The sequence below is a fragment of the Phacochoerus africanus genome, chromosome 3 (assembly GCF_016906955.1).
Source record: "Phacochoerus africanus isolate WHEZ1 chromosome 3, ROS_Pafr_v1, whole genome shotgun sequence".
Taxonomy (NCBI): Eukaryota; Metazoa; Chordata; class Mammalia; order Artiodactyla; family Suidae; genus Phacochoerus; species Phacochoerus africanus.
In genome coordinates this window covers 21,000,219-21,072,307 of record NC_062546.1, presented here as the reverse complement: position 1 = coordinate 21,072,307, position 72,089 = coordinate 21,000,219, and positions in this window count along the sequence as shown.

Below are 72,089 nucleotides of genomic sequence, written 5' to 3'. Positions count from 1 at the left end.
TCTGCATGCTTTTGAGGGCTTTGCTGCTGCCTGCTCACACCTGTGACCTTTTCAGAAGATCACCTGAGGTGCAGAGGCCCATGGGGTGAGGGTGGGGTCCTGTCCCACAGCTAGAGGTGCCTGGGGGTGTATGTCCCCTGCCCCTCACTGTGGCCCATAGCCAGTGACTGAATGGTGTGTGAATACGAAAGCCCAGCTCCTGTTCTGGAGGCTGGATGTGATCTGAGGGGTAACCTGTGCCCCAGCGGTCCCTGCGCTCTCAGGCTGAGGCTGAGCCTTCACCAGAAATTGTGCTTTTGTTCTTTCCTCTTCTATCCTGCTCACCCTATGCGCTTACCGGTTTTTCTCAGATCACCTTTTATTTATCATTTATTAAATTTTTTTTGATGTGGTTTATAGTATGAAGGCTTTTTCTGGGCATTTTTCATACATTTATTTATGTTTTGAAATAGCGAGGGATGGAGTTCCCGTCATGGTTCAGCAGAAATGAATCGGACTGGTAACCATGAGGACGCAGGTTCGATCCCTGGCCTCACTCAGTGGGTTAAAGATCCGGCATTGCCGTGAGCTGTGGGGTAGGTCACGGATGCAGCTTGGATCCTGTGTTGCTGTGGCTGTGGTGTAGGCCGGCAGCTACAGCTCCAATTGGCCCCCTGACCTGGGAACTTCCATATGCCACAGGTGCAGCCCAAGAAATGGCAAAAAGACCAAAAAAAAAAAAAAAAAAAGAAAGAAGAAAAAAAACAAGGGAGAGTAATTATATATACAATGAATATTTTTCCACCTTAGGCTGTTACTGAAAATTTCAAAGGTTTTCTGTGACATAAGAGAGTTGGGACTAAAGCCATGGTTTATTATTATTATAAACCAGTATATTGTGACAAGATAACATATTTCAATCACACATAAAAATGATCTGTACCTCAATATGGATACCTAGTAATTGAAAACATTAAGTAAACATTAATATAAATGTCCAAAAGAAATCGTTTAAAAACAGAAAGCTAGTACCATAGATATCTGATACATAAACGTCATCATTTAGGAGTTCCCATTGTGGTTCAGTGGAAACAAATCTGAGTAGTATCCATGAGGCCACAGGTTTGATCCCTGGCCTCGCTCAGTGGGTTAAGGATCCGGCGTTGCCGTGAGCTGTGGTGTAGGTTGTAGACACTGCTCGATCCCACGTTGCTGTGGCTGTGGTGTAGGCCGGCAGCTATAACTTTGATACCACCCTAGCCTGGGAACCTCCATATGCCAAGGGTGTGGCCCTAACAGACAAAAAAAAAAAAGCTGTCATTTAAAAAATTATATTAGTTTCAGGTGTACAGCATTATAGTTCAACAGATGTATACACGGCAGAGTGACCTAGTCTAAACCACAAGTCTAATTAGCCTCTATCACCATACAGTTGACCTCCAACCTCCTTCCCCTCAGCTAACCCCTAAAAGCTTCACCTGCAGCTGTGAGTTTACTTTTGTGTTATTTCATTTGCTCACTGTTATTTTTTGCTTTTTTTTTCAGTTTCTACGTATGAAAAAAAATCACGTGGTGTTTGTCTTTGTCTGACCTATTTCACTTAACATAATGCCCTCAAGGTCCATCCAAGTTGTTGCCAACAGCAGGGTTTCATTCTTTTTTGTGGCTGACAAAAAAGACACACACACAGCCCACGTCTTTTTTATCCATCCATCTATTGATGGGTTCTTATGCTGTTTCCATATCTTGGCTATTGTAAATAACGTTGCGGTGGACATAGGGGTGCATATATCTTTTTGAATGAATGCTTTTGTTTTCTTTGGATAAATATCCAGTAGTAGAATAGCTGGATCATGCGGTTGTTCTATTCTTAATTTTTTGAGGAATCTCCGTACTATGATCCAAAGTGGCTGCACCATTTTACAGTCCTACCAGCCGTGTACCAGGGTCCCCTTTCCCTACATCCTCTCCAACATTTGTGACCCCTTTCCTTTTTTTTTTTTTTTTTTTTGTCTTTTTAGGGCCACATCCATGGCATATGGAAGTTCCCAGGCTAGGAGTTGAATCAGAGCTACAGTGGCCGGCCTACACCACAGCCACAGCAACACCAGATATGAGCCACATCTGCAACCTATACCACAGCTCATGGCTATGCTGGATCCTTAACACACTAGTGAGGCCAGAGATTGAACCCAAGTCCTCATGGATACTAGTTGAGTTCATTACCTCTGAGCCACAGTGGGAACTCCTACCCCTTGTCTTTTTGATAATAACCATCCTAACAGGTATGGTGATATCTCATTGTGGTTTTAATTTGTATTTCTCTGGCAATTAGTGATGCTGAATATCTTTTCATGTGCCTGTTGGCCATTTGTATGTCTTTGGTAAAATGTCTGTTTAGATCCTCTGCCCAATTTTCAATCAGGTTGTTTACTTTTTGTTGTCGTTGAGCTGTATGAGTCACCCCTTACCAAATACTTGATTTGCAAATATCTTCTCCCATTCAGTAAGTTAGGTTTTTTTCATTTTGATGATGATTTCTTTTGCTGTGCAGAAGCTTTTTGGTTTAATGCAGCGCCATTTGTTTATTTTTGCTTTAGTTTCTCTTGCTCTTGGAGTCAGATCCACAAAAAACATCATTAAGGTGGATGTCTCTGAAGCTACCACCTGTTTCCTTCTAGGAAAATTATGGTTTCAGATTATACACACAAGTCTTTAATCCATTTTATGTATGATCTAAGAGAGTGGTCTGGTTTGAGCCTTTTTTTGCATGTGGCCAACCAGTGTTCCCATTACCACTTATTGAAAAGCTTGTCCTGTCTCCATTGTATGTCCTCTGATCCTTCGTCATAAATTAATTGTCCATCTATGTCTGGGTTTATTTCTGGGCTCTCATTTCTGTTGCATTGATTGATGTGTCTATTTTTGTGCCAGTACCACACCGTTTTGATTACTGTAGGTTCATAGTATAGTATGAAATCAGGGCATGTGATACCTCCAGTTTTGTTCTCCTCTCTCAAGGTTCTTTTGGTTACTTGGGCTCTTCTGTGGTTCCATACAAATTTTAGAATTATCTGTTCTAGTTCTATGAAATACGCTATTGCCATTTTGATAGGGGTTGCTTTGAATACATAGATTGCTTTGGTCAGAGAACCCTTTAAACTCCTTACATTCAAATCCTTAGCTCCGGCTCTGCTTTCAGAAGAAACCAACCTAAAAAGCTCAGTTTCCCGTCCGTGCCTTGGAACAGATCATTGTTTTTCACACTTTGCTTTGACCACAGATCCCTTTCTATGCATGAAGGTCTATGAAAGACCGGGGGTTTGGGATTGGCATACACACCCTGAGGCATATGGAATGATTGGCCAACAGGGACCTGCTGAATGGCATAGAGACCTCTACCCAATATTCTGTGACCATCTATGTGGGAGAAGAGTCTGAAGGAGAATGGATGTGTGTACATGTGTAACTGAATCACTTTGTTATACAGCAGAAGTTATCACAACATTGCCAATCAACTAGACTTCAATAAAAATTAAAAAAATAGGAGTTCCCATCGTGGTGCAGTGGTTAACGAATCCGACTAGGAACCATGAGGTTGCGGGTTTGGTCCCTGCCCTTGCTCAGTGGGTTGACGATCCGGCGTTGCCGTGAGCTGTGGTGTAGGTTGCAGACGCGGCTCGGATCCCGCGTTGCTGTGGCTCTGGTGTAGGCTAGTGGCTACAGCTCCGATTAGACCCCTAGCCTGGGAACCTCCATAGGCCGCAGGAGCGGTCCAAGCAATAGCAAAAAGACCAAAAAAAAAAAAAAAAGAATCCAGAAGGAAAAAAAAAAAAAAAAGGAATCCAGAAGGCCTAACAGACAGCAGAGGAGCTGCTGAAGTCAGAGCTGAGTAGAGGCTCTGTGGCCCCTCCCACTGCTCCCACCTACCTTCTCATCTTTGGGAGCAGCCCTTTGGATGCTCTACCCCTTTCCCATCCCCTTGGGTTTCCATGGATGCAGGATGAGAGCTCTGGCCTAGACAACAGTGCTAGCTCTGGTTCCACTTTCTCCTTGGCATCAGCGCTGCTATTCGTTATCACAGTTTTGGGCTGGGAGTGGCCCAGGGTGCTTCTGATGATGTTTCTGGTGTCCTCTTGGGGACTTTATCCCACTGGCAGCATCGTCCTGGAAAGCAACACTTCTGGCCCATCCTAAGAAACCACACTCTTCTCTGAGACCCCGAGTTTGCAAGGTTTCCACAAACTGGGGCTTATGCAGCTGCTGATTATAGTTTTGAATTTGTGTCCATGCATTTAACTCTTGGTAATCCAAAGAGTGGATTTCCCAAGCGGCACTTCAGGATCTGGCTCCCCAGATGTGGCTCAGTCCAGGTAGCTCAAGGAGGCTTATGAGGGGGTTTATTCAGCCGGGCCTAGTGAGCACATGCCTTGCTCAGTCAAGACACTGGTGGTGTCAGAAAAGGAAGGCAAGGGGCAGAGGCTGAGTTGGTTTGGCATTAAGATGATCCACATCGTTCTCCTGCTGATGATAAGACAATCTTTTTCTTTTTCTTTTTTAATATTTTTATCTTTTTTTTTTTTTTTTTTTTTTTTTAAGGCTGCACTCACAGTATATAGAGATTTTCAGGCTTGGGGTTGAATCGGAGCTGAAGTCGTCGGCCCATGCCACAGCCTTCGCAAGGCCAGATCCCAGCCGTACCTGCAGCTTACACCACAGCTCATGGCAATGCCGGATCCTTAACCCACTGATCGAGGCCAGGGATCAAACCTGAGTGCTCCTGGATACTAGTCAGATTCGTTTCCACTGAGCCACAATGCAAACTCCAATAATGACAATATTATCCGTTGAGGCCTTATTATGAGCCAGGCATTGTGCTAAAAGCATCTAATCTTCATGTCAGCCAGGTGAAGTAGGTTCTATTCGCATTCCCATTTTACAGATGAAGAAACGGAGGCTTAACAGTCTGTGCAAGATCCCACAGCTAGGCAATGAAAACCCAGGTGGTTTGACTGCAGACCATCCCCTCCTCCAGGAACCAGGCTCTGGTGTCTCTGCAGACACACTCAGGAGAGGGCCCGCGTGCACGTATGTGGACAGATGTGCGCATGCGTGCGTGCACACGTGGGTGGGGGATGGGGATGCAATGGGGTTGGAGCCCAAGCAGGAGAGAGGAAATAGGCTCTGTTTGCTGTGTGTGGGTCCAGTGACCGCAGTCAGGCAAAGCGCTGGCCTGCTCTAGCTCACTTTTATGTTTTTATTTAGAAACTTCAATACCAGAGCTGATGGCAGAAAATGTGCAGTAAAACGCAGGGAGGCCGCTGGGTAATGGCCCCTGTAAAGTGTTAATTGCCTATTGAGACTGCAGACTTTGTCGATGCGTGGGGATCTGAGCTATCGACAGACTCTTATTTATTTCAGGCCCCCAAAGCGGGGCTCCTCCTCCAAACAGGCTTCCAATCAGTCACGCTTCCCTGGGCCCCGCAAGGAAGTGCTGGTCGATAAGCCTGCCTGCCTGCTGCTTTAACCCTTTGAAGCTGGCCGTGGGATCTGCCGGGCTGGCTTAACCAAATGCCTCCTCCCAGGGGAGCCTCCACCCACCGTGGTCATGAAGGAAAGTCCCCAGGGATCCGGGCTGGCTTCACGCAGGGCAGGGAGCTCTGGGCTTTCCATGCGTTTCCTCTGATGCTTGCCTCTTGGAGAGGCGGATATTGTCCATCTGTGTGGAAGGGGCAGCCCAGGCTCAGAGAAACTGAGTGAACGACTTGTTATCACCATTAACACATTGCAACTGCTATGGGCTGAATTGTGTCCCCAACCCCCCAACCCTGCCACCCCTAATTCATACATTGAAGTCCTGCCTCTGATATCTTAGAACTTGACCTTATTTGGAGAAAGAGTCTTTGAAGAAGTGATTAAGGTGAAATGAGGTCATTGGGGGAGGTCCTGACCCAATATGACAGTGTCCTAAGAGGAGGAGCTTAGGACACAGATACACCCAGAGGGAAGACACAGGGAGGAGGAGATGGCCACCAAGGAGAGGTCACAGAAGAAATCAGCTCTGCCAATACCTTGACCTCAGACTCCCGGCCTCCAGAACTGTGAGAACATTTATAGCTACCCAACGTGTGGTACCTGATGGCAGCCTGGGCAAACAAATGTGAATTCCAGCCCACTGGCGAAGTGTGCGCATTGAGGATATGGCAGACGAAGGGCTCTGAATGGGACAAAGCCTGGCCCCAAAGGAAGTAGTTGGAGGAGGCGTCCATGTGTGACTCCTCTGACACCATCAGATTTGCCTTTTGGGAAAGATGTATTACCCTCTTCTTTTCGCATCTAGATTCTTGTTCTAGTTATAGGTTGCCATGTATATTATTTTACAAGGAAATGACCATACCAAATGTTGTCCTTCTTATATCAATTAAAATAAACAAATTCATCTGAAAGAGAAAAAAAAAGATTTGCCTTTTGAAGGGAAAGACCCCTCGGGTGACTATGCACAGAGAATGGAAGGTAGGATATGGGAGCCGAGCAAGGAGACAGTGGGGCCCCTGTGCCCCAGGCAAGATGGTGGCCTGACCAAGAGTGGTGGCAACAGAGGATGAAGGGTGAGGACCAATTTGAAGTAGATTTTGAGGATGGAATTGGCAGAGTTTGGTGATGGATTGGGAATGGAGGTAAGAGGGAAGGCACAGACAAAGATGGTGCTCTGGTTTCTGGCTTGAGCAACCTGGTCTTGGCAGGAGCTGTTTACAAGAGAGAAGGCAAGAAGGGAAATCAACTGGGTGGCAGAGAGTCACTTGCTTTGTGCAGGTGTCCTCTGGAGAGGGTAATTTTTTTTTTCTTTTTATGTTACATGGAAGTTCCTGGTCCAGGGGTTGATTTGGAGCTCAGAACCAGATCGGAGCCACATCTAAGACCTACACTGCTGCTTGTGGCAATGCTGGATCCTTAACCCACTGAGAGAGGCCAGGGATCAAACCTGTGTCCTCACTGAGGTGATGCCGGGTCCTTAACCTGCTGAGCCATAACGGGAACTCCTGGAGAAGGTAAATCAATTGAAGGAAGTTTGTAGGGATCTATTCAGTCCTTTCCCCATACTTCTTGCCTGCAGATGATTTTATATGAACCAGAAATTATGTGGTTGCTTTTTCTACATCGGAATGAGACTGTAGTTTGTCGAGGTCTTCTTCAAAGCCCTTTCACTGGTTTTAACACCTCCTCTATGTATGCTTTTTGAAATAAATATTTGGTCCTATAACTTCTGTTCAAGGCATATTTTTTTTCTTGTATAGCATAAAATGTATCATTTAAACCCCTTTAGGAGTTCCCGTCGTGGCGCAGTGGTTAACGAATCCGACTAGGAACCATGAGGTTGCGGGTTCAGTCCCTGCCCTTGCTCAGTGGGTTAACGATCCGGCGTTGCCGTGAGCTGTGGTGTAGGTTGCAGATGCGGCTCGGATCTCGCGTTGCTGTGGCTCTGGTGTAGGCCGGTGGCTACAGCTCCGATTGGACCCCTAGCCTGGGAATCTCCATGTGCCGCGGGAGGGACCCAAGAAATAGGAAAAAGACAAAAAAAAAAAGTAAAAAAAAAAGTTAAACCCCTTTAAAGTGTATCACGCAGTGGCTTAAGTACATTCATAATGTTGCATGATTGTCAGCATCTGGTTCCAGAACTTTTGATCAATCCCCAAGGGAAACCTGTACCCTTTATGCAGTCACTTTCCATTTCCCCTCACATCGTGTCCCCTGGCAACCACGAATCTGCTTTCTGTCTCTACAGATTTACCTCTTCTGGACATTTCACAGACATAGAATCGTATATTCTGTAGTCTTGTGTGTCTGGCTTTTTCACTGACATTAATGTTTGCAAGGCTCCTCAGTATGTACACATCCACTGGTGCTCCATGCTGTGGATATATCGATGCTTCTTCCTTTTTTATGGCTGAATAATAGTCTACTGCTTATAGATACCACATGTTGTCTGTCCCTTCATATGTGTTGGAAACTTGGGATTGTTTTTCTGGACATTTGTGTCCAAATTTTGCTTTGGATCACCTGTCTTCAGTTCTTTGGGGGAATATAACCTAAAGTTACGACATGCTGGGTCGTGTGATAATTCTATGTTTAACTTAGTGCAGAATCTGTACAAGCCGTATTGAACTGTTGACTCGCATTTTAGAGAAGAGGAAATGGAGGTCCAGAAAGACCTCGGCTCTTATCTGCATCCTGTCAACTCTCGATGCTTTCACTCCCGCTCACATATCCTCCGTGATCCTTACACTCAAACATTTGCTGCCTGGTGGACGTTTCTAGCCAGCTCTCACAGCACTCAAGCACAGTGTGTCTGCAACTGAACACACCACCTCCTTCCCTTCATCCCCATAAAAGCTCCATTTCCTATCTCACATCTCAGCGAGTGACGCCACCCTCCCGTTGGCCATCTCTCGGCCATCACTTTTGGCCTCTCAAGGGAGGGGGGGCGCCATTCTTAACTGTGTGATTGTGGACAAGTATCCATCTCTCTCTGCCTGCTTTCCCTGTCCTAGAAAGTGGGATGTAGTCTCACCGGGCTGTGTAAGGATCAAGTACGATCTTTCTCTCTTAGCAAAGGGTCCAGCACACACTGAGCGCAACACGTGTTCTTATCACTTTGAATATTTTGGGGGTGAGATGTGTGAGCCTTTCATGGAGCAAGTGTCTCTGTGAATGCAGTTGATGGAAATGGTGAACTTTAGCCATGCAGCATCAGCAATACCTCAGTTCTAGGGAATCAGAATACAGAGGAGTGAAACCCAGGAATTGCGTCATTAACAAAATGCCCCAGGTGATGTCGATGCTTGGTCAAGTTTGGAAACCTACTGCATTCCGCTAATTATATTCTATTGGTCGTCAATGCCTTAAAATGGATTAATTTCAATCAAACATAAATTTCATTGTTTCCCTCCCTGAATCGAATAAGAGCACCAATCCATGAACCTTCCAACGGGTCTCAATTTCTTCTCACTACTTCGGTTGAGTTCGGGCAGCTTTCCCTAGCTGGTCTCCACTACGGTTTTCTCTGATCAAGTTGTGTCTTTGCTGTCAGGACTGAAAGTATCTGGACTTTCGATGAACAATGACTTATTCTCTTTGATATGTCATTGGCTATAATGCCGAGCACTTTGTGACTCACTTCATGCTGTTCTTTGGAAACACATCTTGGTTTCATTGTGCACCGCCTCGATTCAGAAAACATTAGTGACAGAGGGAGATATTAACCAGGGTTCAAGGGGAAAAAGTTCCAACAAACAAGCTTGGAGAACACAGGATTAAACAGAGTGACTTAAGGTTCCTTTACTGCAGAACTTCTCAGAGCCTTGAATGTGGTCATGAGTGCCGAGTATCTTAATGTGCGAATGAGCTACAATTTCAAGTGACCCAGGCTGGTCAAGGAAAGAGGCCTTCCAAATGCAAGAGTGTTTAGTTTCTGCCGGCCTGATCTGTTTGATCAGGGACAGAAGCAAACCCTAGAAGGATTCCTGAGGTTCTGTGCTGAGGAAGGGGTCGACATGGGGAAGTGGTGGTGGTACTGGGGGGTATTGGACACTGAGCATAGAGATCTACCCATTCACCTGTTTGGATCAATATCCATCAGTATCCTTATGTCCCACCCATCTGGCTCACTCTCTGGCTCTAAAAAGAACTACTTTGGCTTCTGATGAAAGCCTGCCAGACCTTCTAATGCCCTGGGCACTGGGGCTGCCACCTTGCCACCCACCTCCAGTACCATCAGATGTCTCAGTCACTTCGTACGCTCAGGGCCCTTACACCTCTGAATTGGTTCAGAAGTTCTGGAAAGATGGAATAGGAGGGAGTCTTGGATCGTCTGGGGTAAGGGGAGACTCTGATGGAAAACGTTGCTCCACCGTGTTGGATTGTGTGTACATCATCATCCCCCACTAGGAGCCACTTGATGGCAGGTCCCGTGTCTTACTTTTTCTTCCAACCCCTCAGTTCCAGGCACGCAACTTGTATGGGTCATTGTTGGCTTGCCTGTGCCATTGTCCCACCGGGACACTCTGTTTTGTAGGAAGGGAAGAGAGAGGAAGCAGGTAAGGAAGGAAGAAAGCTTGAGAGGCAAGGCATCTGGTGAATTCTCAGGGGCTGTAGGGTCTTGGGAGAGGGCTGGAAGCCCCTGGGGCTGCACAGCCATTCCTTTCCAGATGGTCACCGCTAGAGAGCACAGCACACCTAGGAAGAGGGTTGGTGGAGCCCTGGCACTGGCCCAGCCCAGCTCCGCTCAGCCCCCACCTCCACTCTCCTGGCAACACCCCAGCGGGCAGTGGGGATTTGGATGAGGCTCAGCCCTGCCTCAGACACTTTGCAATCTTAGGCCTAATTAAAACACCACAGACGGTTTGAACCCCGCATTAAAATTTGATGAGGAATTGATCAGCCAAGCAAACAGGAAATTTAGCCGTGAGTGAAGGTAATGTTTGCTCAAATGTGTAATGAGGCCCAGGGGGAATATTGGCGGGGGCCTCATTCACGTCTGGAGCAGCTCCTGCTCTTCAATTTCATCTTCCCCTGTGCCTCTCCCCGCAAAACATAGCAGGATGCTTCTGGAGGGAACAGGGAGCCAGAAAAGTTTGGACGTAAAACATTTCCTCTGGGAACCCAGGAACATCGAGAATCTTCAGGGGCCTACCAGAAAGACAGCAGGGGAAGAGCAGACCTAGGTGGGAGTCCTGGTTTTGCCACTTAGCACACCAGCTAGAGTTTGTATTTTTCCATCACTCATTTAGTAGTTAGACATCAAGTACCTACTATGGGTCAGCTCTGTGCTAGACCCTGAAGATTGACTGGTATGCAAAACAGCCATGGTCCCGGCCTCCTTGGGGTATGTGGTTGAAGAAGAGAGGCTGTGAAGCCCAGTGGCCCCATCTGTAAAATGGGGATGGGGGTATCTTAGCATGCGGGGCTGTTGGATGAATTAAATGAGAAAATATACAGGGGGCAGGGCCTGCATCTATGAAGTATCAAATGAAGGTTCCTCTACAACCTTGCTGTCCGTAGCCTGCACGTGAGGTCTACCAAGGCTTTTCACCTTTATTCAGCCTCGTTACCTGACTTGTGATTCCCTTTTATGTTCGCTGTTGGGGGGTGTCCCTGAAGCCGAGGATAAAGCATGTCACAAGGCTGATCTTCTTACCAGAAGTGGAATTGGTTCAGAAGTTCTCCTGGAAACATCAAATAGGAGGAATCCTTTGGTCATCTGGGATAAAGGGGAGTCTCTGATGGAGAACGTTGCGCCCAAGTTTAGGCAGACATGCTGGAAGCTTAACATTTTCCTTGGACATGTTCAAGATCCCTTAACCAGGAGAAGAGAGGAGTCTGGAACGATTTTCCTTCTTTTCGGGTTTTCATGAGGACACTTGAGCTAAGAGAGGTGATGTGCTTTCAGCTTTCCCCTCTTCCTTTTTTTTTTTTTTTTTTTGGTAGCTGCACCCATGGCAAGTGGAAGTTCTCTGACCTGAGCTGCTGCAGTGACAGCACAGAATCCTTAACCCACTGTGCCGCAAGGGAACTCCTCCTTCTTTATCACACCCATCATCCAGACCTCATCTCTTTTCTACCCCAAAGCCCATCGTCATCTCTTCCCGTTCTGTCTCCATCTCTGCTCTTCACCATCCATTCCCTTCCCTGCCACCAACATTTTTAAGATTATCACCATTGTCTTTATCACAAAATAGCCCTATCATTGCTCTGGTAGCTGCATCCAGATTTGGTTGGTCTACCTATTATTCATGCACTTATAAATAAGTCGATTGTGTTCATGAAATTTCTAACACAATCCCTTTCGGCTTAGTTCTGAGATGTCTGCTCCACTACCTTATATGTTTTAATGTTTCTTAACATTTAAATTTATTCTTTATTTATTTGGGGGGCTGGCTGTGCTGCTGAAATAGAAAAGTTCCTGGACAAGGGATCAAACTTGAGCCACACCGGAGACCCGAGCCACAGCAGTGACATCTCTGGATCCTTAACTGCTAGGATGACCAGGGAACTCCTGTTTCTAAATTTAGAATGTGCCCCATTAAAAATATCAAAAGACAATTTCTCGCTACAGGTAGAAAAGCAAGTTGTGACAATGTTGTCATTATCTTAGCATTCTTTTAGAATAGGTCATTGGATTTTCAAAGACAGGAGAATCTGGAGTTCCTTATGGCACTGTAGGTAAAGGGTCTAGCATTGTCACTACAGCGGCTTGGGTGGCTGCTGTGGCGCAGGTTAGATGCCTGGCGCAGGACGTCCCACGTGCCGTGGGGTGCAGCCAGAAAAAAAAAAAAAGATAGGAGAGTCTGGGGCGACCATTTCCTTTGTCCTAGAAAACTATGACTCCAGATACGTGATGTTTAACTAGAGCAATGACTGATTTCCAAGTATAGCTGTAAAAGTTATGTTAATATGGAATCCCATTAAGGAAAAAGGAAAAGTTTGAGTTTAACCAGATGCGCTGGGAGTCTTCAGTACGCTTCAGACGATAGTGTCATTCCCAGAGTCCCGAAAACAGCCAGGATTGGGAACATTGCATTAGTGGAAGCAGCCTGTGACCCTGGTGTTCTGCATAACTGCTGGCGGCAGAAAGATCCACGCAGAGGACCCTCTGAGCACTGAAGATGCTGATTAATTATCTTGCTACTCTGGATATTTTTCACTTAATTTTTATAACGGTCTATAAGCTGATCTCTTGGAAAGTTCTGTATGTATATATTTACTGTATATCTTGTTATCTAGCTAATTTCTATTAGTTTTTCAAATTCTTCTATTCCTTATTTTATGTATTCTACATTTAAAATAACATTTGCAGATAATACCTGATTCCGGCTTGTCAATCATTAAACACTTATTTCTGTTTCCTAGCTTATTGCACTGGCGAGAAATTCCATCAGGAACAGTGTATTCATATTTTCTACTACTTATTGAAACAATTCTGGTCATTGTAGCATTGTAATTTTTCTAGAAATTTACCTACAGTGCTTCAAGACCACTGGTTATATAGCGGTGCAGCGTTTTGTCTACTTATTTAAAAATCTCCTTCATCTGCTCTCATATCCTCTTTTTCATTTTTTTTCTTCTTTTTTTCCTCTTTAGGGCTGTATCTGTGGCATATGGAAGTTCCCGGGCTAGGGGTCAAATGGGAGCTGCAGCTGCAGGTGCCACAGCCACAGCAACGCCAGATCTGAGCCGTCTCTGTGAACTACGCCACAGCCTGTGGCAACGCTGGATCCTTAACCCACTGAGAGAGGCCAGGGATCAAGCCTGCATCCTCGTGGATACTAGTTGGGTTCTTAACCTGCCGAACCACAATGGGAACTCCCTCTTTGTCATTCTTAAATTTGTATGACCCAAATTGTACAGTCTCATGAGTATCAGGTATCACTAAGAAAAATCTCTGCATTTTGAAGCCTCTGCATTTTGAAGACTCTGCATTGCCCTCTGACTGGGTCTATGTATCTATCCTCCTTATTTCCGGGTGCTAAGACCAAACCAGGGTGGAATCTGAAGTCCTGTGGATTTTCTGGTCCTATCTCCCAGGAGTAACCACAGGAAACATTTTGCAGTATGAAATCCCCGTCCATTTTCTATGCACACACAATATGCATAAATACTAATTTAATTTTTACCCAGTTGGGTTCGTATTACATGTTTTTTTGGTAACTTGTCTTTTTCAGTGTGTTCTTTAATGACTTCCTAATATGCTACAATACGGATGAACCATATGCTATTTACTTACTTCCCTGTCATTTTATAGTCAGGTTCTTCCATTTGTTTGCCACCAGAAGTCATTTTATGATGAACATTTTTGTAAATAAATATTTGTTTACACTTCCAATTATTTCCTTAGGATGAAATCCTTAAGTGGGAATGAATAATTTCAGTATCCTTGATACACGTTGCCAAATTGCCCTTTAGGAGTTTGAACTCTTTTATACTCCCACCTGCAGTCAGTGAGAGCCTGATGTGCTCGGCTGTCACCAGCAGAGTTTTCTTTAATCTTTGCAAATGTAGTAGCTTACAGACGAAATCACAGTGCTGACTTACTTTGCATTTCTTTGATGATGGGTAGGCTGAACCTTTTAAATCTTCTTTATTTGCCCCTTATAGTTCTTCTTGCGTGAGCTTTCTGTCTGTTCTTGGACCCTGTTTCTCCCGTCTCAGCATTTGTCTTATTGCTCTTAAGTTTGCTCCAACCCATAAGAAAACTAAAGGGCATTAACCGTTTGTCACTTGGGTTGGAAGCATTTTTCTCAACTTGCTTTCGATTTCATTTATTTATTTATTTGGGGGAACAATTTAAGCAGATTGGGCATACATACACTGGATTTTGCACTGCAGTATTTTAAAGTTTTTTTTTTTTTTTTTGGTCTTTTTATGGCCACACCCGAGGCATATGGAAGTTCCCAGGCTAGGGGTGGAATCTGAGTTGTCGTTGCTGGCTATACCACAGCCACAGCCACTTAGGATCCAAGCCACATCTGAAACTTATATACCACAGCTCACACCAATGCTGGATCCTTAACCCACTGAGCGAGTCCAGGGATCGAACCCACGTCCTCATGGATTCTAGTCAGCCTTGTTACCACTGAGCCACAGTGGGAACTCCTGAAGTTTTTTGTTTTTTTCCTGATGCAAGGCATAGGCTGAATCATGGAGTCTTGTGGTAGCCAGAACCTTCCCGCTACTGTTGATTTTTAAAATTTCTATAGTTAGGGAGTTCCCGCTATGGTGCAGCAGGTTAAGGATCTGGCATTGCCACAGCTGTGGCATAGATCATAGATGCTGCTCAGATTCCCTGACCTGGGAATGTACATATGCTGTGGGTGCAGCCCCCCCCCCCAATTTTTTTTTCCTATAGTTAGGTTTATCACTTTTAGAAATTTATTTCTTTGCATTTATTCCTAGTGAATTCTGTGATGAGATAAATATTGATTTCAGTCTTATCCTACAGACTGAATTTAAAGCTTTTTGGTGGGTTTGACACAGATTTTCCTTACATAACTTCAGTGAAAGAACAGCTTCCTTTATTGGGAGAGGGCATCTTTTTTAAAAAATTTTTTATTACTCAAAAGAATTTATCACATCTGTAGTTGTATAATGATCAGATGCCCTCTGTTATGATCATTATACAACGGAGGGCATCTACTTTAGATGAGACCCCAACTTAGCAAAGTAGGAAAATGGACAAGCCATAGAAGCTGGTTAATTGTCCAGCTCATTGAGTCATCTGGCTCAGTCCAGTGGTTTTGGGGTGGTGCGTGCTATACCCTGTCTTTCTGAACTTATAGTGAATTTAGATGTTCATAGCAGCACTATTTGCAGTAGTCAAAATGTGGAAGCAACTTGAATGTCCACAGACAGATGAATGGATAAAGAGGATGTGGTACATATGTATATTACTCAACCATAAAAAAGAATGAAATAATGCCATTTGCAGCAACGTGGATGGACCTGGGGTTGATCATATTGAGACAGAGAACAACAAATATCATGTGATGTCACCTGTATTTAGAATCTAAAACAATGATACAACTGACCTTATTTAAAAAACAGAAATAGGCTCACAGATGTACAAAACAAATTTATGGTTCCCACAGGGGAAATGGGGGGAGGGAGGCATAAATTAAGAGTTTGGAATTAGGAGTTCCCTTCAGGGCTCAGCGGTTAACAAACCCCACTAGGATCCATGAGGATGTGGGTTCCATCCCTGGCCTTGCTCAGTGGGTTAAGGATCTAGCATTGCCGGGAACTGTGGTGTAGGTTGCAGACACGGCTCAGATCCCTCGTTGCTGTGGCTGTGGTGTAGTCCGGCAGCTACAGTTCCGATTAGACCCCTAGCCTGAGAAATTCCCTATGCCTCAAGTGCAGCCTTAAAATAGCAAAAAAAAAAAAAAAGAGTTTGGAATTAACAAACATACCCTACTATATGTAAAATAGCTAGACAATAGGACCTGCTGTATAGCACAGGACACTGTATTCGATATCTTACAATAATCTATAATGGAGAAGAATCTGAAAAAGAACATATAGATACATAAGTATACATATATAAATGTATATATATTTGTATAACTGGATCAATTTGCTGTACACCTGAAATAATACAATATTGTAAATCTCCTATACTTTAATTAAGTGTAAGTCTTTAATCTATTTCAGAGTTAGTTAACGAGTTCCCATTACGGTTCAGCAGTAATGAACCCAACTAGTATCCATGAGGATGTGTGTTTGATCCCTGGCCTTGCTCAGTGGGTTAAGGATTCGGCGTGGCTATGGCTGTAGTGTAGGCCAATAGCTGCAGCTCCAATTCGACCCCTAGCCTGGGTTCTTTCATATCCTTGAGCCTCAAGGAGAGTTGAAGTCTTGGTTCTGATTTTATTGGAGAGTAGGGTTCTAGTTCACACCCTCCTGAGGCAAAGATGTGGATGTGAGCTCCTTTATTTATCTGGGTCATGATTCCAGAAAGCATAAACGAGGAAATAAGGAAAGCAGGACAGGGGAGGATGAAAAGCCAAATAAATGGCTAATGGATGTAAGCATATAGCTGTGGGCAACCGGGGCTCAATCCTGCTGGGCACCTGCTAATGCTGTGTGGCTGTACCTTAAAATCCCCCCACTGGATGGTGGGAGCCTGGAACATTTACCCACTGACTTCCATACCCCATTGGTTGGAGGCTGTCCCTGTGGCATTTGTGTTGGTAAGAGGTGAGCAGGTTCAAGGAGTGCTAGATAAAGTCCTCAGGCAGAGGAGAAAAGAGATGTAGGGACAGGCACTGCAGGTGGGGGGTGCTGCTGTCCTGGAAACATCTCCATCTGCCACTGCAGGTAGCCCAGGTGGGCTGAGGGGATATGGGGCAGAGCATCAGCAGCAGCTGCTAAATAGGAGGCTCTTTATCCACTATGCAAATTAGTGAATTCATCTCTGTGGGAAGCTGCCTAAACACTGTTACAGAAAATTAATGGAAGGCCCCTATATTTTACCAGCCTTTTAGTTCCAGCGGGCTCTGCTTACTTGTCCCTTTTTTATTACCTTGTGTCAAAATCACGGTCAGAAATGGGCAGCTTTAAAACTGTACACATATTCCTGGGAGTTTCTGTTGTGGCGCTGCGGAAGTGAGTCCAACTAGGAACCATGAGGTTGCGGGTTCAATCCCTGGCCTCGCTCAGTGGGTTAAGGGTCCAGCTTTGCTGTGAGCTGTGGTGTAGGTCACACACGTGGCTTGGATCCAGTGTTGCTGTGGCTGTGGCTAACAGCTGTAGCTCCAATTTGTCCCCTAGCCTGGGAACCTCCATGTGCCATAGGTGTAGCCCTAAAAAGACAAAAAACAAAAACAAAAAAATTAAAAAATAAAATAAAGTTTACACATATTCCTGGAGTCCCACATATTCCATTCATTTCTCTCTTTTTCTTTTCAGTATTATCAACTTGAGTTATTATGTTATGCATTAGATCCTTAGAGCTTAATGCATCTTTTAACTTTGTACCCTTTACCAAGCTCTCTCTATTTCCCTTATCCCCCAGCCCTGGCAACCATCATTCTACTCCCATTTCTGAGTTTGATTGCTTTTTTTTAATTTTTAGATTTTGCATGTAAGTGATACCATGCAGTATTTGTCATTCTTTGTCTGGCTAATTTCACTTAGCATAATGCTCCCCCCCCCCCCCGTTTCATCCATGTTGTCTCAAAAGGCAGGATTTCCTTCTTTTGGAGGCTGAATAATATTCCAATATAGATAAATTGAATATATATCAATATCTATATATCTGTCACATTTTCTTTCTCCATTCATCCATCCAGAGACACCGAAGTTGTTTCCATTTCTTGGCTACTGTCAACAATGCTGCAATAAACATAGGAATCAGATGTCTCTTTAAGATAATGATTTTGTTACCTTTGGATACATATCCTGAAGTGAGATTGCTGGATCATGTGATAATTGTGTTCTTAATTTTTTAGAAGCCTCTATACCTCTATGCCGGTTTCCACACTTGCTTAATTCTTGATTTTAATTTCAGCCAGATTAGTATATTGCTGTGAACGCAGCTTCCAAAAGCAATGACAATAACAATCTGCCAAATATAGTAGATAATGATATTGATGAAAAATCATTTTTAGCCATTTACCAATATAAGAATATTTATTGATTTCTGTCTATTGTTTCTATTATCTTTTCATATGTCTCTTACTGGCATTCAGGCTCTGGCTAATTGTCAGAATTAGTAGTTAGACATCTTTGGATAGGGACCTTGGTAGGGACTGCACTACATGTTTTTGTCAGTGAGGAATTGTTTGACTTGCACTGGTATTTTTATTTTTCTTTTATTTATTTTTCAGTGATTTTTATTTTTTCCATTATAGTTGGTTTACAGTATACTGTCAATTTTCTACAGTACAGCAAAGTGACCCAAGTCTCTCTCTCTCTCTCACACACACACACACACACAATCAGTATTTTTATTTATTTATTTTTATTTTTTTGTCTTTTGTATTTTTAGGCCCACATCTGCGGCATATGGAGGTTTCCAGGCTAAGGGATCTAATCGGAGTTACTGCTGCTGACCTATAGCAAGGAGGGATCTTAGCTGCATCTGTGACCTACGCCACAGCTCATGGCAATGCCGGATCCTTGACCCACTGAGTGAGGCCAGGGATCGAACCTGCAACCTCATGGTTACTAATCAGGTTCATTTCTTCTGAGCAATGGGAACTCCTATTCTTGGTATTTTTAGATGACTGTTTTCCCACAGTTGACATGCCTTTGCTTTTTTCTTTGCCAGCCTTTGCTGTTTAGCCTCATGCAACAAGAACCTCTTGCATCACTGGCATGCTCCAGCAGAAAGCATTCAACATTGTGGCTTGGCCAATTGGTTGAGCAATAGATGATTTTCCATCCAGAATCCCCACCATGGTTTTGCTCCCCTTTCAGTAAAGATTTAAGAGGTTAACGGGTTAGAGACTTCTCTAAGGAATTTACTTTGACAAGCTATACCAGGGTAATTGACTAGTTTGCACTTGGTATTATCATAAATAATTAAAACAAAGCTACGTTTATCAAAACAAATGCACCAAGCAGTGTAGTGTGCCTGTTGTGCTGAACCCCATGTTCAAAGGGATTAGAAAGATTTAGAAATTAACCAAATCTGTCTTTAGACACTGCCCCGAATGAGTGACTCAATATTGACCTATGTCCTGGAGGAAATGACATTGTAAACAGCCATGGTTTAATGAAACATGGTCGGGAACCGGGGCAACCAAACTGGCTTAGAATTCTAATCCTCCCTTTATAAATGTGCCTTCAAGTAAGCTTGTGCACTTGGGTTTTTTTGCATTGATGAGATGGAGTGATAAGACCCATCCTTCAGGAGAACTGTAAAGGTGAAATGAGATAATGTATGAGCAAACATTTTGCAAATTCAATAATGGTATGTAGATGTTACATGCTTTTGTTGTTAAATATGATATATAGCCTACCCCCCACCCCCCTGTTTCTCTCTAAGGCAGGATTTCTCAACCTCAGCACTATTGACATTTGGAGATGGATAACTCTTTGTGTAAAAGGTGTCTCGTGCATTATAGGATGTTCTGCAACACCCCTGCTCTCTAGCTCCTAGCATTTTCCCAGTCATGACAGCTAAAAATTTCTATAGACCTTGCCATATATCCTGGGGTGGGGGAGCTGGGGGGGGGTTGGCATTGGTTGAGGACCACTGCTGTCAGAGTAGAGGAATGGCTCAATAGTTTCTGGAAATTCTTCGGACCTTGCTTCTTTGCTAGTTGGTGGCCTCTCTATATGTTAAAAATGTCTGTAGCCATTCTTTGCAGTTCCCTTTTATTCTGTGCTGCTGGGTGGATGTATCAGTCGGTTCAGTCTAAGTTACACTGTGGTAACAAACGCTCCCCATGCTCTCAGTAGCTTAACACCGCAAATATTTCTTTTTACCCTGGATGTACATTTCATGTTAGATATGGTTTTTTTCTCATTGTCTACACTTTGAGTTCCAGAATGATGAAGAAGCCATCATGAGACATTGTGAATCTGTGCTAGAAAGGAAGGAGATGGTAAATCATGAATTGGCTCATACAGATTCTATTCAGAAGTGACACTGGTCACTCCTGCCCAAATTTCATTGGCCGAGGCAAGTCAAATGGCCACTCTTGATGTCACCAAGGTAGAGTTAAATAATCTCCTCTCAGGGAAGGGCAGCACAGGTTACACGGCCAAATCCAGTCACACTGGGAGGGGGGATATATAATTCTCCCCTTGGAATAGCAGTGAATATTTTGAAGAATAATACAATCTACCTCAGTTGATGTTGGGCACCTGTACGGCTGATAACTAAAGGTGACTTTGATTCTTCTTTGCTTTGGCTCACATTTATGGCTCCCATGGGAACGTCATTGAGGAAGCTGTCTAAGGTTTCAGGCCCAGAGGAGGCTAAAGCGATCTGAAATCTGTGCAGAGTGTCACAGCATGCCTGGTCGAAAAGTCAAGTAGCATGTTAGTCATTTCCTTAGTGTGTTACTATAATGACAGCCACCTGATTTTGGCTGATTTTGTTGCTTAACTGATGGAGACTGTCTGTTGCTTAACCATCCAGCATAACCTGCCTCCCCAGTGGTGCAGATGAAATGTGTCAGACATCTCATCACTCTTATAGTGGGACAACAGAAATGAACTTCACAGTGGGGTGGGCTGAGGCTCACACTTGCATGGCAACTGAGGGTTTCTAAACCTGGATGCATGAGCTAAATTGTCCTCTTTATGACATGGCATAGATTAAATATTGGGACAAACTGTACCATTTTATGATTTACAAAGCCACTTGGGTGTCTGGTGTCTACAGTCTTCCCTAGAAGTGCTTCCTCCCCTCTATCCACTTAGAGAACTCCTATTCATCCTTCAAGAATCCATTCTGGTGTGGCCCTGACTGCCCCTTCACAATGTAGATTTGGTTGCTCCATCTTCTGTGTTCTTCCAATAATACCATCTAATGGTCTGTGAATTCACAGGGCAAAAGGGGATTGCTTTGCTAGGCTTTGGATCCCAGGAATTCATCCTGTTTCCTGGCATTGGGCATGCTCATAGGAATGTTGCTAGTTCACTGGAAGCTTACTTTAATTCTTTTTTTTTTTCAAATAATATTTCCTCTTTTATTACGAACTCTTTTTTTAAAATTATTTATTATTATTTTTTTCCCACTGTACAGCAAGGGGGTCAGGTTATCCTTACATGTATACATTACAATTACATTTTTCCCCCAGCCTTTCTTCTGTTGCAACATGAGTCTCTAGACAAAGTTCTCAATGCTATTCAGCAGGATCTCCTTGTAAATCTATTCTAAGTTGTGTCTGATAAGCCCAAGCTCCCGATCCCTCCCACTCCCTCCCCCTCCCAGCAGGCAGCCACAAGTCTCTTCTCCAAGTCCATGATTTTCTTTTCTGAGGAGATGTTCATTTGTGCTGGACATTAGATTCCAGTTATAAGTGATATCATATGGTATTTGTCTTTGTCTTTCTGGCTCATTTCACTCAGTATGAGGTTCTCTAGCTCCATCCATGTTGCTTCAAATGGCATTATGTCATTCTTTTTTATGGCTGAGTAGTATTCCGTCGTGTATATATACCACATCTTTCGAATCCAATCATCTGTCGATGGACATTTGGGTTGTTTCCATGTCTTGGCTATTGTGAATAGTGCTGCAATGAACATGCGGGTGCACGTGTCTCTTTTAATACTTTAATTCTTATGACTGTATAAGCTATACAAGGAAATGAGGATTTAGAGAAATTTATCCACTTGCCTCAAGTCTCAAGCTGCAAAGGATGTTGAGGACACAATCTCAGTTCTCCCCACGACCACTTCTTTCCTCTGCATCAGTATCGGCGTGTCGGGTGGCTGGTGGATGTAGAGTCTCGGGTACTTGGTTTCCCTATTGCTTTTCTAGGTAAGCTTGAGTCATTTAGGGGCTAAATGTAGTCTTTTGCAGGATACAGTGGCTGTGTGTAGTTTTAGCTCTTGTAAAGTGCTGGGTAATATAACTTTGTGAGCCAGAGCTCAGTTTCTGGTGTCAGAAGGACCAAAGTTTGAATCCTAGCTCTTCTATTTATTAGCTGCATGGTTTTAGGTGAGTTAATTAACCCATTGGTCCCTCAGTTTCTTCATCTGTGAAATAGAAATCATAACAATACTTCTCTCATCAGGCAATTTTTAAGGATTACATGAAATACGTACCTAAAAGATTTTAGCACATTTCTAGGCATGTAGTACACACAAAATGACTGTGATTTCTACTCAAACATAGTATTTTTCATTTTCTTTTGATATGTCAGGTCCTTCCTTCATCCAACAAACTTTGTGGAGTATCTTCTGAACCATGTACTACTGTCAAAAAGAATCATTAAAATAACAGTAACGAGGAGTTCCCATTGTGGCTCAGTGGAACTGAATCTGACTACCATCCATGAGGATGCAGTTTCAACTCCTGGCCTTGCTCAGTGGGTTAAGGTTATCCGATGTTGCCATGAGCTGTGGTGTAGGTTGCAGACACAGCTCGGATCTCACGTTCCTGTGGCTGTGGTGTAGGCCGGCAGCTGCAGCTCTGATTCTATCCCTAGCCTGGGAACCTCCATATGCCTCGGGTGAGGCCCTAAAAATCAAAGAAGCAAATGAAAAACCAAAAACGACAGCATAATTAATATCACTTCCTTTTCATTTTTCTTTTTTTTTGGTTGCCCCATGGCTTATGGAGTTCCAGGGATCAAATCGGAGCCACAGTTGCCACCCACGCCACAACTGTGGCAATGCCGCATCCTTCAAACTCGCATTCCAGTACTCCAGAGACGCCACCAATCCCGCTGTGCCACAGTGGGAACTCCTAACATCACTGCTTGAGTGCCTGGTTCATTTAAGGCATCATCCACTGGCCAACATCAATAAAGCATCAAATAACAATCAATTACAGGTGTTATATCATTTAATCTTATTACAGCTGTATTAGGTGGACCTCTTTCTCCCCATTTCACAGAAGGAAAACTGAGACCCAGAGGGGATAATTAACTGAGGAGTATGGGGAAGCAGGGTGTGTTTTGACATCTGGGGTGGAAACAGAGAAACCCAGCAGCCTGCTCTGGCCATGTCATCTTAAGAAGAGGAAGGAGGAGGGCCACCCCAGTGGGTGCCAGGGGCTGGTGTTTTCTTTACGCTAGATTAGCTGTTTAAGAAAAGAACATGGCATGTTCCCAAGTGACCCTTTGGGGAAGCGGGGAGTTCCCGAGGGTCAATGGACCAAGGTCAAGAGGCTTCGGGAGCCTGTCTGCAGAATGTGACATGAGTCCCCTCTGGGAAGAGGGAGGGCAATTTTCAGGGACAAACAAGTTCAGAAACCACCAGAGGGAGCAGACTCTTCTGCCTCCTCAATCCAGCAGCAAACTGATCGGTAGTTAACAAAGCCCGGGGCCCGACTGACTCTTCGTGCTGCCGAAACGGGAGCAGAAAAATAAAAAATGCACTCACTTGTCCACGTGGGTTCCCCCAATGCAGAAATAAAGCAAAGACCTCTATTAAGTGTCCATTAGGTGCCTTGCATCTTCCTGACCCAATTTCCTGAATTTTCTCAATAACACAATAACCCTAGGAGCTAGGAATTATGGGGAACAAGGCAGCCGGGGCCTTGGGGCTCTGAGAGGTGAGGTCACTTGCTAAGATCACACAACTAAGTAAGTGGTGAAACTGGGCTATGCCCCTCCAAAGTCTGAGCTCTCACCCACCACACATCCGAGGGGCTCTAGCTGGGCTTCACTGCCTTTCTCCACTCCAGTTTCCACATGTGGACACCAGCAGAGTCTTGGAGGCTAAATGATAAGCCTGAGATGGCTGAGGGGGTTTGGGAAGGCTGATGACCTCAGTTCAGCTTTTCTGGTGCTGGTGGAGGTATTCCTGGCTCTTGGCTTTGTGACTGCCAAAAGATTCCTGAGCTTCCATCATTTCTACTTGCTTCGAGAGAGGTTACTGCACACCTTATTTTAAAATTGGAAGTTCCTGCTGTAGCACAGTGGGTTAAGGATCCAGTGTTGTGTCTATAGCAGCGTAGGTTGTAGCTGTAGCTTGGGTTCTGTCCCTGGCCCAGGGACTTCCATATGCCATGGGTGTGAAAAAAAAATTGCCTTCTGAATTTACGCCACTGTGAGTGAATGCTTAGCTGACAAACAACCCTCGTTCTGGAGGAAGCCAGACAGTCCCTGGGTTGCCAGTGCTGGCCATGGGCAGGATTACAAGCAGAAGCCCTTCATTACCAGGCGGAGCTGGTGCCTTAGACAGGCTTCTTTCTTTGGTCAGTCACTTACACTAGGCCTTTTCACACGTCAATGTGCAAAAATCACCAGGATCTTGTTACAATACAGATTCTGATTCTGTTGGCCTGACCTGGTAACAAGCTCTCTGGTGATACTGATGCTGGTTCCGTGTACCACACTTTGCCTAGCAAAGTTTAGGCCAGTATTTCTTTTTCTTTTTCTTATGGCAGCACCTGCGTCACATGGAAACTCCCAGCCCAGGGATTGAATCTGAGCTGCAGCTGTGAGCTCCTCAGCAGCTTCAGCAATGCCAGATCCTTTAAATCCCTGCCCCAGGCTGGGGATCGAACCCACACTTCAGCAGTGACCCAAGCCACTGCCCTTGGATTCTTAACCCGCTGCACCACAGCAGGAAGTCCTAGGCCAGCATTTCCTATACTAGGTTCCACTGAACTCTAGGGTTCAGCGAGATGTTATTGCATTAAACCAAATAAGTTTGGGAAATGCTGGGTGAAACACAGTCAAATGAGCTCTTGGGTGCAGGACTTTTCAGAACCTTGGTTATGTTAACGTGTGTGTGTGTGTCTCTGCAGGACTTGGATGTGCATCTACATTTTGCCAACCTTATTTTACCAGGAACCCTCATTTGCACCCATCCCGCCCTCCCAAGGGTACCTATTCATTAGTGTTCTTTATAGCACAGTTTAGACACCACAACTGCCAGCATCCTCATTCTGGAAGCTTTTTGCTCTCCATGCCAGTGTATTTTCTCCACACTTCCTCTTCCTCTAGCCTCTGCATACGTTTCCTTTCCTCGGCTGGAGATAATTCATTAAAGCAACTCTCTCACTCCCTGCCTCCCTCTTCTGATACACCTTTCCACCTCCTAACATCCTGACTAAAAAACACCATCAATATTTCATAAACTCACAGTGACAAATTTATTTTAATGTGGTCCACTGAGAGCCGGAGATTGATTGGTCCCTCAGAAGCGTGACACGTTTCAAAGCAGGATATTCATGGCGTGTTTTAGTGCCTACATTAGTCAGAGAGGAGCAGAGCCCGGATTTATCATCGTTATGACTTTCTCGGTATCTATTCTCTTCTAGCCACTGGCAGCATCCCTCTGAATGCTCCCTATTGATTGGCTTTGTGTCTTTAAAATGTGCTGGCCAGGGAGGTGGGAGGCTTGGGGTTCTATCAAATTTGAGCCTAGCTCTGCATATCAGTAACCTGTGTTTGGAAGAATGCAACTCCCATTCTTTGGGTTTGCATGCACGAGGGCATTAGAGGCAGAGAGCTGACGTCCTTGATTCTGGAAGGGTACTAGTGATTGGAAGATTGAGCAACAAGGCTTGGGGGCTATTCTGCTAGCTATCATTTTGCAGTCCTGCTCCCCTGGCTGGAGAGGTCATAATAGCACAGCCAGGGTAGAGACTGCCACATCTGGGTTCCTAATTCCTAAAGACTTCTTGATGCCTGAAAAATTTTTTCTGTGTTTTTGAAGACAGGCCCAGTGCAGAGCCAATATTATCTTCAAATTTAGGAAAGGCTCTGCTCCACAGATTAAATAATAATTTTTATAATGTCAGGAAACATTTATTGAGCACTAACCATGTGCCAGACATGGTGGGATATGCATTATAGATGTAGTCTTTTCTCACAACAACCCTGGGAAGAAGGTATTATTATTATTATTACGATTCCCATTTTACAGACAAGGAAACTGAGGAGGCTAAGAGAGTTTAGGCAGCTGGCTCGAGTCCATACCTCTGGTAAGCAGTGCAATAAAAGTAAAGCCCAGAACTGCCTGATGTCACGCCTTGCCTCTTGGCCACTAAGCTTGACCACCTTTCTAAGTGCAGCAACCCCATGGAACCTGCTGCCATTGAACTGATGTGCTCTATTTAGTATAGTCTTGCTTATTCATTAATGCAGAAGACAAGGACTCTCTTCAGCAATATTCTTGGGCTAATTTGATTTTCCACATGACTTTCAGAGTAAATAAGCTTTTTTTTTAAATGACCCCAATTTCTCATTAAGTCAATACCCTAAATTAATATGACTTAACAGGACCCTATCGTATCACCACGTCACAAAAATTGCATTAACTCATATTCAGCAAACTTGCCTTCCACCCACATTTCCTTAGTGCCTACCTGGACACAGGTCAGAGACAGGTGTATACACAGCTGGCCATGCCCAATGGCAGATGGCCCAATGGCAGATTGTGATGAGATGGAGGGAGAGCCTGTGATTGGAAAGCTGAGGACACAACAGTGAACTCACTGGGGACTTTTTCTGGGACCTTTCTCTGGTCAAGTATCAATTGTGCTGGAAAGATATCTGATTTCGAGGAGCAAAAACAGGTCTGAGAACCCTATTCAAGGGTGTTGCAAACAGAAACGGTGATATGGGGGTGGAGTGGAAACGTATTGCGTATGTCAGGGGTATGTAACTTGAATGATCGGAAAATTAGAGAAACTTTTTGAGTTTATCTTTCCTTCCTTGTATGAATAACTGATATAATGCAGTTTCTCCCCCCATGTGGAGAAGAATGCATTAAGCAAAATGACTGTGAAACAAGTGCCTAGTTCCACTTGGCTTCCATTAGAAAGTTGAAGATATATATATATCTGTGGGAGGGAGAAAAAAATCCTCCAGCAGATGATACGGACACATATTTATGAGGTAGGAGTTGAGGCAGCAAGCAGTTAATCCCAGTGATTGGAGACAGCAGCCGTCCCTGCTCAATGGGGTGGGTGGGTGCCTCAATGGTCACCATCCCATAGTATTATTTTATAGGGATTTTGCCAACTCTATAGAGTTTTTCCTGACACGAAGGCCACCACCCACTGCCCTGGACAAAGATTTATTGATATTCAGGAAAATTTTGACTTCACGTTTACAAGACCAAGAAATTAGCTTCTCTTTTTGCCAGATGACACTAGAAGCACATTGCTCTGAAAGCCAGCTCACACGGCTCTGAATTCCTGAGAATTTTTTCTTTTGTCTCTTGTTTTGGAGAAAGGAATGAAGGTCAGGAATACCAGCTTCTGTCCAGAATTTACTGGAAAAGCCAAAAAATCATGGCCATTTCTAAGGGAGGGTTTCTTATTGGATGGTCCACAGGTGACCTCATCATGATTAATTACATGGGGCAACTTGTGGAAATAGAGGCCTAGGCTCCACTAAGAACAATGGAATTCAAACCTCTGGGAATGAGGAAATCTGTTATCAAAAAATGACAACTACTCGGAAACTCTAAAGCACAAGGATGTCAGGCATGGTTGGGCAGGTTGGCCTTGTATAGCTAGCACAGGGGTGCCATCCATGTCAGAGTCATTGGGACAGGCAAGAAGCAGGGGCAGTGTGAGAGCTGACGCTTTCTCATCAAGTGCCTCTTTTTCATAAGGTCAGAGAAAGCTTTCCCTAGCAGAGTCCCTTGTGTCTGATTAGTGGGGAGTGGTATCCTGGGGTCAAAGGATCTTCACCTGATATTTGAACAAAGTTTTTTTGGGGGGAGGATGTTGATGTTTGTTTATTTTTGGCAGGAAGGAAGCGTGGGGAGGGCAACCACAGCGTTTGCCCATGCCCCGTATTCCTACTCATCTCCCTGACTGAAGGCCATAGAGTTTTAATTTTTTTTCTCTTTTTTGGCCGCCCCATAGCATATGGAGTTCCTGGGCCAGGTATCAGATCTGAGCCATAGTTGTGATCCGAGCCGCATCTGCAACCTACACCACAGCTGCGGCAATACTGGATCATTAACCCACTGTGCCTGGCTGGAGATTGAACCTGCAGCCCCATGCTCAAGTTGCCACTGATCCCATTGCACCACAGCGGGAACTCTCCAGAGGTTTTTTTTTTTTTTTCCTTTAAAATTTTCCTTCTTTCTTTTTTCTTTCTTTCTTTCTTTCTTTCTTTCTTTCTTTCTTTCTTTCTTTCTTTCTTTCTTTCTCTCTCTCTCTCTCTCTCTCTCTCTTTCTTCCTCTGATTTACAATGTTATGCCAATTTCTGCTCTGCAGCAAAGTGACCCAGTTATTTATATATATATATATATATATGCATAGTTATTAATATATATGTATGTGCTTTATATATATACACACATTCTTTTTCTCACATTATCCCCCATCCTGTTCCATCACAAGTGATTGGATATAGTTCCCTATGCTACACAGCAGGATCCCATGGCCCACCCACTCCAAATGCAGCAGTCCCCAGAGTTTTTTGTTTTTGTTTTTTTGTCTTTTTGCTATTTCTTGGGCCGCTCCTGTGGCATATGGAGGTTCCCAGGCTAGGGGTCGAATTGGAGCTCTAGCCACTGGCCTACGCCAGAGCCACAGCAACGCGGGATCCGAGCCGCATCTTCAACCTACACCACAGCTCACGGCAACGCCGGATTGTTAACCCACTGAGCAAGGGCAGGGCAGGGACCGAACCCGCAACCTCATGGTTCCTAGTCGGATTCGTTAACCACTGCACCACAACGGGAACTCCAGTCCCCAGAGTTTTAAATGTTGACTCCAGCCTGGGTCAGCAGCTCTCCAAAAGTTCTTCAGTCTTCTTGGCAGCTTCTTTTGGATTTTCCCATTTTCCTCTGACACCATCACAGACCACTTGTCCCTTGCTGCTCTTTAGCAAGCTGAAGGCACAGGATTTAATTAAAAGCAAAACTTGACATAAGTGTTTTTAATTGTAATAGAAAAATGCTGCCTGTTTTGTAAAGGTGTCAGTTTGCAAACACAAGTGTGAATGTCTTCCTACCTCGCTTGTCGGCGGCCCCATCACGGAGTGGCAGGGTGGTGCAAGGAGATGGATCTGGTGTGAATGACTTCTTCTGGCAGTGAAGGATGCAGCCTGAGCCTCTCCTGAGGAGTGCCAGCCGACACCTGTCATCAGGTACACTTAGCTAATGAGATCCAGGGGACAGCCTCGGTACCACGATTCCACCCAGCCTCAGCCTTGCCTGGAGGAGACATGCAGTTCCCCTCTCATCCTGGAGAACTGGGGTACCCATGACACACTGCAGAAGCCAGACTCCCTTTCCTTTAGGCTTGAATCTAGTTGTGTAGCAAACTGTTTATTCAGTTGCCAGGATGTTTTATACCATCAATGCATTTAAAGATCAATCTGTTCATTGGCAGCATGTTTTTCTCCTGGATGTTGGATGAGTGTCGATTCAGCTATGAGGTACTCACAAGAGGCCATTGGATCTTGTAGAGGGGAGGCTGTGTCTCGCCCAATCATGTCCTGCAGAGCTAAGTCTAGAGCGCAGAAACTTAGGAAATACTCAGCTGCAGGGAACAGGCGCCAACTCCAACCAGCCCAGATAGAGAACTTTCTGGAGCTACCCAAGGACGCTGGCATAACTCATCTGCTGGAACAATCAATGGGCTTCTTGTCCATCTGCCTCCACTCCCCTCTGGAGATCTGCTTCCTTTGTAAGGCTCTCAATTTCTGCTGCCCCATGGATCTCTTTCCTAGTTCTCGGTGCTGATCTAGCCTCAACACTACCTGACCTTGTGTGTCAACTGCTCATTCATTTATTAATTCATTGACTCATTGGTTTATCAAATAATCACACAGAAAGAAGTATGTATATAATTCCAAATCGATATTGCTCCTATGAAGGAAGGGTTATGTATGGTGTTCTATAGGCAACTGTGTCATTGTGTGACATGGTTTTCACAATCCCAGTTGGAGAACATGATTGGTCCAGCCTGGAATATCTGGTCCAATCAGTGATGGCCAAGTTGGAGAGGAGCCTACATGTGGCCAGGTTTGTGGACTGAGCATGCTGGCCAAGCGTGGGGAAGGAGTAGGGCAGAAATTCTTAACACCTCTGCTACAGAAAGACTTTTAGCTTAGATGCCCACATTTTGGATGGGACCTCATCTCCATCAGACTTGCTGGTCCTCAAGAAAAGCTTCCCTAATAATGCATCTGAAACAGGTTCAGAGGTTTGCCTCCTAGATGCTGAAATGGATGATTCTGATTGGCTACCATGCCCATGACGCACCTGCTCGTGATTCACCTGGGTGGGGAACTCTGCGTACCAAGTGCCAGGTGTAGGTAGGCGTCCAGCTCCGAGAGGCCTCTACTGATGGGTGGCTGTACTGAAAGGAACACAGATTCCTTGATTTTTTTTTTCAAGATTTTCTTTTCACTAAAATGAGATGAATGGCATTGGCACCCCAAGGCAAATGATGGTGATAGGCACCGAACGTAGCAGTTGCTGCCCAAAGCTTCTCAAAGTTTGAGGCCAAACTTTGAGTATAAACTTAGTAGCATGATTGGAGCTTTCAACTGCTGAGTTACCCAGCAAGGATGGAGGATGGACTATTCCTGACCCAGTGTCAGGTATAGGGAGGCTGAGGAGCTCCCTGATGACAGCCTTGCTGGGGCCCACAGAGTCCCTCTCCTTTAAAATTTTTTTTTTTCTTTTTCGGCCATACCCATGGCATATAGAAGGCCAGGGATTGAATCTGAGCTGGAGCTGTGACCTGCTCCTCAGCTGTAGCCACAATGGATCTTTAACCCACTGTGCTGAGCTGGGAATCAAACTAGCACTTCTATAGAGATAAGCTGGATCTTGACCAGCTGTGCCACAGCAGGAACTCCCCAGAGTCCCCTTCCTTGAAGAAGTTCATTATCAGTGCCAGATAGTCCCCATATTTAGGTTCTCAGAGGTGAAGACAATTGTCCTGGGCTTCTAGGCTCAGACTGGAACTTGCTGGAAGGCTGTATAGAGATGACGCAGAGCAAACGTCCAAGGTTCCGAGGGCTGTGGGAGGTCCTGGTCAGGGGGTCCTTCTCAAGCTTCCCGAGACTGACTCCTTGCTTTGCTCTGTCTACTTCTGTCCTCTGTAGCCAAAAAAAGAGGAGGGCTTCCTTGGTTCACGTAGCTCTGTTGGTGTGCTACCAGCTAAGAGTCTGGGCTGTATTTCAGGAGAGTTGCTACAAGGGAAACTCAGCCTGTAAGTCAAGCACTTTAGTTCTCCAGGCGTGAAAAACAACACTCTTTATCTCTGGCCGTGCCTGGCTTTGTGAGCTGTGTCTAACGGCCACAGGAGGAAATATACCATGGCACTGTCAGAGTGGTCCCCGGACTCTTGTAAACGGGAGGCCCCGTGTCCAGAGGTGGAGAGAGGACTGGAGTCGGTCTTGAATGGTGATGTGTTTGCCTTGAAAGAAAAGTCTTAAAAACCTCATTCACTATTAAACAGAACAAAACGAAACAAAACAGAAAGCAAAACACAAACAAAACCCAAAACAACAGAATCCCTGCCAGATCTGGGGAGTGTTAAATCAAACACCGCATGAACGGAGCTTATGCAGCACCGTTCTCATTCCACAGTAAGGGCTCAATGATATTAGAGGTTTTTCACATTAAATAATTTTGCTGTATTTATTTCAGGCACAATGGTACCTTTCTTCTCATCCAGAGTCCGTCTAAATTATTTTGCTGGCCGCTGCCCTGGTCCATTTTTCTTTGCTGTCTCACATAGCAGCCCAGGAATCTTCCATCTGCCCACGCCCTCTCCCTTGCTCAAGTTTAGGGCAGGTGTCTCACCTGTGCCCCAATGGGAAAGGTTTGAGTATCACTGAAGAGCATCTTTACCTGGATGGTTCTCATTTATTCTTTTAGCCTCAGCTTAAGCTTCAACTCTTCCAGGAAGCCTTTCTGGGAAGCATTTTTGTCTTTTCAAAACATTTGTTGTTGTTTTTTTTTGTTTTGTTTTGTTTTTTTGTCTTTTTTTTTTTTTTTTGCTATTTCTTGGGTCGCTCCTGCGGCATATGGAGGTTCCCAGGCTAGGGGTCCAATCGGAGCTGTAGCTGTCGGCCTACGCCAGAGCCACAGCAACGCGGGATCCGAGCCGCATCTTCAACCTACACCACAGGTCACGGCAATGCTGGAACGTTAACCCACTGAGCAAGGGCAGGGCAGGGACCGAACCCGCAACCTCATGGTTCCTAGTCGGATTCGTTAACCACTGCGCCACCATGGGAACTCCTCAAAACATTTGTTTAAAGCTCTGGTATAAGGACCGTTGTATTTGAAAGAGGGCTTCTGCAATACTTCCCATCCCTAATGTTCCTTTACAGTGTGACTTTGTCACTCCTCCTAGTGGTGGGGTCTATGCCTGCTCTTCTTTCTTTTTTAAATTTAATTTTATTGGAGAATGGTTGACAAAAATGTTGCATCAATGTCAGGTGTACAGCAAAATGAATCGGTCATACACAAAAAATATGTCCATTCTTCTTCTTTCCTATGAAGGTTACTAAAAACTATTGAGTAGATTTTCCTGTACCATACAGTAGGTTCTTATTAATCATCTATTTTATATAGTAGTGTGTATGTATTATTCCCCCCCAATTCTTCCCTCCCACCAATATTGCAACTATTTCTTCTCACTTCCAAGCCCCTCAAAGGTAAGTACCTGATTTTATTCTTCTTCCTGCTTCACATGAATTGTTGTCTCTGGGGATCCAAATAGTTGTTGCATCCTTGTTTTACAGATAAACAAAACAAGTCTCCATGAAGTCAGTCAAAGACCCAAGATCCCTTGGAACCATGGTCTCCTCGATTCCAGGGTCCAGGATCTTAACCATGATGCCATTTAGCCTTAACCTTCATCATATGAAGTAGAAGTGGAAAGGCTTGAGACACATCCACCAGATTGTAAGACACTTAATCCAGACATCATGCTTATCGAGTTCCTACTCCACTTCCAGGGATTTGAAGACTCCCTGGGGCACAGTGGTTGCACAGTAATTTTTGGTTGGGTGAATGAATGAGAAACCAGCACACATTAGGTTTCTCTTTCGGCTAATGTCAGACCCAGCCAGGCTAAGAGTGGAGGGTGTCTCCTGGGAGACCATGTACTCCAGAGAATAAGTGCTATGTTGATATGGCTGGTGCCCTGTTCATATTCCCTTGGTCTGTCCTAGCTTCCTGCTTCTCTCTGCCTGAAGAAGTGACTTGGCCTGAAATTGGGGCTGATCAGAAGTGTGGGGGAGCCGGTGCTCCAGGAACAACCCTCAACCAATGAAGGATGGGAGTTGGTGGATAAATAGCCCAGTGTTTCGCCTTAGTAGGACAACTCTGTAGTATACACACAGCAGTCTTTCCCAGGTCCCCAGTAGGATGAGCCCTGTTGCCATTGTTCATCAACACAGGTTTTTTTGTTGGTTTCTCTCATTTTCTGTCTCGCTTGCCCAATTCTCCCAGTATTTTTTAGAAATCACCTCCCAAATAGTGAACTTGCACCCAAGTCCCTAGGCTTAAGATTTGGGTGAAGACAAATGTAGGGCATTTTCATGGAGGAAAAGTGAAACTAGGACAAGTGTGTATTGTGAATGATGTCAAAAGTGGTATGTATACTAGGAGACATGCATGTCGGACAGATTTGCATCCAAAAGTCTGACTTAGTGCAGAAACATAATTACGGATGATATTTTTATGGGTCTGGTTTTCTTACCTTTGAGTATATATAGTAACTGGAATTAGGCTAACCAAGATTTGCTTATTACTTGAATCAATAAATAAGAATGATTTGTAATCAGCATATCAATTGCGTTTAAATAATTGGTGCTTCTGAAATACTTGAGGGAGATTCAGAATGGTGCTATCTTGGGTGGTTTTAATTATCTGTCCCAGTCTTGCTGCCACCCTGACTTTCTAAGGAACCTCTTTTTCATGGATCAAATGAAAATGCAGTGGTGTCCAGCCCCAGCCTGGTTCTGTTGACTCCACATTAGCTGAAGGGAAGGGGTTAGTTGGAGCTTCTAGCCTAGTATGTGAAGAGTCCCCATGGTCTCCTAGGGATTCTGGTAGAAATTATTTTTGGAGAATATTTGTGATTTAGCCTTAGGTACATCTCTCCAGAGAATATTTGTGTATTGTTTCTGCCATGTCTGTGGGGGCACTACCAATCTGGTGTCACTGTGTACTAAACTCATGGTATATATATAATTTATGGTATTATATGTATATCTCATAATCTATGGTATATATATATAATTTTGTCATATATGGTATATATATATTAAATATGTAATTTTTTAACTACTGGGAGATTTCCTTTGAGCTGTAAATTCGCTGGGCAGGAGGCTGGCTCTCGGTACCACTTTTCTATGACTGCTTAACCACCCCTGCTCTGCTCAGCGCTAAGCAACTGCCTTTTATTCAGGTCTTCTGGGGCTGGTGGCAGAAGGGAGGCTTTATTTTGCTTCACCATTTCATGGATAGAGGAGACCTCTGGCATCTCAGAGTGATGGAGGGGAGTTTCCTAATAGGCTCATAAACTCCGGTGAACTTTGGGCTTTGTCTTCGTTTTCCCACATTCCATGAGGGTGTGCAAATGGAAGCTCACGTTGTTCAGGTTTGGCACATATCCTCAGGGCAAAAGCCTCTCGGGTGTTCCACATCTGTATGGAGTCCAACCTTCTCTTTCATGTGGATAATACCTTTTACGATTTTAGGACGATTTACAAAATATATTACGTATTAGGTTAAAATACATTGACTCGGTTATCACTAGCAATACTCGGTCTGCCATATTCCAAGAAATGGATTTTTTTCCCCCAAGGATTTTCCATTGGAACAAATTTGATCTGTCTCAGAAAAGAGGGCGGACATTCTGATTTAGTGAAAATATTCTGCTATGGCTCCCTAAACATCACTGTTCGTTAGCCCTGCTTTCCTTTCTCTGGGAACAAAGGCATTTCCAGTACTCTCTTTAACTTCAGATAGGGTTGGGGAAGGAAGTGCTACCCTATCGTCCAGGGTTGACTGGAACCTTTTCTATTCTGCTTGCACTTAGGAGGAATGGCATGGAAATCCTGGCCACACCCAATTCACTCATTCATTCATTCATTCATTCATATTTTTCATCCATCCATTCATATAACAAATGGGGCCATAGTAGAAGCCCATTCTGAGACTAATTCAGACAGGAAAGTAAGAGGATGGTTCACATACTGATAAGTCTCCTCTGAAGGATTCAAGGTGTCTGTATGTCTTTTCACAAACTTCTCCGGCCAAGGCTAAGTGTTGGAACCCCAACAGCTTATCATCATCAGCAGCATATTATTGATAACACATATTTTGCATAAAAATGAGAGTGAGGGGTTCCCATTGTGGCTTAGCGGTAACAAACCCAACTGGTATCTATGAGCATGTGGGTTGAATCCTTGGCCTCGCTCAGTGGGTTAAGAATCTGGCCAGTGCTGTGAGGTGCAGTGTAGGTTGCAGATGGGGTTGGATCTGGCATTGCTGTGGCTGTGGCATAGGCCAGTGGCTACAGCTCTGATTCAACCCCTAGCCTGGGAACCTCCATATGCTGTGGGTACAGCCCTAAAAAAAAAAAAATCGTGAAAAGATGCTTAAATAAGGTTATTTGTCCACTGCTAATTTTATAGGATTCCAATGGGGAAAGATATTTTTCTCTGTTTTATTGCATCTTCTACTGGAGGAAGGGAGGTATTCGAATAATCCCTTTCATGAGTGAGGCCCTATAAGAAAGTAGTCTAGGCTGTACTGTAGGGGCAAGTAAAACCCCAGATCTCAACGTAATGTAATAAAGGTTTATTTCTCATTTTACAAAGTCCAGTAATGGAGCTCCTGGTCTGTGGCTTCCCTAAGCAGCTTTCTTTGAAATATGACGCAGGGACTCAGGATCCTACTCTTTGGGGATGCTACCTTTCTTAACACTGTCAACCAATTTGAACTAATTAACATTTATTTATACAATGCTTCACCCAACAATAACAGAAATCACATTCTTTTCAAGAACACATAGAAGGTCCCACTGTGGCACAACAGGATTAGTAACATCTCTGAAGCGTTGGAATGCAGGTTCGATTCCTGGCCTGGCACAGAGGGTTAAGGAACTGGTGTCGCCACCGTGGCATAGGTTGTAACTGTGGCTCAGATCTGATCCCTGGTCTGGGAACTCTGTATGACCCAGGGTGGCCAAAAGAAGAAGAAAAAAAAGAACACCTGAAATATTTATCAACATAGACTATATTCTGGGCCATCAAACAGAAAAAAATAAAATCCCTGGCCTCATTCAGTGGGTTAAGGATCCGGCGTTGCCGTGAGCTGTGGTGTAGTTCACAGATGTGGCTCGGATCTGGTGTTGCTGTGGCTCTGGCGTAGGCTGCCAGCTATAGCTCCGATTAGCCCCCGAGACTGGGAACCTCCTTATGCCACCGGTACAGCCCTAAAAAGCAAAAAAAATAAAATAAAAAAATAAACTAGAACTGAGAGAGCCAATTTAACAAATGCAAAGTAAGCAGATGAAAGGAAACAATAAATTCCGCTGTGGAAATCAATTAGATAGAAAACAAAACAAAACAAAAACAAACAGAAAAATGTTGAAACCCGAATAGCTCTGAACTTATTAAAGACATTGAAGGAGTTCCCATTGTGGCGCAGTGGTTAATGAATCTGACTAGGAACCATGAGGTTGCAGGTTCGATCCCTGGCCTTGCTCAGTGGGTTAAGGATCGGCGTTGCCATGAGCTGTGGTGTAGGTCACAGACACGGCTCCAATCCTGCGTTGCTGTGGCTCTGGCGTAGGCCGGTGGCTGCAGCTCCAATTGGACCCCTGGCCTGGGAACCTCCATATGCTGCGGGAGCGGCCCTAGAAAAGGCAAAAAGACAAAATAAATAAATAAATAAATAAATAAATAAATAAATAAAGACATTGAATTTGTACTTAAAAACTTTCCACAAAGAAAACTCCAGGCCCAGATGGCTTCACTGGTGAATTTTATTAAGCATTTAAGGAAGAAATGCTACCAATTCTATACAAACTCTTCCAGAAACTTGAAGAACTTGAATGTTGCCCCAACATATCTGCTTTCATCACTTCTACTCAATATTATACTGAGGATTCTGGCCAGTGCGATTAGTCAAGAAGGAATATAACCATCTGAATTGGAAAGAAAGGAGTAAAATGGTCTTTATTCACAAAGGACATCTTGTTTATATAATACATCATGGAATCTACAGAAAAGCTATTAGAACTAACACAAGAATTTAGTAAGCTTGCAGGATACAAATCAATATCTAAAAATCAATTGCATTTATATATATTAGCAATCAATAATTGTAAATTGAAATTAGAAAACAATATCATCTACAATAGAATAAAAAGTGTGACATAGTTACAGATAAATCTGACAAAATATGTGAAAGATCTATATATTGGACTATAAAATATTACTGAGAGAAACAAAGTAGAATATAAATAAATAGAGTGATATACCTTATTCATGGATCAGAAGGCTAAATATTATTAAGACAATTTTTCACAAAATAAGTTATATATTTAACACAGTTCTGATCAAAATGGGCATATTGACTCTGACATTTATTTGGGGAAGCTAAACATCTAGCAGAGTCAAACTAACTTTGAAAAAAGCTCCCTCAGAATTTGAGGGCTTACAACTACCTGATTTCAAGATTCATTACAGTACTTCAATAATCGAACTACTCTTGACATCAAGAGGGATAAATATAAAAAGTAACAGAATGAGATTCCAGAAATATACTCATATACATATACGGACAACTGATTTTTGACAAAGGGGTCATAATTCAGTGGCGAAGGAGACGTCTTTTTAACCAATGGTGATAGGGTGTATCTATATGCCAAAACCATAAACCTTGATTCATACCTCTATCATATACAAACACTATAAAAATAGATTATGGATCTAAATATAAAACAGGAACTTATAAAACTTATAGGGGGAATTAGGAGAAAATCTTTGTGCCTTATACTCCTTTAGGCAAAGATTTCTTAGATAAGGCACCAAAAACACCATCCATAGGAAAGCAAATGGGTAAATGACACTTCCTCAAAAAATATCGAATCTTCAAACACACTGTCAAGGGAATGAAAAGACAAGCCACAAACGAAGACAAAACTTGGCAAAGCACATGTTTGCTAAAGGACTCGCACATAGAAGCTGTAATCTCAAACCTCTACGTGAAGCACACAAACACCCTGCCCCCCATGAGCAAAAGGCTTGAATAGAGACTTTGCCAACGAAGATAAATAGATGGCAAATGAGCCCATGAAAGGATGTTCAATATCATTAGTCATTAGGAAAGTGAAAATTAAAACCATAAGGGGATATAACTAATCCCAATTAGAGTGTTTAAAATTAATAAGACCAATCACACGCACGCTGGTGAAGGATATGGAGCAACTGGAACTCTCATACATTGCTCGTGTTAATGAAAATGCTACAACCACTTTCAAAAAAAAAAACAAAAAAAAGGTTTCTTAAAAAATTAAACACACATCTCATGATCTAGATATTCCATTCCTAGGTATTTAACCAAGACTTGTACACAAATGTTCACGGCAGCTTCATTCATAGTAGTTTCAAACTGGAAGCAGCTCAAATGTTCATCAAGCCGGTGAATGAACAAACACAGCATCATATAGCCATCTGATGGAATACTGCTCGGCAAGAAAAAGAAGTGAACTATCGATGTGTATAACACAGATGTTAACATGGTCGAATCTCAAAAGATTGGAATTAGAGAAGCCAGACCCCAAAAGAGTCATTCAGTATGAGTCCATCTATATAAAACCCTAGAAAAAGCGACCTAGTCTAAAGGAAAGTTGATCCATGGTTGTCTAGCAATGGAAGGAGAAAAGAGGCAGAAAAGGGACAGAGAAAGGATTATAAAGAGGCATAAGGAAACTTTGGGGGGTGATGGGTATGTTCATTTGATTGAGGTGATGTTTCACAGGTGTATACATATGTGAAGACTTACCAAACTACACATGTTAAATATGAATATGGGTGGTGTATGCCAGTTATGTCTCAATAAATCCATTAAACTTAGTGACTCTGGCTGCTTGCTTGGGAAGAGACTGTAGGTGACAACCATCAGAGAGACCTATCAGGACACCACTGTGAGAGTCCGGGTGAGAGATGATGTGACCATGGTCACTTGGACCAGGGTGATTTTATGGGATGTATTTTTTTTTTTTTTAAATGGCTGTACCTGCAGCATATGGAAATTCCTGAGCTAGGGACTGAATCTGAGCTGCAGCTGTGACCTACACCATAGCAGCAGGAATGCCAGATCCTTTAACCCACTGTGCTGGGCCAGGGATTGAACGTGCCCCTCTGCAGTCAGATTCTTAATCCTTGGTGCCACAGTGAGAACTCTAGGATGTGGGTTTTTTGGTTTGCGTGTTTGTTTTGAGCAGTGATAAAAATTCCAGACTTGTTGGATATGAGCTGTCAGGTTAAAGGCTGTTACGGCTTGGGTTGCCGTTTGCTGTGAAGAGGATGGCTTTGGGAGATGAAAAATTTCTCCACTCGTGCTGCCAGCCAGGAATGAAACCTGCATTAGCCAAGCTCCAAGGAGGTCTGGAGAGTGAGGGTTCCCTCCCTTTTCTCTGTCTGTGATTCCTGGAGTGAAAGGGGCCAGAGAGTGAGGTCCAGGCCGTGTCTGAAAGACACGGGGGAAACGGTTGGGATGCGTGTCTGTGGGAGTGTGATGGGCAGAGGCAAAGCTTTCCAGGACCAGACGTGAATCTAGGAGTTTCATCCTGCACCTTGCTCTTGGCTCTGAGTGGAACTGGCATGGAAGCTTCCTGCTTCCTTGAAGGGGGTGGCCCCCTGGCCCTGATTCACGCTGAGTTTCCTTGGATCTCGGGGGAGGGCAAGATGGGCCGGGAAGGTGAGGAGGAGGGCTGAGCAGGTAAATGATATGGACCAACTCACTGCAGCCCTGAAACGTTGAAGGCAGAGTCTTAAGGACCCTCGTCCTGCCTCTTCAACCTCAAACCCTGCTCCACCCATCAGCCCCTGAGTTTTGTGAGTGTGAGCCCTTGGGAGTGTGGGCGAGATACCCAGGAGTGTCTCTGTGTGTGTCTGTGTAGACCGACTCATTCAGTTGTGCCTGGGGCCATCCTAGTTTTATTCTAGGAAACCTCTCAGCTCTGGAAAATGTGGGAGGCTTTTTACCTTTCCTGTGTGCATGAGTGTGTGTGTGTGTGTGTGAGAGAGAGAGAGAGAGAGAGAGAGAGTTATTGGCTCTGTGCAAGTGGGTTGGGCTAACTGAAGGATCCAGAGCTACCTGCAACAGGATCTGTCAGGTGTGTGGGTCTGTAGGTGAGGGGTCACTGGGACTTTGTCAATATCTAAATGGAAATTGACTTATCCTGTCCCCCATCCTCTTCTGTGCTCCCAGAAAGGATCTGAGGAGGCTCTGCGTGATGGTCTCTCTATCAGGAGGCAGTGCTTTCAGTGGTTAAGAGCGTGGGCTTGAAACTGGATGGATCTGGTTTCAAATGCTTCCTGGATCTCTATTGGCTGTGTGACCTTGAGCAAGCAATTTTGCCAAGGTCTTTTGGGATCATTTTCCTTAATGTCAGATCGATATGAGGACCCCAGTGCTCCAGAGACGCTGCCCAATCTGTTGCACTACTGTGGGAACTACTGAGCAAACGCTTATAGAGTGTGTGTACAAGTGTGTGAATGTAAGAGTGTGTACATGCATGTGCTTGAGCATGTGTATCATTGTGCGTATGTGAGTGTGTGTGTAAAAAGGTGCCTGAGTGTGACTGTGTGCACATGAGTGCGCGTGCGTGCGCGTGCCTGTGTGGGTATGTATAAGTGTATGGAATTGTGTGTGCATGCACACATGTGTAAGAGGGCATGGGATTGAGTGTGTGTCTGCTTGCGCACAGCATGAGGAACTTTCGGGGTGGCCCCTGGGGAGGGGTGGGAGGGGAGGGGAGGCTCTTGAAAGCACTGCATCCCTTTGCCCCGGTCGTGATGCCCTCGGCAATCAGAGGCACTTTGGCCCCGGTTCCCAGATATGTGCTTTGCATCAAGTTGGATTCTGTATTGTACACCCTGCCTTATTAAAATATATATTGTGCCTCTATGAATCTTTAATGCAAGGCACTTAGTGAGGAGTCTATAATCCCCTCAATTGAGCTGTACGAAGGAGGCCGTTGAGGAGATGAACGCTTTCCTCAGAGGCTCTAGTGGGGAGGGGCTGTGGGGGTGGGGTGGATGGAAGGTTCCCGCAGACAGAGGGAGGAGGTTCCCTTGGAGCTGGGGAGTGGGTGGTTAAGAGCTACCAAGGCTGCAGGGTCTGGTTTAGGTGTTGCTCTTGGAAAGTGTTGACTCTGTAAAGAGAGCACATCCTTGCACTTGACTGGCAGCTGGTCAGGTTGGCAAGACAAGGGGGACACCCTGGGAGGCATGACGCGTAGTTGAACTGGAATGGTTTTTCTTGGAACCAAAGCCTTGTGGCTTCCTTAGCTCAAGGTGTAGACTGGCTGCGCTTGCCCGCCTGCCTGCAAGCCCTGCTGGGGAATCTTCCCCCCACTGGCTGCTTATGGTGCCCGTGCCTGTTCTTCTGGCTGCCATATTGTTTGGATCAGGGAGCATCTGCTAAGGCTTGCTGCTTGGTTTCCAACAAGAAGACCGGTTGCATCCTCCCTTAAAAATTTTACCTTGGAGGAATTCTTGTTGCGGCTCAGTGGGTTAAGAACCTGACGTACCGTCCTTGAGAATAAGGTTCGATCCCTGGCCTCGATCAGTGGATTAAGGATCTGACATTGCAACAAACTGCGTTATAGCTCGCAGATGTGCTTTGAATCCAATGTTGCTGTGGCTGTGGCCTAGGCTGACAGCTGCAGCTCTGATTTGACCCCTAGCCTGGGAACTTCCATATGCTTTGGGTGTGGCCCTAAAAAGAAAAAAAAAAAAATTACCTTGGCAGGGATTGGTGGTGCCAGGCATTTGAGTTGAAAATTCATGTCCAGTTGGGGCGGGAGTTGGTGTCGCGACCATCTGACTTGTTTGAATCATTAGGTGGCAGGCGGGGGGTGGATGGCAGGAAACTTAGAGTGGAGGAAGAGGGGAGGAAGGCAGTCTGAAAGAGGAAGATAAAGCAGACTGCAGAGAAAAGTTTAGCTTGAGGACAGAGAGAGAGAAAAAGAGAAAGAAGGGATAAAGAGTTCCCATCTCCCTTACCTGGAGCTGGTTTGAATGCGTTCAAGGTTCTCCCAGGGCTGAGCTTCTGGGTGTTGGGCACCCAGTCTATGCTGAAGAAGGCACCAGGCAGACATCCTCTCATTGGATCCTGTCCACAGCCCTGGGTTATGTCTTCTATGTCATAGTTGGGGAAACAGGGGTTCTCACTGATGGCAGGTGCGTGGGGCAAACACTGGGGTGGGGTGGGGGACGCAGAGGTGAGGCTGAACTCCACTGTCCCAGCTCCCCACTCTGCAGCCACACTGGCCTGGGACAGCCAAGTCCTGTCTTGGAATCCTTGGACTTGCTGTCCCTTTGCCAGGACCGTTTCCCCTAATGTCCATGTGGCTGGCTACTTCTGATCCTTCAGCTCTCAGCTTTTCTCTTTCTGCGCTAAGATTTTTTATTGGAAAATACATTCTGTAGATATCTACACTTCATAAAACGAAGTAAAAATAAATTCCTTAGTGTGTCCTCTCTCATAGTAGCTTCGTCAAGCTCACCACTTGAACGGCAAACCATCATTTGAGAAGTCTGGGGGACAGAACAGAATCTCTTTGTCATCAGCAGGGTGAGCTAGGGGGACCTCCCTTAAATCGAGCTCTCAGGAGTCATTGATCTTCAGCCCTCACCTTAGTGCCACCTGCTTGAGAAAACCTCCCCCCACAGGCCACCCTGTGTACAGTAGTCACTTCACCCCATTATCCTGCAGCTGAGCCCCTTGGGTTGCCAGGGCTGGTATTCATTTATTTATCTATTTATTTAGTCTTTTTTAGGGCTGTGCCTGCTGTATAAGGAAGTTTCCAGGCCAGGGGTTGAATCGGAGCTACAGCTGCTGGCCTACACCACAGCCACAGCAACGCCAAATCCGAGCGGAATCTGCAGCCTACACCACAGCTCATGGCATCGCTGGATCCCCATCCCACTGAGAAAGTCCAGAGATTGAATCAGGTCCTCTGGATACTAGTCAGGTTTGTTACTGCTGAGCCACAACGGGAACTCCCGTGGCTGGTATGTATTTGTTGTATTTTTCCATATTGTGTTGATCATAATTTGTAATGTCCTAATTTGTGCGACGAGTGTATCATTCATGCCTTCTTTCTCTTCTAAACTGTAAGCTCCATGAGGACAGGAATGACCCTCATTTTCACTGTGAAGTGCCCATGCCTGGCTCAGAGCTTGGCATAGAGACGGCGTTGAAGAAATGCTTGTTGAACGCCTGCTGGTGTCTTCGTTGTTTCTATGGAGAAATGGAAGGATGAAAAGATTAAGAAATTTGTCGAGGGTTCTGAGAAGTCAAATAGCTGGGGCAGGGGTGGAACCAGGATCTGATCCAACTGGAGTCCATACTCTTCCTTAACAATCACGCTGCATGATTGATCCCTCCTTTGTGAAATGTCTTTTCTCTGGGCTGAAAGCTGTGGCAGAAAAGCTTGCCTCTTGTCAGCCGGAGCTGTGAGCCTGTCCCTAAAACTTACCCTCTGACATGAAACACAGTAGGGAGGATCAAGGCCAGGGGTCAGGTTCCCTGGATTCAAGACCCAGTCCTGAACTAATTTGCTATGGGAACCTAGTTCAGTTTCCAGTGTGGGTCTTGCTTCCTTGTGTGATGGGTAATTTTTTTAAAAAAAACTATTTTATTTAATTTGTTGTTTTTATGGCTGCACCTGTAGCATATGGAAGTTCCTGGGCCAGGAGTTGAATCTGAGCCTCAGCTGCAACCTCTGCTGCAATTGCGTCATCCTTTGATCGCCTCGCTTATCAGTGATGGGACCCTCACCTCTGCAGAGACCTAAGCCCACTGAATTAGGATTCTTAACCCACTGACCACAGCGGGAACTCCCTGTGATGGTTAATTTTATGTATTGACTTTAAGGGTGTTTTTAGATGAGATTAACACTTAAATAGATGAACTTTGGGTGAAATAGATTGGCCTCCATCACATGGGTGGGTCTCATCTAATCAGATGAAGGCCTGAATAGAACAAAGAGCTGCTTCCTTGAGCAAGAGGGAGTCTCCAGCAGATGGCCTTTGGATTTCATCTGCATCATCGGCTCTCCCAGTCTCCAGTCTGGTGGCCCACACTTTAGATTCGGACTTGCCGGCCTCCATGATTGACGAGCCAATTCCTGATAATAAATCTCTTTCTGTATGTGTCCACTCACCCTCTCAGCTGTGTTTCTCTGGAGAACCCTGCCTAATACACCCTGCCAGCCGTGTGGCTGAACCCCAGAGTGCCTCGGGCTGCGTTAAGACAGAGATGCTGCATCAGGGCGACCAGGTGTCTAAGAGTCTCCTCACTGCCCCCTCTTCCCCCACCATCTTCCGCTGTCATAACTATCATGGTTCCTTCTTTGCAAAAACAGGTGGGTTTGAGCACCCGTGAGGATGGAGAGGGATATCAAGGGCCAAAGGTGAAGCAGAGAAGATGGTCAAGGCGCTGCTGACCACATGCTTGTAGGATGGTTTCCTCTGGGAGTGGCTGGGGGATATTTACACTCTTGGAGGCAGGGGACCAAGGACTGGAGGGGTGTGGGGAGTGAGGGGTCGGAGGGTCTGGTGTCCGGTACACTGGGCTGGAGGCCAGTGGCAGGGGAGGGCACTTGCTGTGGTGGGTATGGACAGGGTTGTCCCATCTCCCTGTCCCTAGCACCCAAGACCCGCAGAGAGCATGGCGGCCACTCCTGGCCAGATTCCCTGCACCCCGATGCAGCTATGGTGCAGGAGGCCCCCGAGAAGAGGCCACCAAAGAGGAGGTGGCTGCAAAGCCATCCTGCTGTGCTTCCCCCAAGCACCCTGAGCACCATGCAATTATAAGACAGTGGGCAGATGACAGAGTTAGTTAATGTAACAAGCCCTTTAAGCATTTAGCCACATTCGAGTGTTTAATCAGCTGTGTAAAGTGCAATATCTATCTTTCAATTTTATGCCATTAGGGGAGACAAGATTTTGATTAGGTACTTAATCTGTGCACGGAAAAAACAGGCCCACAGCAAGCCCGTGATGGGGAGGGAAAGGGACATTGGGCGGGGGATTCGATAAAGGGGAAAGACAGAAATTTAACATAAAAGAGAATTAGTGCGGCTCCTTTCAATTTAGTGCCCAGGCTTTATGGCCTAATCAATTAGAGGCCTGGCCGTGGCTGCTGGGAAGCTGCTTGGCCGGGCTGGAGGCTCGGCCGTATTAATTCCCTTCATTACGTGGGGGTCAGGCCGAGGGCTTTGCGGGGGCTCTGCGAGGCGTGGGTCACTCCTCGGGCATGGGCTCGAGAAGCAGGGGGAGGAGGCGGAAGGGTGCCAGGCTGGACGGGACAGGCTGGGCCTCGGGGAGGGTGGGGACTGGGTGGGCCTTGGGAGGGTGCTCGCTGTGGGTGGTGCAGAGTGTTGGGCAGCCCACCAGTCCCGGGTTAGCAAGCTGGCTTGGTGACCTGCGGGCTGTGTGATCTTGGGCGCCTTGCTTGCCCTCTCTCTGCTCCCACTGCAGAACCATAACGGCGACTCTTCCAAAAGGCTTCACGAAGAGAAAAAGGGGAAATGGCAGGCCCAGGGCATAGCATGGCATGTGGCATAGTAAGGACATTCACTCAGGGTTAGCTGTTGTTATTGATACTATTATCTTTATTTCTAATATTACTGTGTCACTGGAGGTCAAATTTTAACAGAGGTGCCTACTCTAGCTGCCACCTCCATTTAGTCAGCTCTTACTTTAGACGCCTGGCAGCATGCTGGGTGCTGTCTCTACTAACAGTATTTTCTCCAGGGTGGCATCATTGCCTGGGGGTACAGGGGAGGAAACTGAGGCACAGAGAGGTAAGTAGCCCACCCACTGTCACACAGCATCAGAGGCTCCAGAGTCAGCCCTTGGGCCTTTCCTGTCCCGGGCAACACCCCCCCTCTGCTGACACGGCAGAGTTAAGAGGGACTGAATTCCATGATGGCTGAGGTCACCAGGACAAGGGAGGCATCTTTAAAGGGACCCAAAGCACCCTTGATCTCAATAGGACATACTCCGGGGACCGAGCAAATTGTAGAAATACGTCCAAGGCCAGGCCAGTGATCTTTAGAAAATGATGCAGAGCAGGAGACTCTGCGAATATTGATGCCCTACAGGTTTTCTGAAAGGTGAAGAAGCCCGTGGCCCCTGAGGGACACAGGGGTGAAATGGGAAAGAAAACCCTGGTGGCTTTTTGGTGCCCAGAGGCATCAGGGGTCCAGAGAACCCACCTGAAACCACTGGAGCTGGGAGGGAGCTGGGTGAGGGTCTGCCGAGATTCTAGGGTGACCTGGTAAAGAAAAGCCCTGGAGGAAGCAGGGACTTTGCAACCAGCAGCTACGCGGTTTGTGAGAACATTTTTCTTCACCAGACGTGGGCAGGAGGCGGAGGTGAGCTCAGGTTTCTAGGCGGCCTACTGGCTGACTTCTCACTTAGTAGCTGTGGGACTTGGACCGTGCCAACCTTCCTCGGTCACTTTCCTCGGTTGTAACCCAGGGGTGATCACGGCTCCGACCTCACAGGCTGGCAGTGAGCATGGCATGAACTGTCCTAGGCAAAGTGCCAAGAACTGAGTGTGGCACTGAGCAGGCCTTTGGGAAACATTACCTCTCTACCACCTTGGCGCTTTTGCTAGCTTGTGGCAATGTTGGATCCTGAACCCACTGAGAGAGACCAGGGATGGAACCCTCATCCTCATAGAGACAATGTTGGGTCCTTAACCCTCTGAGCTACAATAGGAACTCCTTTTTTTTTTTTTTCCTTTCAATTTGCCCTTCTTGAGTCCATACTCATGTGGAGCAAAAATTGGCCACATTTTCTATAAAGTGCCAGATGGTAAGTATCTTAGGTTTGGAGGACTCTACTGTCTCTGTGGCAACTATTCAACTCTGCCACGGTCATGTGAAAAGAGCCATAAACAATATGTAAGCAAATGAGGATGAGTGTTTCCCATAAAACTCTATGTATAAAAATAGCCAGCCAGCAGATTCGGCCCATGGCCGTTGTTCACCTGTTCCTGATTTACAGGCTGTAGCCCCACATCATCTTCCTACGTGCAGCTTCACCCCCAAATTAATTAACCTTATTCCAGCAGCTTCACCCCCATTTTATGGAGGAGAAGGCTGAGTGGTAAATAGGCATAGTCTTCTGTAGAAGCTGGACTTCGCAGGCTGTTGGTCCAGATGTGACAAAAAATACCAGCCACCACTTACATTACACATAACACATGTCATTCCCTGGTGTAGCCACAGTAACCCAAGGACAGAGGGTCTATTGCTCTTCCCCGCTTTATAAGTTGAATAAACTGAGGCTCCAGGAGGGTAAATGACTTACCTAGAGTCACCCAGCTAATGATTTAACATGTATCTATTTAAGAAGATTTATGGAGCATCCATTGTATTGCAGAGACTTTTTTCGTAGCTGAGGAGACAGTAGACTCCTGACCTCAGCGTGCTTCCATTATATTCGGGAACAGAGGATGGGAAATGTACCAGGTGAATAAACAATACAGGAGGTCAGAGGGGATAAAGCTGTAGCAGTCAGAACAGGCTCAAAGGGACAAATGTCACGGCTTAAAACAAGATTTAGCAAACTACGGCCCATGGTCCAAATGCTTTCCATCATCTCTTTTTAAAATCAGGTTTAGCTGGATCACAGTCATGTCCTCTGTTTCTGTATTGTCTAGGCTGCTTTCATGCTACAATGGCCAAGTTGAGTAGGTGCCACAGGGACCTGCTGGCTCTCAAAGCCCCCCCCCCCCCCCCCAATTTGTGACCCTTGGTTTCAAACAACCAAAGTTTACTCCTTGCCTGTGCTTCGTGTCCTTCTGGGTCAGCCTGAGAGTGTGGCTTGTCAGTTATTTTGATTCCTGTGGGATACCCGCAATCTAGAATGTGTGCAAGGGAAAAGAGAGTTCTGGAAGATCTCCTTTGAAAGATTAAGTAACTGGCCCACAAGTGACATGTGTTATTGTGCTGAGAATTTATTGGCTCCACCCAGTGGAAGGGGTCCAGCTTGGCCCCAGCCGTGGAGGTGGAGAGCTGGGGATGTTTGGTGAGCTGCTCAGATGACCACAAGTGAGAACATAAGCGATCGGGGAAGCTGGTGGGGAGTGCCTGGGGTATCTGGGTCTTAATTTTTAATTTTTATTCTTTTGCTTTTTAGGACCACATTGGCAGCCTATGGAGGTTCCCAGGCTAGGGTTCTAATCAGAGCTGTAGCCACCAGTCTATGCCAGGGCCACAGCAATGAGAGATCTGAGCTGCGTCTGCGAACTACACCACAGCTCACGGCAACAAGGCAGCCTCAAGCCACTGAGCGAGGCCAGGGATCGAACCTGCAACCTCATGGTTCCCAGTTGGATTCATTTCTGCTGAGCCAGGAGGGGAACTCTGCATCTGGGTTTTAAATAACATGGAGGAGAACTCAGCTGGCGTGTGAGCCCAGGTCTGTCCAGCTTGAAACAATGTTCTCTCAACCTCTGTGCTCTGTGGCTGCACCCTCTATGGCTGGTGGGACGTGGGTGCTGGGAAGGACACTGAACGGTCAGATGGGGGAGCGTGTCCCCTTGTGAACTCCTGCTGGCCCCGCTCCAGCCGCTTTGCTCCGTCCTGGGGTGTCTTTCTCAGCCCCAGCAGCCGGGGCCGGGCGGCCTTTGCACGTCGGTCCTGGGAAAGACGGGCTGCAGCGGGAGGAGGATGAGAAGCACCTCTCGGTGAGGCTGCGACTCCGCCAGGCACTACATTAACGTTATTAATAACCCTCTCAGCCCTTATTGAAAAGATGCTCTCCGCGTCTGAATTTGCCACTATGGCAACCCATTTATTAAGGCTGTAAGAGCTGGAGTTGCTTCAGACTATATTTATTACCGTGATTTGCGGAGGGAAGGCTCTGATCCCCGGCCCGGGGCAACTGGGGGAGAGCACGTGTTGTTGCGGAGAGGAAAGATCTGCCTCACCTCGCCGGGAGGTCAGCGGGGGACGCGCTTCCTGTCTCTTCCAATTAGATTAGGACGCAAATTGCAGGCCGGGAGTTTGGGGCGGAACCAGCTGTGATCTTTCTTTCTCTGTGGGTGTAGGGTGCTCTCCAGGGCATTTGATGTCCTCTGAGGGTGCACCCCAGGGAGGAGGTGAGGCAGACATTGTTTTTGTTTGTTTGTTTTTTGCTTTTGTTTTTCTATTTTTATTCACTAATGCCAATTTATTATAAATGGTTATAACTCAGGAAGAGCCAGATGGATGAGATGATGTCCAGGGCACGATGTGAAGGGGCATGAAGCTTCTGTGCCCTTGAGGTGGGCACTGCTAGTCTCAATGTATATGCAGGGACACCGAGAAGCGAGGGTGTCCCTGAGGTCACAGAGCTAGGGGTCAAGTGGGAGTAGTGGTGGCCCCCAAAGTCAGGGGCTCATTTTTCTATAAAAATCAGATCTAGGAGTTCCCATTGTGGCTCAGCAGAAACAAGTCTGATTAACATCCATGAGGACCCAGGTTTGATCAGTGGGTCAAGGATCCAGCGTTGCTGTGAGCTGTGGTGTAGGCCACAGATGTGGCTGGGATATGGGGTGGCTGTAAGTGTGACACAGGCCAGCGGCTACAGCTCCGATTTGACCCCTAGCCTGGGAACCTCTATAGGCTGTGGGTGCGGCCCTAAAAATACAAAAAAAAAAAAAAAGAACCTAGTTTATTTGGCTTGCTCTCCCTCTTTCCCCAATAATATATAACATGCACTTTAACATCAGATAAAAAAAAAAAAAATCCACAGTGATAGCACCACCACGGCTAACCCGATAGGTACAAACTACGCCAAGAGCGCTCTCTTCATTCACCTGCTGGAATTCCCACAGCAGCCTCATGTGGATGTTATGACTGCCCTCCCGCTACAGATGAGGAAACTGAGTCCTGGAGAAGCTGGATAATGCGTCTCAACTCACACAGCATGGAAGTGGCAGAGCTGGGGCCTGACGCCGGTTTGGTCTGATTCCAAGGTGCATTCTTGTCCCTGATGTCCCATCACTTTCTTTCTTCCCATGGTCCCCTTTCCAAAGGCCAGGGGCGGGACGTGTTCACACACGTGGACTCTGTCTTCTCCGGTAGCCATTCCTTTGGGTCTAGGTTTGTCTCTCTCAGAGCCCTTCCTCTGGAATATTCTCAGTGTGGTCACTTGGCCAGCTGGTTGGGATGTGTATGAGTTTAGTCAGGCTGCTGTAACAAATGCCTGCTGCCTGGGGGGCTTAAACAACGATATTTAGTTCCTCACTCTTCTAGAGCCTGGAATTCCGAGATCAAGGTGTTGGCGGAACTGGTTCCTTCTGAGGCTTCTCTGCTTGGCTTGAAGAGTCCTCACTGGGTCTTCCCAATGGGTGTCTGGGAAGTCCTAACCTTTTCTTATAGGACACTGTCATATTGGAGTAGGACTTCCCTAATCCAGTGACCTCATTTTTTTGGCCATGCCCATGGCATGTGGAAGTTCCCAAGCTAGGGATCGAACCCTTGCCACAGCAGGAATCCAAGCCACTGCAGCGACAACACTGGATCCTTAACCTGCTGTGCCACAGGAGAACTCCTAATGACCTCATCTAAATTTAATCACTTCTGGAGTTCCTGTTGTAGCTCAGGGGTTAACAAACCCAACTAGCAGAGTTCCCGTTGTGGCTCAGTGGTTAATGAATCTGACTAGGAACCATGAGGTTGCGGGTTGGATCCCTGGTCTCGCTCAGTGGGTTAAGGATCCGGCGTTGCTGTGAGCTGTGGTGTAGGTCGCAGATGCGGCTTGGATCCCACATTGCTGTGGCTCTGGCGTAGGCTGGCAGCTATAGCTCCAATTGGACCCCTGGCCTGAGAACTTCCATAAGTCGCAGGTGCAGTCCTTATAAAAAAAAAAAAAAAAAGGGATAAACCTAATCACTTCTTTGAGATCCTCTCTCCAAATAGGGCCACATTCTAAGGTGCTACGGGTTAGAATTTCAACATGTGAATTTGGAAAGGGAACTCCATTCAGCCCACAACAGGACTCAAGGACAACTTTCCAGCATTGGAGGTTCTCTGGGGTCCTCGTAGAGCAACTGTGTGGTTCTACAGCTGAGGTACCGCCAGCAACTGGCATCCATTTTCCCTCCGAGCTGCCCCTTCCCTGTGCCTCTCCTGTTGGGACCCAGGTGCTGTTGGTTCCACTTCAGAACTGCATGCCTGGGTGGGTGTGAACCATCTAGGATTTCCAAGGTGGGACCCTTTTGTCCCCTCCAGGGTCCTGGTCCCTCTTCCTTCATGCTCTTCTTGCTCGTGTCCCTTGAAGATGAGCTGTGGATGTAGCTGGAGTCTTGCAGCCCGAGTGCTTCTGCTTCTCTAGCATGGTCTGCTTTTTATCTCTGCCCCCGCCCCATGGCCGACTTGGTCCTTCCATCCCACCCTCCCTCTTTCCTTTCCTTCTTCTCTCTCTCTCTCTCCCCCCTTCTTTTCCTTCCTTTCTCCCAGCCCCCACCCCCAGTCTCTGTACAGCTGTACCACGCAGGGCACAGGGATTCCTTCCCAGCTGAACGGTGACACTTATTCTCCCGCTGGAGTCTACACGCACCTGTTCGCCTCTATTTGGAGAACTCCCTCCCTTCAGTTCTACATCTGCAAATCTCACCCACCTTCAGGGTCACAGTACAGCCTCCCCCTCCTCTCTGAAGATGTCCCCCACCTTCATGTGACATCATTCAGGTTGTAGCTCAAATGTCCCCCTAAGAGAAGTCTTCCTACTCCATCGATGCCTTCAGCCCTTGCTTATTTCCTGCATCTGACTTTCAGCATCTGGAATGATTCTCTTGATTCACTTGTTTCCTATCTTCCCACTGGTATGAGTTCCAGGAGGCCAGGACCCTGTCTGTTTTGGCCTCTGCTGTCACCCCAGCACCTGGGACAGAGCGTGGCACCGAGTAAGCAGTATTTGCCACATGCTGGTTGACACACACACAAAGGAGTTATTTTTAGTTAAAATAGTGATAATGGTAATGACAAAAATAAAATTTTGTGGCAGTAGCCTTGCTTGCCTTTGAACTCTTCAACGCTTTGCCATTTTCTTTCTTTCTTTCTTTTTTTTTTTCCGGCTGCACCCAGCAGCATGTGGAAGTTCCTCGGCTAGGGATCGAACCCGTGCCACAGGAGTGACATCGCCGACTCCTTAACCCACTGAGCCACCAGGGAGCTCCTGTCTTGCCTTTTGATGTAGATCACTGGGCACTGCAATCATAGTTACATTTGTGCACATGTATCTTTACACAGAAAGAGAATCCCATGACAAGCCTCGTCTTAGTCATCGCCGGGTCTCCTTTAGATCCTAGTCCAGGAAAAATCTGGACACAGTGAATAGTCTGACTGAACAGACGTTTGGATGCTTGGGAGAGAGCCACTATCCTTGCTTCTGTGGCTTCAGTTCCGTGCCCTGATCCATGCCAGCAGCAAAGTGGATGGAGGAGCCAGGCGCCTCCCCTCCCCCGCCCCCTCCCCGCCAGTGCACTCTTCGCCTCTCTGTCTCCTACTCGCCGGGGCTCTTAGGACAATAAGTACAAACCCATAAAGCTCTCTCCAGTGTATCTTGCGTCCCCGTGCTTATCAGAATAAAGGAGAACTGAAAGGGCTTTCAAAAGAGCCATCTGTTAGTTTTCATAAAGACATTATCTGCTTCCCATCACAGAGCTCTCGCTGCCTCTGACATGTGTCTGCCCTCCCTCCACCGTCTGAGAGCCAGAGCGTGCTCTCCACTTTCGGTCTGCGCCTGGCCGCTGGAGGTGGGCTGCAGACGGAGTATTTATCTAAAAGTGAAGAGATCTGACTTATAAGCAAGCCTGATATTAAATGTATAAATAATGCATCCTGTGGCATTATTTATAATGCAATAACATCCCTATAATGTAATAAAAGTATGCAGGTTCCCAGCGCTTTTCTTAACCCCTTGATGTCTTGGAGAATGCAGTGGGTCTACCAGCCTCCTGTCCCTCAGGGCTTAGGAATGGGTGCCGTCTGCCAAAGCCTTGCCTGGGTCCTGGCTTCTGCACAACGGAGCCTCTGGACAGCCACCAGTAGGACAAGTTTGGTCCCAGTATCTGGGGTAGTGATTTCCAAACTTACCAAATGGGTAAGTTTAGACCCATACCATTGGGTCCAAATGCAAGTTTCTCATCTTCAATCTACTGATTTGGAAATCTCAAAGCCCGGGGAGAGGAAATTTGTGTGTTTAAATAGCTCTCTGGTAGATTCTGAGACAGATAAGTGAGGCCCTCCGGTTAGTCTTGACTTGTAGCAGGAATGGACTGTAAGGCATCCACGACTCATCGCTCTGGGACTCGGAGCAAATCAACCTTGCGAGGACTGTGCGTTGATCTTGTGCCTCGGTTCCAGGTCTTGCTCACCTGCCCAGCCTTTATATCTCTCCTGCTACTGAGTGCCAACTGTGGGTCTGGGACCAGCTTAACCCCTGGGTGCCAACTGGCACCTATCCGAATGCCTGGGTCCTGCTTGCTCCGTATCTCTCTTATCAGATGGCAGAACATTATGAGCAGATCACAGGAGACCAGTGTTCGCTTGGATGCCTATGGTGCCTTGCAAATTCATGGCCTCCAGCCTGTCCTGGGTGCCCAGTGCTCTCCAGAAATATACCTCTCTTCTTGGCTTTCTCTTCCGTTCTCCAAAGTGCCTGTCTCATGGGTGTCCAGAGTCTTCTGATATCCAATCTCTCTCCTCTTTAGCAATGAAAAGATAATCTGGGGTCACTGAAAAAATAGAAGCCATCAGAGAGATGGATACTTTGAACTTTCTGTTCTCCACTCTGCCTGCCCACTTTCAATTATATCTTTGCCTGCATCCGTCTCGTCTTCCTTCCCACGACAGGAAAGATTTACTGCTTCCCGCATGACCCTGATTCCCTGACTTGGGCTCTGGACCCCAACCCCACGGTTTCCCCAGGTATCCCTCTCCATAAACCTCCTCTTCTCTTTCTTGAATCTCCAAATTCTTTTTGTACTGATTTTCCATCAGCGTCTAAATATATTCAGCTTCTTTCGCCCAACCACTGTTGTTTGGACCAATGCTGCTTGAAGGTCTCATCCAATCTCTTTCCCCAGCTCAACTATATTTCATAACAGTGGTGTGTATCTAGTGTCCATTGTCGACATAGTGATGATACGTAGTGAATGCACTAATTCATCTTGTAGTATTGGAATAACCCTCAGATAAAAAACGCTAGATGAGTTAACACATAACTCATGCATAAGGAGATTAGGTAACTTGCCTGGAGGCACACACTGCTGTGGGATTTGCTCCCAGGCACTCAGAGCAAGTGTCTACACTTCACACTTACGGATGAAGTTCTCTCTCTCGCTCTCTCTCTTTTTAAGGGTCACACCTGCAGCATAGGGAAGTTCCCAGGCTAAGGGTGGAATTGGAGCTGCAGCTCCTGGCCTATGCCACAGCCACAGCAACTCCAGATCTGTGCTGAATCTGCAACCTACAATGCAGTTTGTGGCAATGCTGGATCCTTAACCCACTGAGGGAGGCCAGTGGTCGAACCTGTGTCTTCATGGATGCTAATCGGGTTCCTAATGCACTGAGCTACAACAGGAACTCTGCTGATGAAATTCTCTTGCATTCAGTTTCTCCTCCACAGTTTGATCCTCTCTTCCAGGTCAGCAATGACCTCTGCATTGTTCCATCCAGTGGGAATTTTGGGACGTGATTTCATATGATGGCACACTAGATAACACTGACCCCTCCATCCATCCTTGGAATCCTTACTTTTTGTTGTTGTCGTTGTCATTTTAGGGCTTCTACATTCTCCTGGTCTTCCTTCTGCTCCCTGGTCACATCTCAGTCACATTTTCAAGCTTTTTTTTCTCTCCCAGTTCTAGGACCTTACATTTTGGGGTGCTCCAGGGTTTCATTCTTTGCCCGCATTCCACCCTACACACGTCCCAGGTCTTCATTTTCCAAATACATTCTAAGTCCAACCTCCAAATCTTAGTTCTGTTCAATGGACCAGAGATCTATTTATTCGCCTGATACCTCCAATCAGACATGTCCCTAATTCGATTCATTATTTTGCCCAAGTCATCTGCTCCTTGTCTCTTTCCTAACTCAGTCAATGGTTACCATGCATTCGTCCAGCTTCCCTAGCTGAAATTTGCATGGCAATTTTGACCCCCCCCCTTTCTTATGAACTCTATCTAATCATTCATCAAGTTCTCTACCTACTAAATTGTCCCTGCTCTCAACTCCATCCACTTTTCACGTGCCTCCCCAAACCACCATGGTCCGTGCTCCCATCATCTCTTTATGGTAACATTATTATTAAATTTAATTTTATTGGAGTATAGCTGATTTATAATGTAATATTAGTTTCAGGTGTACAGCAAAGTGAATCAGTCATACACATAAATATATCCATTCTTTTTCCCATATAGGCTATTATAAACTATTGAGTAGCTTTTCCTGTGCTGTAAGTAGGTTCTCATTAATCATCTATTTTATACGGTGGAGGGTGTATATTATTCCCACCCTCCTGATTCTTCCCTCCCCTCAATGGTTTCACCTGTGATAACCATAAGATTTGTTTTGAAATCTGCGAGTTTGTTTCTGTTTTTTAAATAAGTTCTTTTGTAACATTTTTATTAGATTTCCCATATAAGAGATCTCACATGATTTGTCTTTCTCTGTCTGACTTACTTTACTCAGTGTGATAATCTCTAGGTCCTCCATGTTGCTGCAAATGACATTATTTCATTCTTTTTTGTGGCTGAGTAATATTCCATTGTATATATATTCCATTTTATATATATATATATATATATATATATATATATATATATATTTCATCTTCTTTATCCAGTCCCCTGTCAATGGATATTTAGGTTGCTTCTATGTCTTGGCTATTGTAAATAGTGCTGCACTCTTTTCTGTATTATTGCCACAGATTTCTTTTCTTTTTTTTTTTTTGTCTTTTTGCCAATTCTAGGGCTGCTCCCTTGGCATATGGAGGTTCCCAGGCTAGGGGGTCTAATCAGAGCTGTGGCTGCCGGCCTACACCAGAGCCACAGCAGCACAGGATCCGAGCCGCGTCTGCAACCTACACCACAGCTCACAGCAACGCCAGATCCTCAACCTACTGAGCAAGGCCAGGGATGGAACCAGCAACCTCATGGCCCCTAGTCAGATTTCGCTAACCACTGAGCCACAACGGGAACTCCAGCAAAAATTAATGATGAACTATTTAAAATAAACAGACAATTATAGAGAACGATAGAACTGAACCATCAATCTACTGCCTAGCTTTAACAATCACTCATGTTTTGCCATATTTGACTTAATTAGCTGAAAAATAAAGTGTTATAGACAGAGTTAAAGGAAAAATAAAAGGGATTTTTTTCCCCCTCATCCATCTTCTACCCCAGAGGCAATTACCAACTAAAGTTGGTGTATAACCTTTCTTTCCATGTTTTAAAAGTTCACATGTAAATATGTATCCATGCAGGGCGTACTGTTTTGAAATTTTTAAATTTACATAAATTGGAGCATACTGCATGCATGATTCTGAAAATTTTGATACATGTCATATCCTTGAGATCCATCCATACTGATACACAGAGATCCGATTCATTTGGACTGCTGCATTGAACCGCACCTGTATGCTCTATTTTCCGTGTCCATTTCCTTATGTGTCTTTCGTTGTATCCAGGGTTTTGCCATGTAAAGGGTGCTGAAATGAACGTCCTTATTCGTGGATCCTTATACATTTTTGTTTTTCTCCCCTCCAAGGTGGAGATCTGAAATGAGAACAGCTGAGCCTTACGGTGTGAGCGTCTTCATCAGATACTCTACCAAGTTTTCTTTTTGTTTCACAATGGTTGTATCAATTTATATTTCCACCAAGAGTTTGTCAGAATTTCCATTTCCATACATCCTCACTGCAACTCATAAATACTTAAAAATATGAAGATTGAGGAATGAGACATCATTGTTTTGTGTTTCCCTGATTGCTACTGATTTTGAAAAAATGTTCACATCTTTCTCATTGGTGTTTTCTATAAATTGCTGGTTCTCTTTTTGCATATTTTTATGTACTTTGCTCATTTTCAAGAAATTCATTTTAGGAGTTCTTTATACCTTCCAGAAACCAAGCTTTTGTGGGCCATGCACTTTTTTTTTTTTAACTTTATTTATAGTATCTTAGATTCTTCCAAAATTAAATGTATTTATTGAAATGTAGTTTATTTATAATATTATGTTAGTTTCAGGTATACAGCATAGTGACTCAGGATTTTTGTAGGTTATATTCATTATAGGTTATTATGAAACATGGCCATAATTTCCTGTGCTGTACAGTATATCATTGTTGCTTGTCAATTTTATATATAGTAGTTTGTATCTGTTAATCCCATATCCCTAATTTGATCCTCCCTTTTCCCTCTCCCCTTTGTAACCTCAAGTTTTTTTTTCTTTGTAAGTTTTGCGTATCCATTCAGAATTTTAAATTTTATGTAGAAAGACATCCAGTTTTTTTTTTTCATTTTGGTTTGTGATTTTTGGTCTTCAAAAATTTCACTGTCATGACATCCTAAGGTTGTTTTGCTCTATTTTACTCTAAAAATTTTTTAGTTTTTATTTTATTTTTTTACACTTAGGTTCTTTAGTTTATTTGAAATTCATGTGTGTGAGTGGCACAGATATGGGGTTAAATTTTATTTTAATTTCCATATACATAGCCAAATGGACAACACCATTTCTCCACTAATCTGTAATGTCAGGTCTGCCTTCTACTGAGTTCCTTTATGTGTAGGTAGTCTTTGGAGCTTTTTATTCTTTTTCTTTAATTTGTTTATTCTTTTTTTTTTTTTTTTTTGCTTTTAAGGGCCACACCCACAGCATATGGAAGTTCCCAAGCTAGGGGTCAAATCAGAGCCACAGCTGCCGGCCTATGCCACAGCCACAGCAATGCAGGATCCTTAACCCACTGAATGGGGCCAGGGATCAAACTCGAATCTTCCTGGATACTAGTCAGGTTTGTTACCACTGAGCCACAGTGGAAATGCCTAATTTGTTTATTCTTATCCTAGCACCGTGTATTTTAATTGCTACAGCTTTATAATTACTATTAAAAATTAAGATATAATTTACATATAAAATTAATCTTTTCAAAGTGTATTATTTGGTGTTTTTTAATATTTGCAGAATTGTACAATCATCACCTCAATCAATATTGGAATATTTTTTATCCATTCCAAAAGAAACTCTACACTCTTTAACTATCACCTCCAAGTTCCTATCCCCCCTCAATCTTAAGCAATCACTAGTCTCTGTTTTGTCTGTAGTTTGCCTGTTCTGGATATTTTATACATGTGGTGTAATGCTTTCAAGGTTCATCTATGTGTGGATTTATATCAATACCATTTATATATATTTAATGGCTGGATGTTATTCCATTGTAGGTCTATACCGCAATTTGTCTTATCCATTCATTAGTTGGTGAACCCTTGAGTTTTCCCACTTTTTGGCTGTTAAGAATAATGCTGCTATGAATTTCTGTGTACAAGATTTTCATTTTATTTTTATTTTTAAAGATTTTTTTATGGCCACACCTGCAACATACAAAAGTTCCTAGGCTAGGGGTTGAATCGGAGCTGCAGCTGCCTACCTAGGCCACAGCCATGGCAGTGCCAGATCCGAGCTGCATCTGGGACCTATGCCTCAGCTTACAGTAACACTGGATCCTTAAACCACTGAGAGAGGCTAGGGATGGAACCTTTGACCTCATGGACATTATGAATCACAACAGGAACTCCTGTGAACACGTTTTTGTATGAACATATACATATGTTTTTAATTCTCTTGGCTGTGTACTTAGGAGTGGAATTGCTGGGTTGTAAACACTGTTTAACTTTTTGTGGAACCACTACACTATTTTTAAAATCGGCTGCACCATTTTATGTTTCCCATCAGCATTGTATGAGGATTCTAATTTTCTTGCGTCCTCACCAATCCTTGTTCATTTCCATTTTTTGATTATAGCCATACTAATATGTGTGATGTGCTATCTCACTGTGGTTTTAATTTGCATTTCCCTGATGACTAATGAAGTTGAGCATTTTCCCTTTTGTTTATTGGCTATTATGAATCTTATTTGGGGAAATATAAGTTTAGGTCCCTTACTCTTTCTTTTTTTGTCTTTTTGTCTTTTTCTCTTTTTAGGACTGCACCCATGGCATATGGAGGTTCCCAAGCTAGGGGTCTAATCAGAGCTGTAGCTGCCGGCCTACACCACAGCCACAGCAATGCCAGATCTGATTCTGCGAACTACATACACCACAGCTCACGGCAACTGCCAGATCCTTGACCACTGAGCAAGGCCAGGGATCGAACCTGCAACTTCATGGTTCCTTAGTCAGATTCGTTTCCGCTGTGCCATGATGGGAACTCCCCTTACTCATTTTTAAACTGGGTTTTTACAATTGTTGAGTGGTAAGAATGATTACTGCTTCTTTCTAGTAAGGGAAATTGTTCCTCTCACCCTCATTCTTTTTCCCTCCTCCTCCTCCTCCAAAATTATCATGATTGTCCTTTTTTCTCGACTCATCTTCATGAATTTTAGGATTACCTTGCTATATGTCACAAAATATGTATTTTTTTATTTTGGCAGATTTTTCATTGAATTAAGAGAAAGATTACTTTGGGAGAGGACTGCCATCTTCAGAATATTCTCTCCCCATCTATGAACATGGTATATCTCCCTTTGTTTGAATCTTCTTTATGTCGTAGTCTGACAGTCTTCATCTGCACTCTCTTAGAGAAATTCACTGCAGTTCAGTTTGCAAATGACTGTGAAAAGCCCTTTTCCTTAGGGTTGAAGAGCTAGGTCAGTTTACCAGTATTCCCATTTTCCTTACATAGATTTAACAGTTGCTTTTCCTTCTGTGTGCTCTCTGATAGCTCCTTTTTCCAATTTTAGTAATTTATGGAACTCCAAGTGTTCCTAGACCCCTGAGCTTGGGAGAAAATGGAGAGATAGTGTCATCGTCCATCAAAATGTTCCAGATTTCCAGGAAAAAAACCCTGAGTTGGACCTTAGGATATAGAAATTGATGGGATGAACTTTGCCTTCAAAAACTCTGGACATATGTTGAGGGATGCTAACGTATCAACAAATAATTATATGCTTAGCTTCCAGATAAGGGAACCATTTTGATATGGATGAAAGAAGTTGCCTCTTAAAAACTGACCACTGCGTCTGTGTTATAGGGAGAGATAAGAAGTCATTGTGAAGAATATCTCTGGGAAAAGGGACATAAGGAAGATTAAGTGAAAACTCAACTAGTTGCTTTGGAAAAGGTTGTAAGCAGAAAATTGTTATGGTTTCACCAAGTCTCTGCTTCTTAATGCTGGAAATAGAAATCTATTGGTAGAGGATGTACAAATATTCACAAGGGGCTATGGAGCATGAGAGAAGGGATACAATTGTTTGGCTTTCTAGGTTATAAGAACTTTTTTTTTTTTTTTTGTCTTTTAGGGCCGCACTCATGGCATATGGAGGTTTCCCAGGCATATGAATCAGAGCCGCTGGCCTACGCCACAGCCACAGCAACGCCAGATTCCAGCCTCCTCTGTGACCTACACCACAGCTCATGGCAATGCCGGATCCTTAAGCCACTGTGGTGTGAGGCCAGGGATTGATGACCATGATGGAAACTCGCATGAGAGCTTCTTTGGTTGAACAAGGCGGGCAGGGCAGAAATCAGTAGGGCAGGAAGGGCACAAGGGAAGAACGAAGTAGGAAGAGGAGGGGACCTGGACTTTTGACCAGGACCCAGAAAGTGTGAAAAGACCAGTTCTGGAAACATCACTGAAGCAGGGACCAGGAGCATATTCCGACCCATCCTCAGATGGAAGTGTACTGGAAATAGTGATTATGGTGACTGCCTCCTGCTTGCCACCAAGAAGGCTTCTTCTGGGGCTTTCATTTCTGAGGCGTTTCACCTTTCAGCCTCTAGGTGGTGCACCTGAGTTCTAGAAGCTCTAGTCTGAAAAGGGCTGAATTGGCTCATAGAACTGGGAGCGACCCAAAAGCAGTGGTCCTGGGGAGACGAGAAGGACACCCTCAGAATACATGGTGGGGGAGCTCAAGCCAGCGTTTAATCATAACTAAAAACCCCAAATCCCAAGGGGGTACAGCAGATATATCAGTTACAGTGATGATATGGAGGGCTGAGCAGTATAATAAGGATATTAATTAAGTTTTCATTTAGTACATGTTTTTTAAATGTCCACTGTGTGTCAGAAAGTGTCCTAGATGCTAGACACGCACATAGCAGTCAACAAAAATTAAGCCCTTGCTGCGGTCTAGTCGGGGAGATAAGCAATAAACAGATACACAGGTGCTTGGGTACAAAGCATACAGGAGACAAGAGGAGAAGTTAGGAAGAAGCCAGAGGCACTAGGAGATGGTTTCCCACAGCAAGGGTTTCCGAGATGGAATAGGAGCCCACCGTGGCGATCCAGCCAGTGAAGCAGGAGTAGAAGGGAGAGGGGACTTGGGGACTGAGGCCTTAGACTTGGAGGCCTCCGCCAGATGGAGGATTGGCTCGGGAAGCCATCTGGAATCATTCCCTTTTGCAGGATGCGAAGTGCAGGGGATGAGGCTGCGGAGGTATTCAGTGTCCCTGTCATGGCTGGACAGGCTATAGAGTGAGCTTTACTCAGTGGTGATGGGAAAGCAGGGGGTGGGTTCAAGTGTGGGAGTGAGGTGGGCAGATTTGCCAGCAGCATCTCAGGGGATGGGTTGGAGTGGGGCCAGACTGAAGTCAGGGACACCAGCTGGGGGCAGCATGGGCTACTGTCCAGAGACTGACAGGGAAGAGACGCAATGATCTGAGCTAGCAGTGTCCATGAAGATGGAAGCAGGTAGCTTCCACTGGATTTGGTGACTGATTGAAATGGGGCCAGTGGGGAGGGCAGGGGGGACAGAGAGTCAGCATCGTGCCCCGGCCCTAGTCTGGGAGACCATCCACCTAGCCTGAGATGGGTTTCCTGACCCCATGTGGGTGTCTTCCTGACCCCAAAGCCTTTTTTATTATTTTCAAGTGTGTAGACTAATCCGAATTGAGCTAATAAAATGCAGTGGTTCTGCTTTAATGAGCAGAGAAGAGTAATTTGTAATTAGCATGTACATTATTTGTACATAATGGGTGCTTCCAAAGTCCTTGTGGGGGTTGTTTTTCTTCCTAAGTATTTAAACTCCTCCCCTTCCCTACTGTCTTGTTGACACGGTTTATTTGTACTCGCTGTTGCTAAAAATACACACAAGTCCATAGGCACAGTTTGCACATTCATGTATCTGCACCTGTCGGCAGATGGTCTGCGGCCAGAGTGTCACACACAGGAGTGTGCAGCCGCCTTGCTCATGTGTTCCTAAGTGTGACCCCATGCTTGCATGCACTAGCACAGGTACCCAAACACTCATGCCTACACATAAGTGTGTGCAGGCACATACATACACAGGCACCCGTTCGCTGTGCACATGAACCCAGGAAGTACAACAAACCAGAACAGGAATACTCATAAGAGCTCCACAAGGGCAAGCCTCTGTAAGTCTGCCCAAGAACACGCCTGTGTACACACACACACACACACACACACACACACGTCTGTGCGGGTACTCACAGATGTGCTGGGAAGGGTCAGGCATGCAAATGGACCTCCTCTATTCAAGTATTGATGCTGTCAGGCCCTCATCCTTTTGGTTTTGTCCAAAAAGTTGAGGTTTTGAGTCTTCACCTTCTTGCTCACAGCATCTCACCACCCCTGTGAGGCTCAGCTACCCCTGCAGCCACCCCTGTTATCTCCTGGTTATGCTCCTGGCTTGCTGGGCTTAGGAAAATCTGGGGAACAGGGGCCCTACATGTACCTTGGCAGCAGATCCGAAAGTAGACTTTTGCCTCCTTGGGCCCAGGACTTTGACGGCAAACAATAAGCAGTCCTACTTAATACCATCAGTTTTAGCTCTCAGGCAAAATCTCTGCCCAGGGAGCAGGAAGACACAAAACAGATTCTGAGTGCTAATTATGCACCAGGGCTTTTCATCAACTTCACCGTGTAGATTATTTCTACCAGGATTTTGAGGGCAGCATTATTATTCTTGTTTTTGCAGACATGGAAACAGAAATACAGAGAGCTGAAAGCAGTTGCTCAACGCTGCACAGAAGTGGGCTTGAGCCCAGATGAGCCTCTTACATTATTTAATCTCTGCTTCTCTTCAGCAAACCATCCTTTGCCCCGCTGGTTCCCCCAAATACAGGGCCTGCTGGAGCAGATGTCAGAGGGTGACAGAGCTGGTGATGGTTCTTGGTGCTTCTGACCTCCCGTTAGGTATCTCCTCGGGGGCCAAAGAGCAAAGAGGAGGTGGCCCATTCCCTCAAGGCCAGAGGTGGTCTTTCTTGGGGAAAACACCTTTTCTGATCTTGATGTTGGCTTTTGACGTGACCCCGGAGGAGCAAGTGGTAAAGTCTTCTTTTCTCTGAGGATCTGCGAGGGCATCATTTCTCAGGTTCTCCCTTCCTAAAATCAAGAAATAGGGTTTGGAACCATGAACACGAAGACATATATCCCGAGTGAAAAGGAAAATCGGCTAGGTGCTGTTACTGGGTTAGAAATGTCACATTCCCTAAAAGTTCCTAAGTTGTGCAGCTGGTCACTTGCCGGTGGTTGGCTATTTACTCTCAGCCAAGTGTTATGCTTGGACCATGGCACAGGCAGATTTGAAGAGGGCATAAGGCCACTCTCAGTTTGTGTTATTGGAAGCATTTTAAAGAAAAAAAAGTAATATATATATATATATATATATATATATATATATATATATTAACAACTATTCTTTTGGCCTTACTTTAAGGCTGATGAAGGAAGTCATAATACAATCACAGTGACAACAGCTGATAGTTATTGAATAGTTACAATTGCCCAGCCCATGATGGCCTCAAGGTGTTAAAAGGGTTACATGCCACAGTCTACTCAATTCTCAAGGAACCCTATAAAGTTCTAGTCCTGGAAGGGGGTATTACAGCTCCTATTTTACTGTTGAGAAATGAAGGACCAGTGAGGTTGCAGTTGGGGAAAAACAAATCTGACTCAATTGCATCTGTTTCTTTTACTTTATTTTTCTATTGCTTTTGCTACAAGTTAAGAATGTTGCCTATAGCCTGCAATATACAAGACAGTCCATTCTCAAGGCTCTGATCTTTAAAGATATAGCACTTTCTCATTCATTTAGAGATGGAAAGTTGCAGAACAGAGAATAACATTTGTCCTGGAGGTTTATAGGAACATTCGTGACCTGACCTGTGTGGTCAGATGGAAGAACAAAGGATTCTGACACCAAGAATTTTGCATCAAGCAACCCCCCCCCCTTTTAGTATAAAAGAAACCCGAATTCTAATTTGGGTAAAATGATTCTTTGAGACACTAGTCCACCCTCTTTTGGGGCTGCTGGCTTTCCAATAAAGCCACTATTCCTTGCTCCAGCAACTTGTCTCTTGATTGACTGGCCTGTCGTGAGGCGAGCAATACGAACTTGGACTCATGACAAGGTGAAGTGACATGAACAGGGCTGAAGGTAGAAGCTAGTCTGACCTTGAAGACGGATCTCCTGTCCCTGTCTCCTCTAAGGTTAGGGATTGGCAGGACAATGGAGGAGGGTGAAGTTGCCAGCAACTACATGCCTTGTGCGCACCTCAAGTCTCTGTGGCCCTCATGTCGTCCCAAGCAAGGCTTTCCAACCACATCATCTGGGTGTGGGATTTTCAGCCGGGGAACAGGAGAGGGGCTCCTGCCTCCTTGGATCATACTGCATGTCTGATAGTGTTTGCCAGTTTCCATGGTGTAAATACTTAACACTGGTCAATTTCAAGTTCCCATCTGTATAAGGACTGGGGAAGAAGGGGCTGGGGAAGAAGCATACCTAACAATTGCATATTTAACACTTGATTCTCTGGCTCCAGCCCACTGTGGAGTCCAAAGCCCCAGCCAATTAACCTTTTGCTACTCCTGGGCTCAACAGACGCCAGGCCGTGGGAACAGAGCTCCAGAAGGATATTTCAAGGCAGATTCTCCATTCCCTCAGCCTGGATGAGGCTGATGGCATTTTACTTCTTCCTTTGCCTCCCTCAGGGAGAAAACAAAGAGTGGATCCCAGAAAGGCCAGGGCCTCTAAACTCTCAGTAAAAGCCTTTGAAAGAAGAGGAAAGTGGCTGGGTCTACCACAGAGAGCGGGCAAGGAGGGGTCTCCGGAGGCCAGGGCTGGGGCCTCCTTGAGTGGAGGATGGAGCAGAGCTGGCGGGCTGGGAGGAAACGGCTGGCGGAAGGCCTCCTGGACCCTCCATCCTGTCTCCGTCACTCCCACACAGATTAACGAGCCCCAGGATGCCCTTGGTGTTGGCTCGCCAAGCTCGGGGCCGCCCCAAAATAGACAGGACGCCTGGTGCCTCTAGCCATGGTCCCAGCTATTGTCTTTATGAGCCTTGTGGGTTCAGGGATCACATCCTAACACTTCCTCTTGGTGCTTAATCACCATCCTGATGGATGGACACTTGCACAGATAGCCCGGGAGCTGTTGGGGACAATGCAAACTCCGGGCAGCCAGGCCCCCCCATTGTGTGCGCTGGGGTGAGCTGGCATCGCTGTGCCTGTGTGTGGGAAGGGGGAAATGGGGCCATTGTGGAAGCTTTGCAAGGACTTAGAGGTCCTTTCTGGCTGAGGCTGGTGGAGGGGGCACCGGGCTCAGAGTTGGTGCCATGGGGTGGGGGCAGCATGTGGGCCAGTCAGCCACTAGGGGGCAGGCCCCGATAGCAGGTGGATCAGGCTAAACCCTGCCAAAGCTCAAAAGATGACTCCTGGAGAATTGACAGCCACACAAAGTGGGCAGTTCTGGGTTTTGGGGCCTCTCCAGGCTCTGATCAGCTGCAGAGAGAACGGAGGCCCAGGGAAGTCTGGAAAGTGAGGACAATGGAGCTAGGAGGCCATTTGTGGATTCCTTTTATCTTCTTTGTCTTTTGCAATAGGATAATAATGAGATTCATCAGCATCTGGACAGGGCTGGGGAAGTGACAGGGGCAGGAAGAAAATCAGGGATAGAGAAGGACTGGCCTTGGGTAGAGTCAGGAGTTGCCGGCTACAGTCCAGGGACACAAACCAGAAGTGGGAACCCTGGCCTGAGGGTGTATAAGCCTGAGTGGGCCCTTGTTGGCCCATGTCCTCTTGGGCCTGCCTGGCCAGGCCAGCTCCCTATTAGCCTGGCAGTGCTGAACTTAGCTTTTTTCAGCTTCCCTAAAGAAATCCCTGCCCTTTGTGCTCTTAGCTCTGGCTGATTTGGCATCTTGGGAGCTTTTGGAGCCTGTTACCTGCTCAGGATGGTGTTTTCCAAGGTTATGCTATACGGTTGGAGCTGGAAGCCAGAGGGACTTGGGATGCACACTGGGAGAGCAGACCAGGGAAACTGCTCATTACTGGGAGGCCTGTATCTGTCCATCCCTCCACCCGTCTATCCATCCACTCATTCTCCATATATCTATGAATCCATTCAACCTGTATATGTCATTGAAGCCTACTCTGTGCTAAGCTCTCTTCTAGGTCTTAAGAACACAGCTATGAATATGGTAGAAGAAGTCTCTGACTCCATGGGAACTGTATTTGAATGGCGACATCCCAGGGGCCAGCCAGATCACTCATATAACACAAAGATGGAAAGAGATGGGTCTTCTCTGAGGCAGCAAGCTCCCTTCACCTGCCCTGGGGCATACAGGCACATTTACAACATATATGAGTGTGCCCAAGATGTGCATGTGCCCACTCATGCTCACCCTTGGAGACCGACATATATCTACAAGGTCATATGTGCACACACACATAGATACCTGAATGCATGACTATCTATATACGTGTGTAACATGCTCACAGGTGCACACATGCACACATACATGGGTACACAAGGCATTTACACATGTTTGTACCTATATGCATACATACCCAGGAAGAAGCATTCAGACCCCCACACACGGCAAATATAAATATGAATACTCGGGCCCATTCTGGCTCTGTATTTATATAGGACACATGTGTCCGCATATATGCTCATTCGTGAACACAGGCCACATGCACACGGACCTTCACATGTGCACACACGTGCATGGAAATGTCCCCTCTGACTTTGACCTTTCCCCAAAGCCCCCACACCCTACCGTTGCCCCATCCTGTGCTAGGGACTTATCCATATCTCTGACAAGAGAATGGGTTACTAATGCAGCCACAGAGCTGTTTTGACACTTTTGATGAATAACATTCAATACTATTAATTGGAACAATTGCTTTTCATTTAACTAAATCACGGGAATTGCTAAACTAAATTGAAACGGAATGTAATTTTGCCGCGCACCGCTTTAATATGGGCCTCTAAATGTCTTCTCCCTGAAGGATTAGTAACTTAATCACCCACCAGTGATAACTGCTTCCCAGGCTCAGCTGGGAGACTTCCTGCTCTGTAGCAGCCTGGCTGGGAACTGGCCAGGGTGGAGGTGGGGACGGGGTGCGGTGGGGGAGGATAGGGGTGGTGGGGGGAGGGAGGGTAGGTTGTGGGTGGGGTGGGGGGTGGTGGCCAGGGCTGTTCCTCCCACCCATGCCTCTTCTCCCTGCATTATTCATTTTGGGGACCCTGGTTCCCTCCCTCCTCGGATTCCAGCAGGACTCTCAGAGTCCATCTTCTTTCTCCCTTGGTTCTGTGGCTGTTTGCCATCTGGGAGTTTGGGGGAGGGAGGTCTGTCACCTTGGGGGGGTCCGAATTTGGTGGACCCAGGCTCTTCCTCATCCTGAGAACACTGGCCCTGAATCCGGAAGCCACTGATACTCCGAGGGCAATCTGGAGCCTGGCCTGGCTTCCAGAAGCAGGTTGACGGGGCCAGAAATTCTCCCTATACGCACTGCCCAGGGGAGCAAGGAAGGCCTAGCCAGGCCTGCTGTTGGGGGGTGACAGCTGGTTTGCCTGGGACAGAAAGATCTCCAGGACATGGATTTGCCAGTGGTAAAACTGAGCAGTCCCTGGCAAATGGGGACAGTTGCTCAGCCTAGCAGTGGGGCCACAGGCTTCAGATAGAAATCATCCTTAGCATTGATTGAGTGCTTACTGTATGCTAGGAACTTGCCGTTATCTCATTTAATTTGGAAACAGTTTTATGAGGCTCGATTCCATTAACATACTCATTTAAAATGAGAAAACTGAGACTCAAGTTATTTTTTAACCTTAGCTAAGATCTCACAGGTCTAAATATAACAAGGGGAATAGCAGCTAATGTTTATAAAAACTTGCATTCACTTTGCTGTAAACCTGAAGTTAATATAACATTGTAAATCAACTATACTCCAATATAATTTAAAAAAGACCAACAATGAAAAAAGAACTTGCTTTGCAATAAGCACTCATATTAAAGACTCAACATGCATCCTCACAGCAACCTTGAAGAGAGGCATTATTTTGGGGGGCATACAGCATCTCCTTTATTTAATTTATTTACTATAATTAAAAAAAATTTTTTTTGGCTGTGCCCATGGCATGAGGAAGTTTCTGGGCCAGAGACTGAACCCAAGCCACAGCAGTGACAATGCCAGATCCTTAGCCTGCTGAACCACCAAAGAACTCCCATCCTTTATTTTTTTATGTTTAATTTAATTTTTATTGAGATACAGTTGATGTACCGTATTATATGTTATAGGTGTACAGGGTAATAATTCACAATTTTTAAAGGTTTTACTTTGTTTATAGTTACTGTAAAATCTTGGCTATATGCCCTGTATTGTATAATATATTCTTATATTTTATTTTATACCTAATAGTTTGTACATCTTAATCCCCTTCCTCTATATGGCCCCTCCCCCCTTCCCCCTCCTCACTGGTAACCACTGGTTTATTCTCTGTATCTGTAGGTCAGTTTCCTTCTCTCTTTTTTAAAAGTCATTAATTTTTTGTGTTTTTAAAATTCCACATATAAGTGATATCATATAGTGTTTGTCTTTCTCTGACTTCTTTCACTTAGCATAATGCCCTCCAAGTCTATCCATGTTGCAAATGGCAAGATTCCATGCTTTTTTATGGCTGAGGAACTTTCCATTGTGTATAAATGTACACCATCTTCTTAATCTATTCATCTGTTGATGGACACTTAGGTTGCTTCCAGGTCTTGGCAATTGTAAATAGTGCTGCTACAAACATTGGGGGTGCATGTATCTTTTCAAATGAGTGTCTTTGTTTTTTTCAGGTAGATACCTAAGAATGGAATTGCTGGATCATAAGATAACTCTATGTTGAGTTTTTTGAGAATGCTCCATATTGTCCACAGTGACTGGCCCAATTTATATTCCCACCAAAGATATGAGGGTTCTTCACATCCTTGGATAGGCATCGTTTTTATCATTTTCCTTTTGTTGACGAGAAAAACCGAGGCTCACAGAAGGGAAGGTTACTTACTGTCAGTCAGGGCTAGAGCTGTGGTTCTGGATGCAGGGATGTCTCCTGCGCCCACTGTGTTAGCCTGCCCTTGAGGGGGGGGGGTCCCAAGTTCTTTTCTTCTAGCTGATCTGAGGAGACCTGGGCAGTGGGCTTCTGGGTATTGGGGTTACTGAGCTAAGCATAGCATCCTCTTAATTCACGCCCTGCCCTTGTGTATCCAAACTAGGTATGGCCACTCCCCGGATAAGGGTTTCCGGGACAGACACCCCCAGGGTCATGGTACCTGGCATTGGTCCTTGAGCAAGTTCTGCAGGTGACTGTGGGTCCTGTGAGTTCTGTAAACCTGTTTTCATGCCTACCCCTGCTGAGGCTTAAGATGGACCATACCAACAACCTCTTCGAAGGTCAGTCTCTGTTCCGCCTCTCCAGTCCCTTCCCTCCCCCAGCCCAAGGCAGAGTTTCTAAATATGTCCCTGAGTTGTCACTCTGAAATACACATTTGAAGAAGATGCCCATTTGGAGAAAGAATAACATTACTAAGCTCTCACTAAGAGCTAGACACTGTGCCAGACGTTTCGTATTCATTCTCATCTAACCCAACAATGGCCCAAGAGGTTGGAACTATTATCCCCATTTAGTAGCTCAGGGAACCGGGGCACCGAGAGAAAAGGCATCGCCCAAGGCCATGCACTTGGTACGAGGCAGGCTGAGGTTTAGGACTCAGACTGCTTGGGTCCACACAGCCACTCTCTCCTTGGGCTGGGTCTCCATTTCTCCAGAATGTAGCTGCTTTTGACCTCCAATTTCCTCAGTCTCCCTGGGGAGGCAGCTTGGTGGGATGGTGAAGCTTGTGGGGTCTGAAGACAAATGAATGTGGCCTGAAGCCTGGGGCTGTTCCATCACTCGTGGGACCTGGGGGCTGAGATCCCTTTATTTTCCCATCATCTCCACTTTATAGCCCTGTTGGGATGGTTCCATAAGGCGTTCAGCTTGGGGCCTGGCGCAGAGCAGAGGTTTAATAAATGGTACTTGCCATTATTATTTTTATCATTTCATAATGGTTTGGAAGGAGGTTCTCCAGAGTTCAACCCTGCAGACGGTCAGACCCTGCCTCCTCTCCACATTTTATGCTGCCTGAACCCTTGAGTTTCCCATCAACTGAATAGGTCTGGAAATAGGGGAGCCAGAGGTTCATGGGATCCCAAAGTCAATCAACAATCTCACCTTCACTGCTTCCATTCACTAAAATTAATGTGCATGTATTGAACGCTGGGGCTGCCTGGGGCTCTGAAGCTGCCCCTGGGATGGTTTCATCCTCTCGCTGAGCTGGGAGGAGGAGCTGAGACTGAGGTTCTCCAAGTGTGGGATCCTAGACCTGCAGCATGAGCATCACCTGGGAACATGTTAAAGATGCCAGTTCTCATGCTCACCTCAAGCTCTACTGAATCAGAACTAAGCAGGTGGGGCCCAGGCGCCAGTGTTTTAATGAGTATTCCAGAATACTCTAAGGCATGCTAAGGGTTGAGAAACATTGCTTTGAGAGACCAGAACACAGCTATTCTCAGAGGGCGCACCTCTGGGGATGCTCTCACCCTCTCAGGCTTGGGACAAGGGGAAGAGCCAGGGCTGCGGCCGACCACACGGTACCATAGATGAATCAGAAAAAAAGTGCCCCTGGAGTTCCTGTTGCGGTTCAGCAGTAATGAACCCAGCTAGTATCCATGAGGATGTGGGTTTGATCTCTGGCCTTGCTCAGTGGGTTAAGGATCCAGTATTGCTGGGAGCTGTGGTGAAAGTCGGCAGCTGCAGCTCCAATTTGGCTCCTAGCCCGGGGAATACTCCATAGGTGTGGGCCTAAAAAGACATCCTCCTCTGGGGAGAATGCTGTGCTGCTGGTGGGTGGAGCTCAAGGCTCAGGCAAACCAAACGGTGGGAACATTTGAGAGGGGACAGACCCGCCATGCCTGTCTTTACCTGGGGGGGCTGTCTCCTGGGAGGCTGGACAAGCCACTGGGCTGAGTCCTCTGCTGTGTAGGTTCTTCCTGGGGACTATGAGTGGCCTCTAGCCTCAGGCCTCAGCGATCCTTTAAATGAAACTGGCTGCCAAGGCCAAAGCACTTGGGAGAAGTAGGGCAGCAGAAGAGCAGTTATGAAGACAGCATGTCTTGGAGTGGAGGAGACATCCTGCCCTGAGCCAGCGCTGGAGACAATAAAACAGGCCTTTGAGAGCC